Genomic DNA, 56,796 nt, shown 5'->3' on the forward strand with positions numbered 1-56,796 from the left:
TATATATTGACAAAAGTCCAAAATTACTAATGTTAGATGGTGGCAAAAATTTATCACTTTATTATTTGATTTATTTAATATATAACTTATCATGACATCAATGAATTATAATTGTAGCCGAAAGCAATGTATAATTAAAATTAAAAATTAAGTTGGACATCCCTATTTTCAATTTAGATAGTTTGATAAGTGTTTTTCCAAATAAAATTATTAACTATGATTTGACTATCTTATAAATAATAATAAACTATTTAAACCATAATTTACTAGTCTTAACCATTTAGAAATATGTCAATATATAAAGACACTTTAATTCTTAAAACAATTAGCGTTTATCGATAATAGTTAGTATCTATAAAAAATTATAATCGTCTATAATCTTATAAATATAAAATTTACAATATACAAAATATTATTTTAGTAGGATGATTGATCAAAGCACAAAACTCAAACCAAACTGGTTTGAGTAATTTTTAAAATTATCAAATCATAACCCCACCATTACTTTTATAAAATCGCAATTGTAGTGAGTTGGTTTGATTAATTTTAGTGCTTTAATACATTATATTAATGCATCATACACCACTTTTATATATTAATATATTATATTTTATATTATATCAATATATATATAATATTAATATACAAAGTATAATGTAAAATATATATATATAAAAGTGGACATAACTCACGTGTGAGAAAATGAACAAAATGTTGAAAACATCATGTGTAATGATGTACACACGTTTGGTTTTAAGGTTATAGAATATGTAATTGATTGATGAGAGGGGATGGGTAAGAGATCATAACCTTATTTTATTTTGAAAATGTTTTTTTGGATAATTATGTATTAATATATTAGATCTTATTAATATATGAATATTACAAACAAATGCTCAAGTAATATTTGTAATAATTCTTATTGAATAAAGGTAAGAGAGAGTGAAAGAAGAAAGGGGGAATCTTTTCATTTCTTGCTTCAATTTTCCTCCATTTTCTTGTCTTTTCCCGGATTTTATCACTTGCCGTCTGTTGTCACCATCTTCCGCCACTTCCATTCGCATCCTTAAAAGAAGAAGAAAACAGAAAAACAAAAAAGAAAATAACAAGGCAAAATAAATTTCCCTACCTTTCTCTTTCTCTTTCTCTTTCTTTTTCCCATCATCCAAACACAAAAAATGGGAATATTAAAATTGATATGCATGCCAGTTTGACTTCGGCTGGAGGGTAAGGGAAAGTTCTACTTTACCAAATTAAAAGAAAAAGAAAGAAGCGGATGGAAAGAGGAGAGGAATAGGGGCGGAGGCGAGTGGATATGGGAAGGGTGTTCCTGGTGGAGCTGCAGGGCCGGTCCTACAGATGCAGATTCTGCCACAGCCCTCTTGCCCTCAACGATGACGTCCTCTCAAGGGTTTCCCCTCTCTCTTTTTCCCCTTACTGTATATATACATGTGTATCTGTGTGGGTGTGATGTTTTCATTCCTAGTAGTATTGATTAAAGATGATATATATATGTATGCATATATATTTTTGGGGATTAAGTGTGAGATGATGTAGTTTCGCCATTTCAGACGCAAAATCAAGTGAAGTTGTGCTGAATATGAAATGGGTTTTTGAGATTTACTCTGGTCCTGTGGGCGAATTATTTGATTGTCTTGAGGATACTGCAAGATTGTGCTTGTTTCGTGGACCTAAGCTCTGGAACAATTGGGGGAGGGGTTGTTTGAAAGAGTGAGGCAATTGAATTGCTAGTTGAGATCTATACTGATAAAGGACGAACAGGAGAAGACAACTTTTGCGTTACTAGTAACTCCTAGAAGCAATTCCTGCTCTGCTGGTTGTTTTACACGAATCAAAAAGAAGAGAAGTTATATTTCACAAATGATTTTACTAGGTTGTCACTGCAGGACAAGGAATTGATAGTTTTAAGATAAAGTATTCAAGGGATTGCATCATTTTCCTGCATTTTTACTAGCACTGTAACTACTGCCTGAAACTTCTATTTCACAAATGATTTTGTTGTATGCATATAGAATTCTTTTTCTTTTTAGTTACAAATATTATTGCTACAGTTGAAGTGTGCTAAGTTTGCTCGTCTTTTTGGCAATCAGCATGTCTTCTTAGTTTGCTTGACTCCTTACAACTTGGTATTGATTTTATGATCAGTCATTCAGCTGCAATCGTGGGAGGGCTTTCCTTTTCAATAACGTGTAAGTTGTAAAGTTCAATAATATTCTCTGCTTTCCTAATGCATGCTGGCTTTTGCATTTAGACTATGCCTATTGAATAGCCTTTGTTCCTTTTCTTTTGTCCTTTTTTTTTATTTAAAATTTTCCCCCGTAAGGGGGACAAGCCATGTTTGCTCACCTAATTATTACACTGTTGGACAACTTAAAGTGGATTTTTTCTTTCTTTCTTTCCTTCCATATCTATTAGGCAGTCAAGAAGTCAATCTCCCATTTTTAATGTCATTTTTTTTGCTCTATAATTCAAACTAAGTATGATTTGGTATACAAATGTGTAATGAACCCAGGGCAAGATTGGGGGAGAAAAATACCTCAGAGTAAAATTTTACTTAAAAGATCAAAATAAGATCACACCTACAAAAGAAATAGTGAGCTGCTTATATATGCAGCTTACTTAACAATAGAGAGGCACCGCCTTACAAGACTTACATGACTACAACATCAATAATAAAAAAACATAACAACAATAACAACAACTATCACAACAAAATACTAGATGCTTCCACACTCCCCTTTAGACCAAACTCCATAGATGACAAGAACTTGGATGACACTGTAGGAACAATTTTCAAATCAGCACACACAGGTGGCAACTTTACGCCAAGCCTTTTACATAAGAACTCAAACTCGTCTTTAGGCAATCCTCTAGTAAGTATATCTGTCACTTGATCAGATGTTGGAACATATTTGATTTCCACTTCACCACATTCAACCTTCTCATGCACTAAGTGAACATGAATCTCAACATGCTTCGCTCTAGAATGAAAAATTGGATTCTCTGCCATGCTCTTAGCAGCCAAATTATCACTCCACACTATTGGAGTGGACACACATGAATATCCCAATTCAACAAGCAAGGACTTCAACCACATGAGTTTGGTCACACCAAGGGCAACCACCCGATATACAACCTCTCCAATGGATCTAGCAACAATTGACTATTTCTTAGACCCCCACATAATAAGATTTCAATCAAAATATACACAAAAGCCACTAGTAGATCGCCTAGTGACCTTACAGTCAGCATAATTTGCTTTAGTATAAACCATTAAAAACAAATCATTCGGTGAAGGAGTAAAGACCAACCCATACCAATAGTGCCTTTAAGATACTAGAACAACCTCTTGCATGCTGACCAATGTTGAGATATAGGATTAGACAAAAATTGGCTCAACTTATTCACTGTAAATGCTATATCCGGGCGTGTATATGTAAGATATTTCAGTGAACCAATTAAAGTTCTATACAAAGAGGGATTAAAAAAGGGATTCTCATCGTCAGTCAATGAAACCCCAGCAGCCATAGGCGTGCTACATGGCTTGCAATCCTGCATAGCAGACTTTTTCAACAAATCAACCACATACTTGGACTAAGTGAGATAAAGACCACTGCCATCTCTATAAGCCTCAAACCCTAGGAAATAATTCCTAGAACCTAGGGTCTTAAGAGTAAACTGTGTCCAAATCTTGAATACAAGAGCTAAGAGCTACTGGATCTGATCCTGTGAAGAGTATGTCATCAACATAGACTAGAACAAAGAGCACATAACTGGTTGTCTGTTTTATATACAAAGATGCATCTGATGTAAATCTTACAAAACCCCAAGTTTGTAAGGCAACCCTTAGCTTTGAGTACCAAGATCGATGGGCTTGCTTAAGCCCATAGAGTGACTTATTCAACCAACACCCATGAGTAGGAGACTAATTATCTACAAACCCTTTAGGTTGAGCCATATAAACTCTTTCAGTTAAGTCTCCATTAAGAAAGACAAGATTGTTAAAATTGAGATTTTAAGTGGGATTGTAAGATGGTACATAAAATCGGATCGTAAAATCGTAAGATTTTACAAAAAAATTAAAAATATCCTTTAATTTATATAAATATATGTTTATTATAACATATTCCTTATTATAAATGAAATACATGTACCTATTCAAAATCATTTCATCTATTAATTTCAAAAATATTAAATAATATGAAATTTCTAAATATTAAATCCATCATTTATCATCAATTTATCATTCATCAATCCATAATCAAAATTTCAAACAACAAACATTACCATCATCATCAACAAACATTGTTAAAAATAAATAAAAATACTAAGTCATAAAAACAACAAATATTGTTAAACTTTTACATTATGTCATTACACTAATTAAGTTACTAATACCAAAGAGGTATATTTGTTTCTTGCTAATCATCAATCTTAATATAAAATTAGACTTACCCATGATATGATTGTGACATATTTAAGATTAATTCTTTAAATTTGCACCTACTTGTGCGTGTAGATAGCAATATCACAAATGAGAATGTACGCACACAGGTACAGCTGCACAACACACTCACTCACTCACCCAACACATGAATTGGACGCAACACAAAGCTCAGCATAACACGCACACAACAATTGATTATCGGACTTAGCAAAACATAGTCATTCTCACTCACGATTCACTCACATACCTGGGTTGGATTTGATTTTTTGAACTTTCAAGGTGAACAAACGAAGAAGAAACGCCAAAGCAAGATCGATAATGATTAGGGTTTGCAGAAGGACACAATAAGCGAACGCAACAAGCACATAGACACAACGCCATTTAGGGTTTGTGGAAGAACCAAAATGAGAGATTGACAATGATTGTATATATATATATATATATATTGGTTAGAGACGAAAATATTTTTGTCTCTAACCTTGAAATTGTGGGCAAGACTAAACTCGTAAAGTCAAATCGGTAAACTTGTGAATCGGGTCCGATTCTATCAAAATCCAATCCTACAAGCGAGTTGACTCGTTTTATGCCTTATGACTCGTAAAATCGTACGAGTTGACTTGCAATTTTAACAACAATGAAGAAAAACATTATTAACATCCACTTGTTGTATGTCTCAACCAAAATTGATTGTTAACGAGAACAAAACTCTGATAGTTGGAACCTTAACTACCGGACTAAACGTCTCTACATAATCCACGCCAGGTTTTTGGTGAAAACCTTTGGCCACCGATTGGCCTTATACTTTAGAATTAACCCATCAGCATTACATTTCACTCGGAATACTCACTTGCAACCAACTAAGTTCATATCTTTTGAAAAGGGAACCAAGTCCCAAGTATGATTCCTTTGCAAGGCTATGTACTCTTCTTCCATGGACTTAACCCATTGTGAGTCTAAAAGAGCCTCTTTGCAAGGCTAGGTTCAAGATTACTCACTAAGGCATGAGGTGAAGAGGTTACAAATTGTTTGGCTTTAAGTCTAGTAAGCATAGGATGAATTAAAGGGGCTGGAGTAGCCTTGTATTTGGGTAAGTTAGATTTAGTGGTTAGTAGCTGAGTGGGTAAAGGTTGTAATGTAGAGGAAAGAGGTGGAGTTGTGGCTTGGGAACTGGTAGATATATATTGAGATCCAACAAGAGTGGAAACCAAAGGAGACTGTGCTTCTCGAGGACACATTGAAGAAATGGAGAAGAAATAATAGGTTGAAGAAAGTACGTAGAATACCCCAAAGAAGATGGCACAACTTTAGGTATAGAAGAAAAGTAGGAAACAAAATAGGAAAGGGAAACTCACTAGCATTAAACTTCACATTTCGAGACACACACTCTCCCTGATGGATGCAAGCACCTATAGCCAACTTGAGTATATCCAATAAAAATACACTTGGTGGAATGAAAATTAAACTTGTGCTTGTTAGACGAAGATAAGGGAAGCAAGCACAGCCAAAAAGTTGTGGCAACTGATAGTTAGGTGGATTTTGATAAAGCAATTCAAAGGGTGTGTGAAACTTAATAAGTGAAGTAGGTAGCAAATTTATCAAGTGAACAGATGTCTAAAAAGCTTCTACCTATAACTTTAAAGGCATTTGGGTATGAGATAACAAGGTTAGGCCCATCTCAGCTATATGTCTATGTTTTCTCTTCGCCACACCATTCTGTTGATGGGTGTGTGGACATTAAATCGAGGTTGAATGCCATTAGCAAGAAGATAAGGTAAGAAAGCTTTAAATTCCCCTCAATTGTCAATTTGTAGGCTCTAAGCTTGGTTTAATACTGGATTTCAGTGAACTTATGAAAGATAGTGAAAATTGATAAGGGATTATACTCGAGTTTTAAGGGCTAAAGCCAAGTGTACCGAGTGCATGCATCCACAAAGATTATGTAGTATCTAAACCCTTCGACAGACATAGTAGGTGCAAGTCTCCAAAAATCTAAATAAATCAATTCTAATGGTTTAGTAGCAGTCATTTCCTAGTTAGAAAAAGGAAGTTGGTTTAATTTGTCAATCTTACAAGAGTCACAAAATGATAAATCTGGGAGTGAACAAGACACCAATTTTATTCAATACAAGCTTTAGTACATTTAAGGAGGGGTGTCCCAATCTATCATGCCATTGTTGGCAGTCATTGGTGCTTTGAGCAACACTTACAAAATTTGATAGCTCATGACTAAATGAGTTCTGTCTATTACATGTATTCAAAGAAGGAAAAGTAGAATCAACAGATAAAGGCTCTAGGGATTGGGCAGAATTCTTGTTAACAGTAGACCAAGATGTTGACAGTAGCCGATAGAGCCCATCCTTAAGGTGTCCCCAGAGCAACACCAGTCCGGTAACTTTGTCTTTAATTAAACAAATATTCAAGTGAAATTCAGCCACAACATTATGACACGAGTTAATTGAGAAACACTAAGTAGATTTTTCTTCATACTTGGAATATGAAGAACATTAGGAACTGAAGGGATTGAAGTAGATTTAAGGTGAGTACACAAATGACTAGTACCAACATGAGTAATAGGCAGCTTCTTACCATTGCCTATAGCAACTTTTCTCCACCATTGTAAGGAGTATGTAAGGATGCTCAAATTTGAGGTAATGTGATTGGTTGCCCTTGAATCGACAAACTAAGAGGGATCTAAAAATGAAAACTGAGCAACAAAATTATCAAAAGTAGAAGGTCTAGGGTGACTTTCATAGTGAGAACTTAATACAGAACCTATCTCACTCATGTAGGCTCCATTAGAATCACTAAAGTTGGCCATATAAGCTTTGGAATTGTACTAATTTCAACCATTAGATTGAACAAGACCTTGATTAGGTACTTGTCGCTGGAAATTCTTATCAAACCGGTGATAACACTTGTCTACAAAATGCCCTGGTTTTTTCACACAACTGACAATAAATTCGTCTATTAGATGCTCTTCCTCAGCCTCTCCCTCCTTTATTCATATAATTGTTTCCTCTCAGAGAGTAATCTCCTCTATTATTATCACCAAAACCAATACTATTCCGTGTAGAAAACGATGCAACATTTGCATGCATAATTGAGTTTATAGAATTGTGACGAATTCTCAATCGACAATCTTTGTTCATGTATTAAAGGCAAGTATTGAACCTTCTCCAAATCAATGTCATCTATTTGATATGTAATTAGACTCACAACAATTTCGTAATCCTAATCTAGTCCATTTAGTATCGTAAGCAGCAAATCTTTGTCAGTTAATGGCTCTCCTATGGCCGCTAGAGCATGGCTAATTGTCTTAATTTTAAGGATGTAATCATTTATAGAAAGATGATCCTTCTTAATCAATCTTAACTTTTACTTCAATTGAAACAACTTAGCTATTATTTGGCGAGCATAAAGATTTTCCAAAAAGAGCCATACCTCGACAAATAATTCACAATAAATCACCTGTGCTAAAACCTCTTCGCCAATGGTAGAGAAGAAGAGCCATCCCAATAAGAGCTGATTAGACTAGATCCAGCTTAGGTACTCTAGATTGACCAACATCTCTTCCGTTTGGATCAAACAGGCTTTTCAGTGGAGGAGGTGTTTTGTTGAGAAATGAGACTAGGTCAAAAACTCTTATTGTAGTGAGAATTTGAGCATTCCAAAAGATATAGTTACTGGAATCGAGCTTTATAGGAATAAAGCTAAAGACAAGGAATAAAGATATATTTCGGCAACTGCTGAGAAATCAGCTTGAGAAGCAGAAGACAAGGATGATGAGGATCAAGGAGAAGGAGAGGAGGATGAACCAAGAACTTGATTTGAGGCCTTTAGAGAAGAGCAATGGCTTTTATACCATGTAATGAACCCTAGGGCAAGATCGAAAACAGAACACGAGGGAGAAAAATACCTTGAGCATAATTTTACTTGAAAGATCAAAATAAGATCACACCTACAAGAGAAATAGTGAGCTGCTTATATATGCAGCTTACTTAACACTATAGAGGCACCACCTTACAAGACTTACACGACTACAACATCAATAATCAAAAACATAACAACAATAACAACTATCATAACAAAACACTAGATGCTTCCACAAGATGTTCACCATTATTCTATTTGGCCACCAAAAATATTCTGTAAGGGACCTAGTGCAATGACTCTTGGCTTCAAGTTAAAATGACTGTGGTGTAAGAGTAATATGGTATATGATAGCTCTTCAAACTGATACTTTCTTAATTTTCTTATGCAGAGACTAAAGTTCATATAATAATTATAGATGTAATATTTAAACTCAAGTTACTAAACCTCCATTGCTGTTTTCAACCTTTTATTTCTGAACCATGCATAAGGGCACTGGCCTGCATCATACATAACCTTTCACAATGCTATCTCGTGTAGATTGCATCTTCTTTATGAAGAGTTGGAACAAAATGTTTCTGTATATCATGATTATGGCATTTGGTTTCAGTGTGAATATATCAGTTGGACCTGTGGAAGAAAGGATTATGCTTTCAGGGCCCCATACTGTTTCAGATATATTTTGTTGCTGCTGTGGGCAACTTGTTGGCTGGAAATATGTAAGCTCCCGCAATCTATTTGATTCACTTGTTGGCCTATATCAAAATATTTTGAGTATAGTTGACCTCAGTAAGCCTCCATCAAACTGTTGTGGGATCATCTTTCCTAAATGTCATTCCCTGTACCTGTGTGTTGGAGCAAGGCATTTGGCAAACTTGCGAACCATGTTCTAGTGCTCAAATTTGGAGAAAAGTGGGCATAATATAGCCGTTTTTCGGTTGATAGATTCATCTCTCTCTACAAGAATAAAACTACACGAGAACCAAACCATTCTTGCAAAAACCCTTTGGACAATAGCCTATCCATCCGTAGTATATGGCCATTATATTTAACTTTGAGTAATCCGTAAAACCTCTTAGTAGCCATGAATGATGCTGTAGTTAACCACCCATTGGGAAGTTGAATCCTATCGTGTCTATTGCTCAATGCTGGTGTTTTTTTTTTTTATTTTGTGCAGGTCACGGCACATGAGGAATCTCAGAAGTATAAAGAAGGAAAATTTGTGCTTGAAAGGTACAGATTGTTTGATTTTGGCTTTTATTTATTTATTTATTATTATTATTATTTTTTTTTTGGGGGGGGGGGGGGGGGGTGTTCTCCTTTCATCTTATGAATTGACACAAAAGGAACAAACTACCCTTCATTTTAGAATCCTCTCATTGAGTTTGGTACTTCATAATCATGGGCATATATGTGTGCACAGATGGAGAATAACGGAGGAGGTGAGCGATGAAGTCGCAATGGACGCCCGGTTGAGTTTAAGTGATGCGGAGAATGCTTAGAAACTGGCTACTTCTGAAGCCTTAATCTACAAAGAAGTCAGTAAATACGCCTGGGAGTTGTGTTATACAGAGCGTTTTGAACCAGGATTTGATCCTCCTGGGTAAAGAAAAGGGAAAGGAGAAGAAAATAATCATTCTTATATGCGTGTCAAAACGCTTGTATGTTTGTTGTAGGTTAAAAATCCTAGTTCCAGAAGAAGAGTTAGAGGATCTTGGACCTTTACTTTAGCATCCGATCGTATCTATTATACATGTATATATCGATCTCAGGGGCTTGCAGCCATTCTGAGCAGACTTGATCTCCAGGTGGTTTCTTCTTCACAGTGAAGAGAATATGTTAAAAGTTTGAATTGACCTTCAAAGATGTGAAGCGAATACTGGTCTCGGTGCTTGGTAATATAAAGTTCAACTGCGCTACGGAGTAAGATTGAATGCTTTGTGAATTGTGTGATTGCCCACAAGTATGTATGATCTGATGACAAGTAAAATGCAATGTGGGTGATGTGCAATTTTTCTTTCTTTGGTTTTGTTTCCTTCTGAAACTATGGTTTAACCATGCCATTATTGAATGCCGAGAGATCATTTGGTGGATAGGTGCAGCAATAAAACATATTTACTTCAAAAGTTAAACAAAGAAAGGGGAGCAATTTACAACATCTGTGAATGCGAATCTGTGCAGTGTCCAGCTTCAAGGATAAGTGCATGTGCCTTGGTTGGGCAGAGTAGAAACACAGGTGAAGACGAACGAAATTTGAAATTGGAATTCCCCAAGGCAGTAAAACAGGAACCTGAATGGCCCAGGTAACTCGGAGCTGGTTAGAGGCTTTGGCATCCAGCAACCAAAAACTGTAGAAAACTTGAAAAAAAATAGCATCTATGACTATGAAAGCAAGCTCGGCCCATTCTCGGCAGCTGTCCGAGTGTGATCATGCCCGAAAGACCTAGTCATTTGCAGATCCCGGGAGAGTTGCGTCCTCGATTTCGCATAGGGAGCCTCTCTTGCTGCAGAAAAATACAAGGGACCTTTCAAGTTATGCAATAGATCGATCTATTATACACCTTATTCTTTTTAAAGTTTGCACAGTTGGTTTGCAAACAACATTGTCTGATACCATCTACATTTCCATAACGGAAAGCCAGCTGAGGCATTCCTCCATTCAAGATCAGCCTCAAATAGCTTTACCTGTAGGATAAAGCTATTTGTACAAAAGGGGGTGTACAGAACGCTTTACAGGATAATGAAATGACGAAATTACCCCTCCCCTCTCCTCTGTCTCTCTCTCGCCTTTCCTTTCCTCTGTCTCTCTCTCGCCTCGCCTCTGCGTTGCGCCTCGCCCTCGCTGCTTGCCGATCGCCACCGCCCATTGCACCTCAGTTGGTTTGGGTGGTCGCTGGTTGCTGGAGGTTGCAGTAGTGAGGAGGCGAGGTGGTAAGGCGGCGAGGAGGCGAGGCGAGGCGGTGAGGTTGCCGCTGCGAGAGGCGAGGCGGCGGCGAGGTTGCAGGCGAAGGCGAGGCGAGCAGGAAGAGAGAGAGAAGGGGGTGAACAATCGCGATATATCGCGATATTTTAATGTTAAAATATTACGATTTATCACGTCTGTAAAAGGGTTCTGCGAACCCCTTCTATATGAATAGTGCGGTCCTTACCTGCAATTCTCTGAGCACAAAGAATGTTTTGCCGCCTTTTCCACCAGCACGTTAAGCAGGTGAAAAGAAGTAAGAGTGCCACACATGAGCCTAATGCAACACCAATTTTTGCACCAATGGACAGGTGTGCTCCGCATGTTGGCAGTCCAGGAATACCACAAATTCCTGCATTGCCGGTAAAGCTGCATGTATGCACGGTAAGTATACAGATATGATCCATTTCTCTACTGTTTTGTATCTATTATCTCAAGTTCTATATTGATCTTCTATACAATATACCACCTACACAGTCTTGACTTACTTGAAACTTGCCCTGTGTAATAGTCTTCCCCCTAGGGCCGCTGGGACTCTTCCAGAGAGGGAGTTGTCGTTGAGATTCCTGCACCATGAAGACATAGGTTAGAAATCTACTTTTCATATTATCGATCATTTCTGGTAACCAGACCTTGAAAGAGTCCTTACAGTCTTCTTAATGATGTCAACTGTCCAAGGCTTTCAGGAATTGATCCATTGAAAAAATTATAGGAGAGGTCCCTGTAATACAGATATGTCTTCAGGAATCGTCTCACAAGAGTAACTGAAAGACAATAACCTCCAATCATGGAATGAAATGCTTATGCCCTGAGTCATGAACTTATAGTGAATGAGGGAGTTTGTGGATGAGTTACAGTAAACATGTTTCAGGATGCAATAATTAAGGTAACCGATAAAAACCACCAACTGAAGACCACATTAATGTAAAAGAGAAGTATAAAATTACAGTGATATGTACATTGAAAAAACTACGTATGGGACCCTCGGTCACACAATGATACTTGCTTTTTCCACATAAAGAAAATTATTAACATTTCACAGTTGCAAAGCATATAGCAAAGCAGTCAACAGTTTTTGAAGTGGAAACCAATATATGGTTATACTTACAAATTTTGTAAGCTGGTAACTGTTCCAAGCGAGAAGGGAATTGGCCCGTGAATACTGTTTCCACTCAAGTTTCTGTAAATGTGCAAGTTAAAACAAGGGATTGAGGATGTGCCCAGTCACAGTGACTATGACTTTAACAAGCTCAAAAAAGATGCGGCATCATGCCTCAGTGTTGTCATATAGTGGCAAGTTACCTTAAAAATATTTGTCAGTCAAACAGAATTAACAATATGGCATATTATTCTTACATACAAAAATTGGAACTTCAAAAAAATATGATTTCAAATAAAGTTGAGGATCATTTCAAGAATAAGTAAAATAAATAATAAAATAAAGCCAATGAAGAACTCTGGTAAATACTTACATGCTCTGAAGATGATGCAGTTTGGATACGTCATTTGGCAAGAACCCCCTCAAGCCTTGGTTATCAAGATCACTGACATGGAAACAAGTAATTAGCCAAAAATGATGAAAATAAATTAAGGAAAACGCAGTAAGATAATATATTGGTCCTCAGAAAAACCATTTGTGGTCATCAACCTACTGATAGATACATGAATCTCATAAATGTATTTGACAAAGAAAGAATTTTAATAATCACATAACAAGAGAAGACCTGTTGCTACAAGAACAGGGATTTTGAGGGCCGACCCTGCCCAAATTAAACTTTGTTCCTGCCAGTTGAGATCAGCTAAATGAATAATTTTTCTCCATGAAAGTCACAGTTCAATTACAGCATAATCTGTATATTAATTAGTCTTCCATATCCCCACATGAACATGAACCCTAAATCCTAAGAAATATCAGTGCAAAGTCTTTTAAATCTGAGAGGCAAATGGGAGCACAATTTCTGAAGATGGCATGGGGACTCGCAGCGTAACTGACAAGGACATGATGAGAAAGTGTCTCATATTATTTTGAGAAGTGGAGTTACAGGATTTGCATCCTCACAGCTACAAGAAACCAAGTGAAACGGCCTCAGTCCTAATTAGGTGAAGTGGCTTTTCTTGTTCACTACCATTTCATTTACATTAACAATTGATACTGACCCTTTTTTTCCAACCCCAAGCTAACATGGTAAATCTGGTATTTCCACTTGTCCTATCAAATCAATTTTCTATAAAAATCAGCAAGTTGACATACAAAAGAGGAGGAATATTGTTTCAGTGAAGCAGACTGAGACATTACTCAAATAGATTGTAAAGCAGGAAGGGCCAAGCTGAGAAACAAACAACAACATATCAAACCTTTATCCCACTATGTGGGGTCGGCTACATGAATTCTAGACTTCCATGTATTTCTGTCTTTTATCATATCTTCATTTAGATCCATACACTTCATATCAAACTTTAATGTCTCTCCTAAAGTCTTCTTGGGTCTGCCTCTACTCTACCTCTTTTTTTGACTAATTGTTCCATTTCATCAACTCTTCTCACAGGAGCGTGTATTGGTCTCCTTCTCACATGACCAAACCATCTTAGTCTAATCTCTCTCATCTTCTCCTCAATTGGCACTACTCCTACCTTATTACGAATAACTTCATTTCTAATCTTATTCTTCCTTGTATGGCCGCACATCCATCTTAACATCCTCATCTCCGCTACACTCGTCTTTTGCTTATGCTGGTATTTGACTGCCCAACATCCTGAGCCATATAGCAAGACTGGTCTTATAGCTGTCCTATAGAATTTTCCTTTCAATTTTAATGGAATTTTACCATCACATAGCACCCCCGATACATTTCTCCATTTTAGCCAACCTGCCTTAATTCTATGTGCGATATCCTCGTGAATTTCTCCATCTTTTTGAATCACTGATCCCAAATATCGAAAATGGTCTTTTCTTTGTAAGATTTGGTCTTCCAATTTTATTATAACATCATCCACTCTTGCATTCTTACTAAATTTACATTCCATATATTCTATTTTATTTCTACTTAATTTAAATCCCTTAGATTCTAAATTGCTTCTCCACGACTCAAGCTTAGTGTTCACTCCTTCTTTTGTTTCATCTACCAACACTATGTCGTCTGCAAATAGCATACATCATGGCACCTCTGTCTAAATATCTTTAGTGAGTTCATCCATTACTAGAGCAAATAAGTATGGACTTAGTGCAGAACCTTGATGCAGTCCTATTGTAGTTGTAAACGGTTCAGTATTCCCTTCGCATGTTCTGACCCTTGTCTGTACACCGTGATACATGTCCTTAAGGGCTTGTATATAGGCTATTCTGACTCATTTCTTCTCTAAAACCCTCCATAATACTTCTCTAGGGACCCTATCATAGGCCTTTTCTAGATCTATAAACACCATATGTAGGTCCTTCTGATGATCCCGATACCTTTTCATTAGGCGCCTCAATAGGTATATAGCTTCCATTGTTGACCTACCAGGCATGAAACCAAACTGATTTTCCGAGACCTTTGTTTCTTTTCTGAGTCTATGCTCTATTACTCTCTCCCAGAGTTTCATGGTATGGCTCATTAGCTTAATTCCTTTGTAATTTTCACAGTTTTGAACATCTCCCTTGTTCTTGTATATAGGAACCAAAGTACTCTTCTTCCACTCATTTGGCATCTTTTTTGATTTAAGGATCGCATTAAATAATTGCATTAGCCAGGAGATGCCTTCTTCTCCCATGCATTTCCATGCTTCTATTGATATATTATCTAGTCCCACCGCCTTATGATTTTTCATCTTTTTTAATGCTTGTCTTATTTCATTTGAACTTATGCGTCGATAAAATGTATAGCTCACGTTCCCTTTGAAGTTACTAAGATGTCCCAACCTAACTCTTGTGTCGCCACCATCATTGAATAATTTTGTGAAATACTCCTTCCATCTCTCCTTAATCGCTCCCTCATTCACTAATACAATTTGATTTTCATCTTTTATGCATTTCACTTGATTTAAATCCCGTGTTTTTCTTTCTCTTGCTTTAGCTAATTTATATATATCCCTTTCTCCATCTTTTGTATCAAGTCGTTTATATAGATTCTCATATGCTTTTGACCTTGCTTCACTAACAGCTTTTTTTGCTGCCTTTTTTGCTTATTTATAATTTTTTTGATTTTCTTCATTGTTGCATTGATATACAGCCTTATAGCAAGTTTTCTTATTTTTAATTTTCAATTGTACCTCTTCATTCCACCGCCAAGACTCCTTAAGATTAGGGGCTCTACCATTTGTCTCTCCAAGGACTACCTTTGCCGTGCTTCTCAGGGCGTTAGCCATTTCTTTACACATTTGGTTTGTTTGTTCTTCTCCATTCCATTCCTTTCTACCCCTTAGTTTTTCTTTGAAGATTAGTTGTTTCTCCCCTTTTAAATCCCACCACCTGATTCTTGGATTTTGTTTTATGTGATTTTTTCTCTTTCAATTTCTTACTTGGACGTCAAGTACTAGAAGTCTATGGATAAGGGATGAGAGTACACCGGAATCAAGTGAATTCAGAAGATTAGGGATATAAACTGTCTAGTCTTATTCTACAGTATAATTAAGCATATTTTAGTGAATGAAAAATATTTTTTCTTTTTTTTAATTTTTTTATGTTTAATTGAATAAAACAACTTTTACACCTGTAAAAAAATCTTAAGATCATATGAAAACTTCTATATCATATACTAAAATCAAGCTGAAATATTTAAAGCATGTAACTGAAAGGAAAACCAATTGCATGGTCAAACATAATTATTTTGCTTAGCAAAATTGATATATAAAGCATGACACAAGACAAGATGGTAAAAAAATGGAGAGAATCAGGAAATACAATGAGATAGAGGTGATATGAAGCATAAGATAAAGTATGAACAGTCAAATAGAATTAGTTTGCTCAGAAAAATTGATATAAAAAGCATGAATGCATAACAAGATGGCAAAGAAATGGAGATAATGATCACAAAAATACAATGAGATTAACGTGACAAGAAGCATAAGATAAAGTACGAACAGTCCATCAATGACCCATTTGTTGCTGATTCTGTCATATTGACAATCTACTCCAGTCCATGGATGTTCTTGTGGAACACAAGGATCACCATTCCACCCAAAACGAAGTGGAAGCCCTAATGCGCTCTTCAGTGTTTGCAAAGCCCTGACTGAAATAAAAGCAATCAATTGTAACATTACAAATGCTGTCCAACCACAAAATTTTCAAAATAGGCAAACTATGGAAGGTAATGGAAAGCAAAGAAGAAAAGTCTCCCATGCCATTTATTCAGCCACCACATTAAATCAGTTCATAGAAGCAAAAATGAAAATACAATAGCAATTCACAAACAGATCGTGGAAGAATTTCACAGGAAGATTACAAATTTTTCCAACTACCAAAACAGAAGCAGATAACTAAATTAGATCTTGCAACAGATCAACCACTTATATTGCTGAATTTGCACTAGTCCAATTAAGATCATGAACTCTATGACTTCATAAGCAGGGATACAAAGCCATCATAATGGCTCATAAATTTTGGAAACCATGCCAATCATAAAAATCCAGTTTAGACATGAAGAAGTTCCTCATAGTAATGCAAACATAAGCTCCAACCAGATCCAAAAGAGCTAACGGTTGCTCATTTGCTGGATCAGCATCATAGGTCTTTCTTTTCAATTACGTTTTCTGCTTTTTTATCACATTTGTACCTTCCTATCAATTGAAAAGTTCTTTCTTTTTTCTTTTTTAGCAAGCCCCAAGAACAAATTGCAGTACACACACTAAGATTCCTTCATGGAAGGCTGTCTGTTGCATAACTCAACAATAACTCAACAGAGCATAGGCAATTGAAGAAATAATGCAAAAAAATTTGAAACGAGAACAGTAAAAAACAAAAAAAAGGTGGGGGAAAAAAGTGTTCTAAGTTTATACCCTAGTGGGATTAAGGCTTAATGTGTTATTATAATTGTAATAATTACACTTTGGTACCACACCTTTTCTGCTATACAGTTCTATTTATCAAAGTACATATTACATATCTTTGAGAATCTTCCACCTTATAAAATTCTGAGTATATGAGTTAAGAAGAATATCTTCACAAAATAATAATTGTCAACGATTGAAGTTTAAAGTTTGAATAGTTGGCGATTGAATAGAAAAGGATAAGGAGCCGAGAAGATAAGAACTAAAACTTTATTTGTTCTAAGTTTTTAATCTCCTATGTAAATCTGTAAATTATAAAGCTACTGTTGTAATCTAGTCCTACTAATTAGGATTGTAATCTATTCCTAGTTTTTAGGAGAATTATTAGGAACTCTCTTGTATATATAGATTATCTTACACGGAATGAAAGGAAGGAATTCTATTCTCTTCAAAGTTCCTTTTTGACATGGTATCAAAGCCAACCTTCTAAAGGGCTCCTTTTTGGCCTTCATTGCCCCTTTTTTTCTCTCTGGCCTCCAGTGCCATTCTCTGGCGTCCGCTATCACCATCTTAGTGGGACAATTAAGGCCTCCTTTGCCTCTTTTCTTCACCCAATAAGCCCTCTTTGGTTCTTTTTTCCTCACTCGATCCTTGATCATTTATTCCTTCACCCAATAGGATGTCTATTGCCTCTAACACTAATCTTACACCGGAGACAATTGAAACCAGCAACACCACAGAAGTTCCGTTTGCTGGAACTGGCAGTACAAGCAATGGAGGAGAGTTGCAAAATCTCCGGGTGGCCTACCAGTTGAATGGGAAAAAGTATTTGAAGTGGTCTCAGCTGATCAGTACTTTTCTCAAGGGAAAAGGGAAACTAAGACATCTCTTGAGGACTAGTCCTAAGGAGGAAAATCCTATGTTTGCAACATGGGATGAGGAGAATTCCTTAATGATGTCATGGCTATGGAATTCAATGGTACCAGAGATAAGTGATACGCTGATGTTTTAACAACTACTAAAGACATATGGGAGGCAGTCAAGCTCACCTATTCTAAGGCGAAAGATGCTGCACAAATCTACGAAGTAAGGACCAAGATTGCTGCCACTAAACAAGGGGTAAGGTCTATCACTGAGTATGCCAATACACTGCAAACTGTATGGCAAGAATTGGATCATTACCAATGCCTAAAGATGAAATTCAGTGAAGATGCAGCATTACAAAAAAGGTTTGTGGAGAAAGAAAAAACCTATGATTTATTGGCTGGACTTAATATGAAGTTTGATGCAATAAGAGTTCAAGTTCTTGGTAAGGAGGATTTACCCCCTTTGAATAAAGTAATCTCTATAATCTAGGCTGAAGAAGGGAGAAGGGGAGTGATGTTGGATGACTCTCTAATAGAGAGATAAGCACTAGTGTCACTAAAGGCTCCTAACAGGGGTCCTAAAGAGGAGAAGAAGGTTGGGGATAGAGACACTCTATGATGTATCTTCTGTAAAAAACCTAGATATACCATAGAAAGGTATTGGAAGTTACATGGAAAACCATCCAAAGGAGGACAGCTGGGGGGCCAAAGCCAAGCCTATATGGCTAGCAGCCAACAAGAAGCAGAACAAAAAGGATCAGAACAGGGAGAAGGCTTGGATCTCAACTGGGCAAAAATCAAGAAGCCAAGGAATTTTCTAGAATCTCTTGACAAGAAAGAAAAAGGTACTTGTTCTCTTGCAATTACAGGTATTTCCTCTCATTCTCTTTACCCTACATGCTTCGGGAATAACTCAAACTAACTTTTGGATCCTAGACTCTGGGTCAACACATCATATGACCCCTCTTTTCCCATTATTTCATTACCTATAGCCATTATTCAAGTTCCAAGAAAATAACCATGGCAGATGGGTCTTTAACCACCATTGTCGGCCAAGGAGATATCATTCTCAATGAATATCTCACTCAAGAATGTTCTCCATGTCCCTAAACTATTCACTAACCTTATTTCCATTCAAAAGTTGGTCCTAGACAACAATTGCAGTGCTAACTTTTATCCTACTTTTTGTGAAATTCAAGGACAAGAATTGAAGAAGATGATTGGGCTTGCTAAGTCTAGGGCTGGCCCCTATACTATCTTGAGGGACCAAATGAGAAAAAAGAAAAGGTGAATTCTATGTCATGTTTGGTGCAGTTTAGAAGAGATCAGATTTGGTTACATCACTATCGCCTTGTTCACCCCTCATTTTTCACTCTTAGAGTCATGTTCCAGCTTTTATTTAAGGGTCTTGATGTTAAAAAATTTTAGTGTTCAATTTGTGAATTTGCTAAACATAAGAGGGTGACTTATCCTTCATCGAATAAAAGAACTTCTATTCCATTCTCTTTCATTCATAGTGATGTTTGAGGCCCTACAACCATTCCCAATATTTTTGGGACACAATGGTTTATAGTATTTGTGGATGATTGTACTTGAGTGATGTGGTTATTTCTTATGAAAAATAAATCTAAAGTGAACACTATTGTTCCTCACGTCTATAACATGATTAGTACTCAATTTGGAGTGAAAATCAAGAGACTAAGATTTGATAATGCCAAAGATTTCTTTAACCAATCCCTATCAAATAGGGATTATTCACGAGTCCTATTGTCTCTATACTCCTCAACAAAATGGGATGTTCGAGAGGAAAAATGGGCATCCATTAGTTGTTACTAGGGCACTCATTTTCCACCACAATGTTCCTAAACACTATTGGGGAAAAGCAATTCTAACTGTCACGTCCCTTAGCAATCGGTTGCCTTCCCAAACTCTTGACTCTCTCAGCCCTATTCAACTCCTAACCAAACACTTCCCTGACATTCATATCCCTAGTTGCTGGAAACCAAAAAATTTTGGGTGTATATCATTTATCCATGTTCATAATCCTCATAGAGGCAAATTTGACCCTCGAGCTCTAAAATGCATCTTCATTGGATACTCCTCTACCAAAAAGGCTATAGATGTTACTATCCCCCTTTAAAAAAATTCTATGTCAGCTGATGTGACTTTTGTGGAAAACATACCTTATTTTGACCATTCTCATAACAACCAAATAGTCACATATAGAGATCAATTTTCATCTCTACCTGATCTGGATTTTTCTTATTCTTTGCCTTATTTTGGTTCGGTTAATTCTAAGGATTCATCAAATATGACTCAGGAGGAGCCCACTTCAAGTACTCCTCCCCTACAGGTCTATTCAAAATGGAAACGGCTGGTTTCTAGCCCTATGCATGTCCAAGAATCCAATTCATCTCCTGAACCTACTGTTAATATCAGCATTGACAGCCCCCTCGAAATCTCATCAGGTAACCTATTGATCCCTCGGTATCTATAACCAAACCTATTAAACCTATGAGTGAGCCTGAAATCTCTCAAAGTGACTTTGAATGGCCTATTGCCCTTAAAAAAGGCACTAGGACCTGTACCAAGCATCCTTTGCATCTATTTTTGTCCTATTCCAAGTTATGTACCCCACAAAAAACCTTCTTGACCTGCTTACATAGCATACCTATTCCCAAACACTTTACCGAAGCTATAGGGGATGAGAATTGGAGAAATGCCATGAAAGTTGAGATGACAGCCCTTGAAAAAAAACAAACATGGGAGCTGGTTCAATTACCTAAAGGAAAATAGATAGTGGGATGTAAATGGGTTTACACAATCAAATATAAGTCTAATGGGACATTAGACAGATATAAGACAAGGCCAGTGGCCAAGGGATACACTCAAGTATATGACATAGATTACCTAAACACATTTGCCCCTGTTGCAAAGCTAAACACAGTCCGGGTACTCCTATCTCTAGCTGCTAATCTAAGCTGGCCATTGTTGCAATATGATGTAAAAAATGTCTTCTTACATGGAGACCTAGAAGAGGAAGTCTACATGGATTTACTACCTGAATATAGTCCAATCATTGTTGTTAGAATTGTACGATTCATGATTCGAATCTTACAATTCGACTCGATTCATACAGGGTGAATCGAAAATCCCTTAGAATCGATTATGAATTGGACGAATCGAACGATACGTCCAATTCATCCATTTTGTGCGACTTCGTCTGCATGTGCGCTTTAATCAAATATTCGTTCGATTTGGAGATGATGATGAAGATGATGATACTCTTGAACTTGAAGATGAAGATGATTGATAACTAGTGAAGATTATGGGCAATGGAGTTTATTAGTAACCTAATAGTTGTAGTTTTTTTTTTTTTTTTTTCTATCTTATTATTTTGAAAGCGGCTTGGTTTGGTGCAATTTGAATTTAAAGTCAACATGAATATACTTTTCCCTTTTGGTATAATTTTAAACTTAGCAAATATATTTAGAAGTATTATTTATCTATTTATATTTAAAAGAATTGATCATGGTGGGCACATTATTTATTTTCTATGGATATATATTATTTATAGTTGAAATTGAGAATATGTACCAAATCTTACGATTCGATTCGATTCTCGATTCACGATTCATAAAATAAGGATTTCGATTCTCAATTCGAATCTCGATTTAACAACAATGAGTCCAACTACCCAAGAAAATATAGTGTGCAAATTGAATAAGGCTTTATATGGCCTTGAACAATCCCCCAAGGCTTGGTTTGGCCGGTTTAAGAAAGTAATGCTTACTCTAGGGTATAAACAAAGTCAAGGAGACCATACCCTCTTCATACACCACTCGGTCACAGGGGGAGTGACAATGTTACTTGTATATGTGGATGATATTGTTATAACCGAAAATGATGAAGACAGTAGGAATAAACTCAAGCAATGCCTAATCAAGAAGTTTGAAATTAAAGAATTTGGGAGATTGAAATACTTCTTAGGCATAGAAGTTGCACACTCAAAAGAAGGCATCTTTATCTCCCAACAAAAATATATTGTGGATTTGCTAACAGAAACGGGACTACTAGGTTGTAAGGTAGCTGAAACTCCAATTGAACCAAATCACAAATTGGGGGAAGTTCTAGAGGATAATGAAGTTGATAAGGGGTCCTACCAAAGGCTAGTGGGTAGACTAATTTACCTAGCTCATACTCGGCCAGATATTGCATATGTAGTGGGGGTGGTTAGCCAATTAATGCATAATCCGAAAGAAACTCACCTAAGGGCAGTTTATAGAATACTGCATTATTTGAAAGGAACACCGGGAAAAGGCATTATGTTCAAAAGGGGAGATGCATAACACTTGAAGCCTATATTGATACAGATTATGCAAGGTTAGTGGTGGACAGGAGATCTACATTTGGGTATTGTACCTTCCTAGGGGGTAACCTTGTGACTTGGAGGAGCAAGAAACAAGGTGTAGTGGCCTAGTCAAGTGCGGAGGTAGAATTCAGATCCATGGCTTTAGGAGTTTGTGAGTTGTTTTGGTTGAAAATATTACTTAGATGACTTGAAAATCACTTTGGTAGCACCTATGAGACTATTGTGACAACAAGTCAGCAATAAGTATTGCTCACAATCCAGTCCAACACAATAGAACTAAGCATGTTGAAGTGGACAAACATTTTATCAAAGAAAAATTGGATAGTGGCTTGATTTGTACCCTATATATATCATCTTGTGAACAACTTGCAGATATTCTAACTAAAGGGTTACCCGCAGCCGTGTATCAGAGGATGACTAGCAAGCTTGGAATGGATGATATTCATTCTCAATCTTGAGGGAGAGTGTCAACGATTGAAGTTAAAGTTTGAATAGTTGACATAAGAGGATAAGGAGCCGAGAAGATAAGAACTAAAGCTTTATTTGTTTTAAATTTTTAATCTCCTACGTAAATCTGTAAATTATAAAGCTATTGTTGTAATTTAGTCCCACTAATTAGGATTGTAATCTATTCCTAGTTTCTTTGAGAATTATTAGGAGCTCTCTTGTATATATAGATTAGCTTACACACGGAATGAAATGAAGGAATTCTATTCTCTAAACAAGATTGAGAAAATATAATTCTCTATTTCTTGATAATAATACAATGATTTCCCTTTTCTCTTTATAGAGGAAGAGAATAATACAAAAGGGAAATAACAAAAAAGGAAATAGGAATATACATAGAATATACATAGAATCTAAGATATACACAGAATATTCTATTTCTACACTCCCCCTCAAGCTGGCTTGAAGATATCTTCCATGGCCAGCTTGCTCACAAGTTTCTCAAACTGAGTTCTATGTAATCCTTTTGTAAGAATGTCAGCCACTTGGTCAACTGTTGGAATGTAGGGCATACAAATTACTCCATTATCAATTTTTTCCTTAATAAAGTATTTATCCACCTCTACATGCTTTGTCCTGTCATGGAGAACTGGATTATGAGCAATAGAGATTGCAGCTTTATTATCACAATAAACTTTAGCTGGAAGGGAAGTGGAGACCCTCAAGTCTGATAGAAGCCTCTTTATCCACATGACCTCACAAATACCATAAGCAACTGCACGAAATTCAGCTTCAGCACTGCTTCTCTTCTGGCCACCACATTTTATTTCTTACTCCTCCAAGTAACAAGATTGCCTCCCACAAAGGTGCAGTACCCTGATGTAGATCTTCGGTCAGTTATATTACCTGCCCAATCTGCATCTGTATAAGCCTCTACATGAAGATGTCCACGTTTTCTAAAAAGTAGACCTTTCCCAGGGGTTCCCTTTAGGTATCGCAGAATTTTGTAGGTAGCTTCAAAATATTGTGAACCAGGTGAGTGCATCAATTGACTTACAACACTTACAGCAAAGGCTATGTCTGGTCGAGTATGGGATAAATAGATAAGTCTACCCACAAGTCTTTGATATTTCTCCCTTTCTACCACATTCTTAGCCTCGGCAGGTTGAAGTTTTAAGTTGGGTTCAATGGGAGTTTCAGCAACCTTACACCCAAGCATTCCTGTTTCACTGAGTAAATCCAGAATATACTTGCGTTGGTTGACAAAGATCCCCTCCTTAGATCTTGCAAATTCCATCCCAAGAAAGTACTTTAGAGGACCCAAGTCCTTGATCTCGAACTCATGAGCTAATCTCCTCTTAAGCTCTTCAATCTCTCCCTTGTCATCACCAGTCATTATTATATCATCCACATAGACAATTAAGATTGCTTTCTTACCGTCGTTGGCGTGCTTGAAGAATAGTGTGTGATCTGCTTGGCTCTGAATGTAACCATAACTTTTCACCGCCTTTCCAAATCTTTCAAACCACGTTCTCGGAGACTGTTTTAGACCATACAATGATTTTTTTAAACGACATACATTGTTTGTCCCGAGGCTCTTTTCAAACCCTGGTGGAAGATCCATAAACACTTCTTCTTCTAAATCACCATTTAGGAAGGCATTCTTTACATCAAATTGGTGGAGTGGCCAATCAAGATTCACTGCAAGGGAGAGGAGAACTCGAATAGAGTTTATTTTAGCTACTGGAGCAAATGTTTCTTGATAGTCGATGCCGTATGTTTGGGTGAAACCCTTAGCAACCAGCCTTGCTTTGTATCTTTCAATGCTCCCATCTGCCTTACATTTTACAGTAAATACCCACTTACAACCTACTGTTGCTTTGCCTTCTGGTTTGTTCACAATCTCCCAAGTTCCATTCTTTCTAAGAGCACTCATTTCCTCTTGGACTGCTAACTTCCAATCTGGATCACCAAGGGCATCCTGAATTGTTCTTGGGACATGCAGGTTAGAAATATTTGAAAGAAAGGCCTTATGATGATTGGACAATTTTTGGTATGACAGGTATTTAGCAATTGGGTGTTTGGTACAAGATCTCACTCCTTTCCTAGTAGCAATAGGGACATCAAGATCAGACAAATCAAATGTAGAATAATCTGTAGGAGTGAGTTTAGAGTTACCATGAGAAGAATAAAAGCTATCGGAAACCCCATCACTCGAAGACGTCGATTGTTCAATTGTTAGAGGAATATTTGGACTGATAGTATTTTTCAAGGTTTGTCTTCTAGTATAAAACTGAAGCTCCGGTTTTGGAATATTTTGATCCATTTGTGGTAATTCTCCCCCTGGTTCCAATCCCATCACGCTAGGCACCTGTGAACCAGACACACCTTGTTCCACAATATTTGGAACATTTATATCCTTGAGTTGTTTATTAGAGTGGAGGGGAGCACCAATCATGATAGGACGAGGATCCTCAACATTAGAATTCAAAAAATTATCTTCTTTCTCAATATGCTCCCCCTGAAGATGATTTTTGGGAAAGTAGGGTTGAGTTTCGAGGAAAGACACATCCATACTAATATAAGTTTTTTTGGTAACAGGATTAAAACATTTGTACCCTTTTTTATTTGGTGCATAGCCCAGAAAGACACATTTTTCAGCTGTGGGATCCAATTTAGAACGAAAAATGTGAGGAACATAAACAAAGCAAGTGCATCCAAAAACTTTTAAGGGTAACTCAGAATATATACGACAGAGAGGGAAGAGTTGTTTTAAAGAGTGTAAGGGGGTTTGAAACTGTAGAACACGAGTGGGCATACGATTAATGAGATAGGAAGCGGTTAAAATTGCATCACCCCAGAGATATTTAGGGACATTCATAGAAAACATGATGGCCCTGGCAACCTCGAGTAGATGTCGATTTTTTCGTTCAGCAATACCATTTTGTTGGGGAGTTTCACGACAAATGGATTGATGTAAAATTCCTTTTTTTTTTAAAAAACCCCCCAAAGAGTCATTAAAATATTCAGTGTCATTATCAGATCGAAAAATACAGATTTTTGTGTTAAATTGAGCTTCAATCAAATGGAAAAAATCCTTGAAAGTTCTAGGCACATCTGATTTTTTTGCAAGTAAGTAAACCCAACAAAGTCAAGTATGATCATCAATAAAAGTAACAAACCACTTTTTGCCATACAAAATGGAGACTTTAGAAGAACCCCAAACATCACTATGTATTAAATAGAATGGTTTTGAAGGACAATAAGGTTTTGAAAGAAATTTAACACGATGATCTTTGGATAAATGACAACTCTCGCATTGAAACATAGAAGGATCCACTCCTTTAAACAATGTAGGAAATAAATATTTCAAGTAAGGAAAACTGGGATGACCTAGCCTAAGATGCCATTGCATTATTTGATTAGAAACAGAAGTAGAACTAATACCACTCAGCCCATGAGCTTTTTTATTACGTAAGACATCCCCATCCAAATAATAGAGCCCGTTTATTTCTCTAGCACTGCCAATTGTCTTCCCCGAGTTCTGGGCCTGAAAAATGCAATAGGAATCAAAAAAGATAACACGACAGTTAGAATCTTTGGAGATTTTACTAACAGAAAGAAGATTGCAAGCAAGTTTAGGAACATGGAATACTGATTGAAGATCAATATTCTCAGAAAGTTTAATGAGTCCTTTACCTGCAATAGGTGAAAGACTACCATCGGCTATTCTTATTTTTTCACTACCAGAACAGGGAACATACGAGTTGAAGAGATGAGATAAACCAGTCATATGATCAGATGCTCCTGAATCAATGATCCATGGAACAGATTGAAAAGAGCTAGATGGGGCAAAAGAGTTTCTACCTGAATAGGCCAAAGAACAATTGGGTGTACCAGGGGACAGATTAGGCTTTAGCAGTCGCAGAAGTTGATCAAGTTGCTCTTTGTTGAATGGTCCTGTATCAGCTTCATGTGCAGTAGGTTGGGATCGCTTTGATCTAGACTTCCAATTGGCTGGCTTGCCATGAATCACCCAACAAGTCTCCCGAGTATGGCGTGGTTTATTGCAATGATCACACCAAACACGAGGTTTTTCTTCTGCCTTTCGTTGACTCGCAATATGCCGTCCACCAGCATTAGCATCAGCAATCACAAGTGCCATATTTTCAGATAACCCACTTTCTCCACTCTTTTTCTTGCCCAACATAACCAGTCTTCGGCTTTCTTCACGCCGAACTTCAGAGAAGGCTTCACTAAGAGACGGAAGTGGATTTCTACCGACGATCCTCCCTCGGACTTCATCATACTCAACATTGAGTCCAGCAAGAAACTTAAATACTCGATTAGCATCGACCATTTTCTGATAATACTTGCAATCTTCTGTGTTTTTCCACTCATATGTATTGAAAATGCGCTTTAAAGAATTAAAATATAGGGTGACAGTATCACTACCTTGTCGAATCTCACCAAGTTTCAAGTTGAGCTCGTAGATTTGGGATTGATTCCCCAAATCGGAATACATGGCAGTGACTTCATCCCATAGTTCTTTTGCTGTAGAGAAGCACATATAGTTTGAACTTATCTCTTCCTCCATGGAGTTAACAAGCCACGTCATCACCATCGAATTCTCGGCATCCCAAATGAGCGGGTCTTTGCTGTCTGGGGTTAATGTGGCGCCAGTCAAATAGCCAATCTTTCCCCGACCTCGAATGTACATATGAACAGATTGCGACCAACGTAGGAAATTAGTACCATTGAGACGAATGGTCGTAATCTGTACCGGATGTGAGTCGGAGGAGTTTCGAGAAACTCGAAACTGAGCTTGAGAAGATTGAGATTGCTGGGTCGGAGTGACTGAGGATGCAGAGTCATTCATGATGGTTGAAGAAACGGATTAGGGCAGCAAAAGTAAGGACCCACTACCAGCTGGATCGGATCTGGATCTGGATCAGTACAAATATGGAGACCCTAGCAAAGACCCATGGATCTGGATCCTTGAATCTGGGTACCCAGTTGCCCAAATCGCAGCACAAATCGCACGAACGACCAGTACGAACAGCAGCACAAATCGCACGAACTAAGCACAAACGAGGCAGCAAGAGCGAAGAATAGGAGCGGCTCTGATGCGGGATGCAGAGCCGACCTTCTCGACAGCAACAAGTGCGGACGTCCAATGGATAGGAGCGGCTCTGGAGTGCAACGCGATCCTTCGCAACCTAGAATAGCAACAGGCGCGACTGATGAAAGCCGACCTTTGCGAGAGGCTAGGAGATCGCGACCGTTCCAGAGGTAGGAACCAGAGGCGGCGGCTGAAGATGCAGCAGCAGCGGTCGGGATGGCCGAATCTTAGAGGGGGCGACCGCTGGAGGGTGGTCAGTAAAGAACGGCGGGACTTCTAGGGTATGGCAAAGGAATAGAGGAAATTAGGGTTTCACAGTTGAACGGCTGTGATTTAATCCTAATTCCTGCTCTGATACCATCTAAACAAGATTGAGAAAATATAATTCTCTATTTCTTAATAATAATATAATGATTTCCCTTTTCTCTTTATAGAGGAAGAGAATAATACAAAAGGGAAATAACAAAAAAAGAAATAGGAATATACATAGAATATACATAGAATCTAAGATATACACAGAATATTCTATTTCTACATATTCTCTTCTAAGTTCCTTTTTGACAATAATGATAACCTTATTTGATGTCAAATTTTCCAACATAATCTAAATAACCTTCCTTCAAAAGATTGGGCCAGTGCTTGATGTGCATTTTATTCTGGATAAAGTTTTAAGAAGTTTCGCTACTTTTTTAGCTTTAGAGAGAAGTTAAGGCTTTCTTCAATGTTTAGACTTCTATAACATCTTCTCAACATTTAATATTGATTTTATAATTTTTACAGTTTGGATTGACAAACAAGTATAAGTGAATTATTTCTCCAGTAGCAAGACATACTGGATAATTCAGCAATTTAGTACAAAATCATAATTATAAATGTTAAACAATAAGGCCTTGTTCTCTTTACTATTTTCAACCCGTTTTGAGTTTTCAGTTTTTCAAAACACTGAAAACGCGTTATCTTTTCTGTTTTTAAAAATACATTTTAAAAAACAAGAGAAAAATTTATAAAGAAAACTTAAAACAACATTTTGTTATTTTGAGTGTTTTCAGTCAAAACTAACTGAACACACCCAAAATATTGAAAACGCAGAAAACACTACCAGCCCCCCCCGCCCCCCCGCCCGCACAAACCCATATCTCTCATCTCTCTCCTATCTTCTCTCCATTTTGTTCTCCTATTTTGGCCATCAACAACCACCGTCGTTAATTGCGCCCCCCACCGCCATCGCGACCAGTGCCGTCAACCGCTCCCCTCATCGCCACCACGACCAGTGTTGTTGACCCACCCCCATAGTTCTGAAAGGCGCGAGGCGCAGCGAGGCGCAAAGGGTCCTGGAGCCTGAGGAGCGAGGCGCACGAGGCGAGGCGCGCCTTTGCGAAGCGAGGCGCACCTTTTAGAAAAAAAACTAAAAATCTTGTAAAATCATAAAAAACTATCAAATTATCAATAATAACACATGCATATCATTAATGTTTCATTATCTTCAAATTCTAAACTAACAACATCAAAGTTAATTCATTCATCATACAATTTCTAAACTAGAAACATCATCAAAGTTCAAACTTAAAGTCTCAAACTCAAACAAGTACCAACCATCGTGCAAAGTTCTAAACAAACATATAAACACTACAAGTCCACAATCAATAAAGAGGTTTTAATCATCATCATCATCATACCCTTCACCAAATTGAAAATCATCATCTTACGGTGCCATATTTTGCTCATCCCTGATTCCCTGTTATTTTTCTTCTTTTGCATGTACTCTCCAATCTCTTGTTTTATTGATGGAGGACATTTTGGAATAGCTTTAGTATTCTCCACAATCAATAAACACTACAAGTCCACAATCAAGAAAATGCTTTCATTTTGAAAAATGCTATTTTTCTAGGTCTGGAAGATTAGCGCATTTTTTCTAAGTCTGGAAGATTAGGGCATTATAAGGAGACATATAAGAAAATGTTTTCATTTTGAAAAACTAACTCCCGGTATTTTGATAGTTAATATTCATTGTTGTTAAAATGATTTTTAATGAATTTTTCAAGAAATAGTAGGTATGTATTTTGGGGGTGGTAAAATCGCTAAATCCTGAATTTGTACTAAAATCAAAATTCTATTTTCTTATTGTTATGGATTTTGATTTTTTAGATATTTTTATTGAATCCAAATGGGGGGTACTTTCTTATTTACATTTATGTATTAAAGTAAATGGAAGGTAAAATATAAATAAAAGAAAATGTGGACATTTACTTAAACTAAAGAAATGTAAATAAGTAGTGATGTATACATGCTGAAACTGAGAAGAGGGGATGCTGGAGAGGAAAGAAAAAAGTGATGCAGGTAGGATGCAGGCGCAATTTTCATGAGGCGCGCCTCAGCGCCTCAGCGCCTCACCCTGCAAGGCGCGCGCCTTGCAGAAACCGCCTCGCCTCAGCCCAGGCGAGGCGCCAAACTGGCGCCTTAAGGCGCCTTGCGCCTAGGCGCGCGCCTAGGCGCGCCTTTAATAACTATGCCCACCCCCACCGCCACAGCGACCACAGTCATCGACCATGCCCCCCACAACCACCGCGACCACCGCCGTCGATCGCGCCGCCCACCGCCATTGACTGCCCCCCCGCTGGTTTTGTCTACCCTCTCCTCTCTTCTCTCTTCTCTCTTCTCTCTTCTCTTGCTAGATGTAAGGAGATTTGGCCTTTGGATCTTGCTGGTTTTGAGATATGTTGGTTGATGGGCCCTTGGGGGTCAAGTGGTTGCCTCTGATCGGTGGTGGTCCCCGACGACGGAGCCAGCGCCGGAGAAAATGCAAGGTGCCAGAGAAGAAGAAAAGAGAAAAGTAAGAAAAGAAATGAGAAAAAAAAATAAAAGAAGAGAAAAAATAATTAAAAAATTTATTATTAAATTTTGAAAATAAAATTATATATTTATTTAAAATTTAAAAAATAAAGTATATTTATATTATAATTAAAAATATAAGATAATATATGTTATATTATTAAGTGTATAATTTAATATAAATTATTATTAAGATGTATATTAGTAATTTATTAATTAAAATTATTATTTTATTTTAATAGTAGAATTTCATTAAAAAAATTAATTTTATTATTTAATAATTAAATTTATTAAATAAAATATCATAATAACAAACAAAAAACAGTTTTTCAAAATTTCAAAACAAACGCATTTTCTAGTTTTCTGTTTTGAAAAACAATATTTCAGAATGACAAAAAGAACACATTTTAAAAAATCTCAAAATAGACACTCAAAAGTCAAAATTGAAAATGAATTCAAAACTCAAAATTGAAATATAAAGAGAACACCACCTAATGTTTTTTTTTGGGGGGGGTTGGGGGGGGTGTTTGATAGGGGGAGGTACAAAAAGTAGGCAAGCTTCTTCAAGAGGTTAAACCACATTATTTACAAAAGGAAATAACTGTTAACATACCAAATCTGACATAAGAAACATCAGACATAAGTTTTATGGAAGCTTGGCTTATTTGTTCTTGGCAGGTAATATACTCTAGTTATGGTGTTAAATGAGTGAATATTTTGTGAACAACTTACTATAAAGTGATATGCATTTGTTCAAGTTGTTGATAATTGGAAGGGCAATCTTCTGCACCATTGCTGATATTAAAAAAGAGAGAGAAAGAAAACTCTAAACGAGACAACAATTTAACTAACAGAATACTATTTCAGTATGACTATACATTGAGAATTTAAAAAGGAGTGCATGTGTCCTTATCTAAAAAACCATGAACCAAGCAACTGCACCAAAGCAGAATATCAAAGTTAAAAATAAATCAAACATTCAAATCTACGGAGGTTGATACATTTACCTTCATCTGGTGAAGTTTTAGACTCTGCAACAACAACCTGAAAGATCTCGAGAGCACTAATTAAGGCCTGACCTTTTTTAGGGTGAAAGGTTATTGTCAAGGTTCTGCCATTAACTGCAACAGTTTTGTTCAGTACGAGAGCACTATAAACATCCCCACTCATACTCACAATGTCAACATCTTCAATAGCAACAACATCATTTATTTGGATGTCAAATAATCTTTGGCCTACTTTAGTGATGGAAGGATCTATCTCAGCAAAGTGCAACCAAATGGAGTAGTTTCTGTTGGGATCCACATCCACTGTATAAACTAGATCTGGCTGATTATCAGTGCTGGAAAGAGCAGTCTGATAAAGAGCTTCAGGATAAGAGTTCACTGTATTTGAGGCCTTCCTGATGCTGTTTTTTGTGGCTATAATATGATCAGAACCTTGAGCAAAAGTTGTGACAGGATTCCAGAATCGATCCCCACCCCAGTGGTCCCCGCTGTAGTCTTCGTCAAATTTTGGTTTCTCAACACCACAACTCAGTCTTCTGACTGTTTTTAGGATTGTCCCTTGACCCCAGTGTGGCCCAAAATAATAAGCTCTGTCATCAACTTGAAGAATTTCAATTGACAGTATAGCTGGATCTCCATGACCAGTGCTGTGAAAGCAAATGGAGACAGAACGTCCCGTAAGAAATAACAGGGCTTCAACAAATACCTGCTCATCATCACTGCCGTTCCAACCTGATTGCAGAGAGCAAATCTGTGTTCCTTCAATAGAAACATCAAACAAAGGTTCGTTGTCAATGGTAGGATCTAAGACCAATCCAAAAAATACTCTAACTGAATAGTGGCCTTTGGGAACTCTCTGAATATTGTAGCAATTTTCTGGACCCTCAGATAGAGGGAAGTAGCGAACTGTCCCAAGCGGAGGAGTTATAGAACTTGGGCGTATGCCATTAGTAGGTATCCCTCCTGTATATGCAAAATCCTTGTACCACGATGTATTGGTTGGTGAAGTGTGGACATTATTCCGAGCTCCACAACTTATCCGCATAGCATAGGGTGCTGCAAATGCAAATAGTTTTTCAGAATAGAACACCAAAGAAGAAGAGTTTGAAGATTAAGTAAAATTCTCAACGAGAAACATTAGCAAAAATATTTACGTGACAGCATCTAATCTAATAATTATACTAAAACCCATGCACCAGCTGAGAATAAAGCAACAGGATCTGGAATCCCTGTATGCATTTTCAAGTCTATATTCATTAGTAGAAATAGAAAAAAAAAAATACACACTTAAAAAAGTACAACACATGGTAAACCATCCAAGCTATCCAGGCCCTGAAATAACTAATTCAGAAAATTGAGCAAAGGTTACTACTCGTTATTGGTTCTAAAACCTTAGTGAACAGAAATAGAGGCACACTTAAAAAGTACAGGGAAGCGTTTGAAGTCATCTGTCTAAACAACAATAAGAACTATCACAGCATAAAACAGTTTACTATCAACTTGTACCCTTGTATTAGTTTCTTCTTCTATGCCTTGCTAGGTCTACTGAACATAAAAAGAAAAAAAAAATTAAAACTACATAGAAGCATTAGAAGTCATCTATTCAATCAGCGACAAGAATTGTCATAGCACGAATAATTTGGCGTTAACTTATTTCCTTGTATTAGCTTCCTGTTTTCTTGGTGGATTATCAGTTCCAAGAGGGAGGAGAAAACCTCAAAGATACAAACTGTCAATCTGTTTCTCCAACACATTTTCTCAGGAATAACACCGTCTGAAATCATTCAGTCATTTAACCCAAATTCAAGAGAGCGAAAAACATACGAAATTCCAACCACTCCCATCCCCACCCCTTCTCTCACACGCAAAAAATTCAACACTCATCGACATAAACACTAACCCAAAAAAAAAGAAAAGAAAAGAAAAAGAAAAAACAGAGAATAGCAGATTCACTCCTCCAACTAAACGTCAGGACCTAAATTGAGAAAATATGAGCAGACGAAACCTGCAATTGGATCACGGATTCACACAATAACCAGACAGTTAATCGGCTGAACTGAATTAACTCCCGGTCATTAACCACCTCAAACCAAGAACCAGAGAGTCAAAAATTTATATTTCAAGAACCCTAATCGAACCAAACACAGCCAGCACAAATCGAATATAACCATTAAATACACATATAATATAGCGAAGGGAACAAAAGGACAACTAACCATGTCGAGGATACGAAGGACGCATAGATAAAATGAAGGTGAAGAGCAGTGCGAGAAGGTGCCTCAGCTTCATCTTCATTCCTTCCAAATGCTTTACCCCTCTCTCTCTAGAGCTCCTTCATTAGCACATTCTATCGGCTCGTAGCTCTCCACACAGAGAGAGAGAGTGTGAATGAAGTGTGTGTGAGAGAGAGAGAGAGCTGAAGGCAGACTACAGTTGGAATTAATATAGATTCTATTTATTTAACCGACCCGTGACGGGGCACTGTTATTGTACTTCGCAGGCTTATCGTAATCAGTGTACGATGAAATAGCATAACGACACGTTTCCGTTGGATATGCGACCGCACCAAGTGTGGAGTGAATGTGCGCCGTCGATCGGTTGCTTAGCTCCACTGCGTGATAATGTTGCTCTTTTTGCTATTACGCGACAACGGCAACGTGGAGGGTGACGTGGGATGAGGAAAAGGAATAGACAGAAAAAAAAGGGGAAATAGCAAAGGAGCGGAGTCGCTTTGGGGATGGGGACCGCCAGTAAATTGACACTAATGACCCTGACAACGAGGTAGCGCTTCATTTATAATTTTGAATTAAATTATAATAATTTTAATAAGTGTTTTGGGATATTTAAATATTTTATTAATTAATAAAATATTTTAAAATAAAATAATGTCTCTAGTGAGATAAAATTTAAACCCATACTAACTCAAATATAATCTGAAAGACCAATAAAATGAGGTTTCAAAAATTAAGTCTATTTAAAAGAAATTTAAAATCTGACTAAAACTATTTATTTATATAAAGAACAGAAAAAGATCTTAGCCCCAAGCTCACGCTCCTAACTAGCTTGTTCAGTTCTCCTAAAAGATCCAATTTAGCTATCTGCATGACACTATCTTGATCTTTAATATTATGTCCTCAATAAAGCTATATAAAGGTGTAATATATCTTACAAGAATTAAATACGACATTTATAACATATTTTATTACATTATTACTATATTATTCATGAGCATAATAATTAATTTAAACATTAAAGGATACACTAAAAGACTGACCCCGCTCTCCTTTTACAAGAAGAGCCAATCTAAACAAGTTTAAATTCAAAGATTGCTAAGGCCAACTTGAAAAGCTAAGAAAACCAGAAATTAAGAATGGCGCACTGATTGGGTAGTGATTAACTTCAAAACTCTGTAATTATTATTATAATAATATAATTAAACACATAACTTAATTATATTTAAAGCAAAACTCAGACTCTTAACTGTTCTCCAGATATGCCCGAAAGCAAAACTCAGACTTTTAATCATGATGTACGTGAAGACCCTTCGCCGTCACTCATCAATGGGTTGGACTTTTGGAGATATTTTGACTTTTGACCCTTCAATTTGCATCAAAGTATAGAAATGGATGAACTGGCGTTTAAGAGGATGCCAGCTATTCCTTTTTTTTTTTTAATTTTTTGCAACGTATAAATTTTATTTGATTTTCTTCAACGTATATATAACCTTAGCCGGTTAAAGTCAACATTAGGCAGACATTGCACAATAAAGTTCTTCAATTTCGTTGCAAACACTTCTAGTAATGAAATCTTGCTATTGGGACAAAGCATTCCGTCGCTAAAGAACTTATAGATATTAAGGAAAAACTGAGCCCGCACGAGTCATTGAGAAGATGATATAGAATAGAACATAAATAAATCTCATTCCATTTCCATCCGTGGAAACTGCAACTTAATTGCTAAAACAAACAATGGCAAGATGCAGCAAAATCAATAAATTTCTTCCCAATTTCTTACTCCAAATACTTATAGCGATGAAAATAAATAAATGCGTCGCGAAAAGGGTAGTTTTTGATCATATCAGGAAAAAGAATTAAACTGGGCGGGGAGTTACTGCGATTTGGCACTCTCTCGCTGCAGAGTTTGCAGAGACGGCTGGACGGCATGGCAGCTTCTGCATGGAGCAGTAAACGACTTGAAAACTCTCCGCCCAATAGACCGCTCTTTACTCGCTCCGCCCCCTGGTTTTCCGGCCGCCGCCTTATAACTTTGGGGAAAGAAATCTTCCAAAGTAGCGGGGGATCTGGATTGAGTTGAAGAGCAGGAAGGATTTTGGTTTTCCAGTGGCAACAGGTGCCCGTTGGAGAACAGAACGTCGGCCGGGGTGACTTTGCTGGCGGCGGCCTTGCCGAATTCAAAACCCGGGTCTAGGTTGGCCGGCGGGTGGCCGACCTGCCGGAGCTTCAGCTGCTCATGGTCTTGGACACAAACGAGGCCTGCAAATGAGAGCGAGTATTCGGTTGAGTTGGTGGTGTTATCGGCTAGAACATTTGAAGAAGTGGGCCTTCTTGGCTTGCTGTTGTTTGCCATGGTTGGTTTAATTGCTTGTGACAGGCTTGGCTGTTGGGTAAAAGAAGCTGAGCTTTATATAGATGTCGGGGTTTATGAGGCCTTTGGAGGCTTCTTAATGTTCTTTCTGCTTTGCCCTCTTGTATTTAGAGTAGCAAAATCACAACTGTGCAAATATACATTTTCACAATCTAATTAACTGGCAATAAAATATCTATCATGAAATTAAATAATGTTATTGAATGAATAAAGTTAGTTCGTTTACTTCTCTCTCACATAATTTTTACTTTTCAAGATAAAACCGTACCACAATATTTGAATTTGTCTTAAACTAGCGACTATTTGCAGGTATAGTCAATGTTTAAGTTTAAGGTGGCTGATAGATACGAGGAAACCATGGCAGTGTAGTGCTAAGCCAAACCCGACATGGGTAGTTTTGATGGGGGCGAATGTTCCAAAGGACTGTGTATTAAGAGTTAATGATGAAGTTAAAAATCACTAAACTGTTTCACATTCATGGCTTCAGCTTTGGTGCGCCAAACCGTGCCTGCCGTCCCTGCTCGAAATGGGCCAATTGCCAATTGATTATTAAGCCACAGTTAATCTTTTTTTTTTTATTAAATGGTAATCTGCATTTATTGATTTTTAGTATAATTGAACTGCTTAATTATCCAGAGTATTAGCTCACTAAGTAGAATCACTAGTTTATAAGTTCATATAAAAATTATTTAAGTTACGCAAATATATTAATAGTAATAATTAACATAAAAAAATATTAAAATAGTATAAAATCTTGAATCACTGCTTACCTTTAAGTGCTTAAAATGGTCTAGAAATTGCAAATTAAGTATCATCCAAGCCCATATTCAAAAGTCATATAGAGGAAATCTTAACATAAATTACACTGAGTCATCTTAAATTAAATTATATAAGCACTAATTTACTTAAGAAAATTAAACAAATTTACTACAAAAAAAATATATTCGTCACTCTATCTTTTTTGCTTCCCCCTAAGATATTGAGTGCTAATTTAAGTGTCAAAACGCATATGATCAAAATTTTATACTTACGGAGTTTAGATTGTGATTTTTCATATTTCAATTACCAAATAATAGAAAAAAATGGTAAGTAACATTTAAATTTTTCTCCATGTTTCTCATACTTAAATAAAATATTAGTAATTTTTTTGAAAGGATAATTTTATTTTAAAGATATTTTAATTTAATATATTGTTATTCATGAAATGAATAATAAATTTAAAATTTTCTATAATATGTATATATATATATATATATTAGTTTGCTAGGTTTAATGAGTATTGGCACAAATTTCTATAATACATAAATGAGTCAAATTGTTCACGAGTGATTTTGTATTCAACTTTAAAATAAACGAATTGAGATAGAATTTAATTTTAAAATTTATTTTATAAATGAGTCAAACTTGATCTTAATAAAGAGTAACTAATTAAAACTTATGAATATATTTAATTAGAAATTCGTGAACATGTTTAACTAAAAATTCACGAATAGACTCATTTATAAATATATTAATAAATTTATTTATTATTTTATAAATATATTATTTAATATAAAATTAATAAACTTAATTATAATAAATAAATATTATATTTATTGTAATTTAAAATTATTATTAGTTGATTATAATGTTATATTTATTGATCACTCATCTTTTTTGTTTGCCCCTAAGATACTAAGTGCTAATTTGAGTGTCGAAACGTATGATCAAAATTTTATACTTACAGAGTTTAGATTATGATTTTTCATATTTCAATTACCAAATAGAAAAAAAAAAAAGGTAAGTAACATTTAAATTTTTCTCCATGTTTCTCATACTTAAATAATATTAATAGTAATTTTTTTGCAAGGACAATTTTACTTTAAAGATATTTTAATTTAATATATTGTTATTCATGAAATGAACAATAAATTCAAAATTTTCTATAATATGTATATATATATATATATCAGTTTCCTAGGTATAATGAGTATTGGCACAAATGTATAGAGGCCCCGTTTGTTGCAGGTTAATTAAAGAAATTATAGCTTATAGCTTCTTAGATTATAACTTCTAAAACTTAGAATAAGTTGTGAACCTGTTTGTTGCAACTTCTTAGAAGTTGTAATTAAGTAGTTGTGGTGTTTGATACCATAAGCTGTAAAATAACTTATTTTTGTATAATTGTCCATAATACCCTTAGTAGTTATAGAATGATAATTTTAAAATTAATTAGTGTATATGTATAAGTTTCAAGTGTTATAAAAAAATTAATTAAAGTATAGAGAGAGATGAAGAGATTTGAAAATGGAAATGGCGGTGGAAAAGAAAATCCATGATTGCGTAGACAAAAGAGTAATTCTTTGCTAAAAATAAGGGCAAAATTGTCATAAAAATGTAATTATTTAAGCAAAAGTTGTAAAAGCTGGGGTATCCCAGCTTTGAAAAAGCCAGCTTCTACCCCTTCTAAAAGCTAGTAGAAGCTATAAGTTAGAATTCTATAAGTTAAAACAAACACTACATCCCAACTTTTTTGAAACTAGAAGCTAAAAGTTGCAACTTTTAAGTTGCAACAAATAGGGCCAGAGTCACAAATGAGTCAAATTGTTCGCGAGTGACTTTGTATTCGACTTTGAAATAAACGAGTTGAGATTGAGTTTAATTTTTAAATTTGTTTTGTAAATGAGTCAAACTTGATCTTAGTAAAGAGTGACTCGTTAAAACTCATAAATATGTTTAATTAAAAGTTCAGGAATAGACTTATTATATGTATTTCCTGTGTCACCCCACAAGGCCGAACTCGGTCTGATGGACCGGGCCAATCATCCAAAGCCGAGAAGGCCCAAGCAACCTCGCCAAGGAAAGCCCAGCCACCATAGAAACCTCAAGCTCGTAAAGCGAGTTTCCGAGAAGCTCCCAGCAATCGGCTAACGAGCTCCCGGTAGTGTCGCTAAACCACCCAGGCCACTAGTCCAAAACCCCCAGCTCGCATAAGTGGCAAAGCTGCTTATGAGTCAGAGGTAGGGTTCAAATACTTTAACCTGCAACAGCCCATGCTCCTCGTAATAGAGATCTCATTCCCGATTTTATGTAAACGATAAGGATAGTTTGTCCCCCATTATGCAGTCTTTATATTTCTATATATTATCTAAATTGTAAAGACCCCTCAATACAAATAGGGGGTCAGGGGAACAAAAGAAAGGGACAGAGAGAATAATCAGATACCTTCATTCTAAAGGAATAATCAAAGTGTGGTCGTTGAGTAGGTATCGTTCTGATCGAACCACGTAAAAATTCTGGTGTTGACTCACGTTAGAAATTTTGGTTCATTTCTTCTTCTTAGCATTTTGGATTTACTTACCGTTGCCCAAAATGAATCACGGTCGGCTGAAATCAAACGTTGACAAGACTTATTTATAAATATATTAATAATTTTATTTATTATTTTATAAATATATTATTTAATATAAAATTAATAAACTTTAAATTACAATAAATAATATTATGTTTATTGTAATTTAAAGTTATTATTAGTTAATTATAATGTTATATTTATTAATTATTAAATTTGGTTTAAGATTATAATTTATTGATTAATTGCATATTAGATTTTTAAAAATATTTTTAACAAATCTAAGTCCGAGCTCATTAGAAACTTGTTAAGCTTGAACTCGAACTCATATCAAGCTTGAGCCTAGTCATAAGCCTCGAGTTCGAGCTTGACACGATTCTGTTTAATTGCAATCTTATTAATCTCTAACATAAAATTAATTATTTAAAGCAACTTGTAAAAAAAATATCTTCATTTTAAAAATTACAAAAATTTGCGGCCAAGATGGGCAGAGTTACCCATGATCCCCGGTTCTGATCGCACTTGTCTGTGCAGAAAGCATTTTATTATGGGCCCCGCGTTAAACCGGAGAAGAGGACAAGGTCGAATCAGAAAGTGACGGGTGTAAAGCAACCCACAGCCTTCTCTCTTCGCGCTGATATTTTCTCGCCGGGTCCTCCACGTGTCCGTCAGACTCCAGCCTTATCCCTATTATTATCCATATTTGCTTTTCTCTATCTCCAATCTCAATCTCTCTATTCCCACGCTCTTCTAATTTATTTGAAAAACGAAGTCTATTCGTAAAACTATCCAAAGACAACGAAGAATAATGTAAGCTTGGAAGAAGTAAGAAACCATCTGGATGGAGAATTTCCGAGCAGCGACCCTTGCATTTATAAGGAGGTAAGGCACCATATCCATTGACGCACAGAAACAAAGAAGGAAATAAAGGAGAAAGCGAGAGAGAGAAGATGGTCTTGTTAGAGAAGCTTTGGGACGATGTCTTGGCCGGACCTCACCCCGACCGTGGCCTTGGCAAGCTCCGGAAGATCAAAAGCACCAAGCCCCTTGGATCCAAAGGTACCTACTTGATCTTCCTCATCCATATCCATTGATAATCTTGCCGATCATTTTCTTTGCTGACAGATCTAGATTTCAAATTTGGATTTCTCTTTTTCCTTTTTGGCGCGTATAGATGGCGAAGGAGAAAGCAGCAGCAGGTATCAGAGGTCCCTGTCGCATCCGGAGACTCCGCCTACTCCGTCGACGCCGACCTCGCTGTCGCCGACGGGAGCGCGTAGGGACAACGTGTGGAGGAGCGTGTTCAATCCGGGAAGCAACCTCGCCACCAAGGGCATTGGCGCCGAGGTCTTCGACAAGCCAAACCCTAACTCTCCCACTGTTTATGACTGGTACGTGTGTCCGTACGCTCATCCGGTCATGTTTTCCACCGACTCTCGAGATCTGATCTGCCTTCAGATGGTTCTGGATTTGATTCAATACTGAGTGAACATGTTTTGCGTGATCATGGCAGGCTCTACAGCGAGGAGACCAGGAGCAAGCATCGTTGAGGCGGACGGTCACCGGAGGGTGCATGTAAATAGTGTCCTTCCCTTGTTTACTGTCTGCCACGCGTTACTGTCGTCGCAATCGTACTCGTATTGTGGTTGATGTCCTAATTAGGTTTGGGAGTTTACTAAACATGCTTTCAAGTGGAGTTTTGCTAAGCTGTTAGCCACTGGAGCGGTTAATCATGGGCACGAGTTCTTCTTGTCTTTGTATGATCTACCGTGGACGGTGGTGATTGCATGATTTGCATCCTAATTCCTATTATTATTAAATAATAAAAGGGCAGTGTATTTGTTCTTCTTATTAGCTATTTTCTTTTTTTCGTACACCACAACAAAAATAAAAGCAATATGAAATTTTGAGTAGATTAGAATACAAATTTATGCAATTTTTTTTTCAGAATAATTGATTTTGATTGAAATATTTTACAAATTATAGTATACATTATTGCTAATTTTGATCATTTTTAGACTAAAATAATGGACGATGATAGGTGGTCACACAACACGTGGCATGCAAGTGGAGGTGGCTGAACTTTTAACGATTGGTAGATAAATAATTATGGATAATGATTGTGATATATTCTTTTCAGTTCTGATTTATTCATCACATAATTGAAGAAATTATCTTGAAAATTATTTTTAAATTTTTATATTAAAATATTTTAATTATTATAATAAATTTATAACTAACAGAATGTGTCTTTAGTTTTTAATTTTTTGAATAGCTGCCAAAAAAAAAAAAAAAGGAAATGATTAGGAACACATGAGACATCATGTGTGAATTTTTTGATATTTAAATTAGTTGAGTATAGAAAAATAAAAAAATTATAGTTTTAATTAAGTTTTTATCTTATCTTGATTGAAGGAATAACTTCTTATTTGTAAAGTTTGAAGTTAATAGGTGAAAAAGTATAAATATTTTTTAAATAATTTATTTTAAATTTTTAAATAAAAATATTAAAAATAGACACATTCCCAAACGCATAAGAGACTGGTTCTTGAGGTATCTATGAGAGACTCTCAAGAGTACTTGGGAGACGCCTCTAAGAGAGTTTTGAACAATTATGTGAACAATTATGTTGAGAAGGCTTTGTGGACTTTTTTTTTTTATAGTTTTTTTCTATTGATTTTATCTTATATTTTAATTATTTTTTTTAAACACAATGCTAATAAATAAACAATAAAACATATATTTTTATTAATTTAATATTTATTATCGTACAAAAGTAAAATTGTGTAAAAATAATTAGGTTGCGTTCTCTTTACTGTTTTCAAGTTATTTTTAGTTTTTAATTTTATAAAATAATGAAAACGCATTCTTTTTACTATTTTTAAAAATATATTTTTGAAAATAAAAAAAAATTATAAATAAAACTCAAAACAACAAAGTTATTTTAAGTGTTTTCATCACAAACAAACTCAAAACTCAAAACACATTTATTTATTTATATATTTATTATTATAATAAATAAAATATTATAAAATTCATTAACTTTAAAATTATATATTTTTTTAATAATTTATAAACATTAAATATTTTTAATTTACTGAATAATCAAATTTATTGAATAAAATATTATTAAAAAATTATTTTTAAAATTTCAAAGAGAACGTGTTTTCTAATTTTCTGTTTTAAAAAATAATTTTTCAAAATAACAAAGAGAACGCGTTTTCAATTTTCTAAAAATAGACTATTAAAATAGAAAATTGAAAATGAATTCAAAATTCAAAACTAAAAATTAAAAAGCAAAGAGAACGTAACCTTAGATTTTAGAAATCTCATTTTATTTTCAAATAAAACAGTTACAAATGGGTGTTGCTACCAACACAAATTGTGATGGAATTGCAAGGTATTTTACATATTATGCATTTTTAATATTTATTATTTATACATATAAAGAATAAAAAATTAAAAAAATAATATAGTCTTTGTATGCATAATAAACCTTACCAACATATAATTATATAAACCCCTCAACTTAAATATTGGTTCATTTTGAAAACTTGAGGCATTAATTAAAAATTCACACATTGACTTTATTATTTGGTTAATGAAGTTTGCCGTGACATGACTATTGTTTAATTTTTCAAACTCTTAATTTAGTTTTGTTAAACTAACAAATGCAGATGAAGATTATATTAATTGGGGAAGGCTTATAAGTGGACTGGTGGCTGCATAGATCTCACCCCTCATGAGGTCTATGCTCCTTTTTCTAATTTGTTCGTGTTAGACAAATATTATGTTATATGATGTGATTAACATAACATTTTCAAATAAATGTAATATTTAATATTTAATGAAATTTTAGTTTAATAATATTATTATATCACTCTCAAAATTTAGTTACACAGTCTAAATATTTAATATAACAATAACAATTTATATCATTGTTATTTTAAGAAATAAAAACATTATCTGAATAGTTATAAGTAATATTTGTGTATTAATATATTATATTAATATAAAATATTATTTTAAATGTCAGGATTAAATATCCACATAAAAAATTATTTGTAAATGTATTATGCAGCGGTTCTGCAGGCCGAATGATACGACGTCGTTACCAACTCTCAGCTCCCTCAAAGTCGGTAAACCTTGAAATCCTAGTGTCCCTCGTCTAGTCGTCTGTTCCTTCTTTCCTTGAAACCTCCAGGGGTAATCCACCCGCACTCTTATTAGTTTCGAAGCCTTTGAAGTCGTTTAAGAAGATATCAGGCTCTGGACTACACCAATTTGCCCATATGGATTTGCCTGAAATCGTTGACGTCGCCCGCAATTTTACCGTCATGGTCAGAGTTCAAGGCCCTGTAAGTCTCTGCCCCTATCTATGTATGCATATGTATATTCAAATATAGGTATGTATTATGCTGTTTCTGAATCACTGGACAAATTCGCTTTGATTTATCTTTGTTGGGTTCTATATGGGTCGTTGTTTTGCCGTCAAATTCAGGACCCAAAGGGTCTGAAGATGAGAAACCATGCTTTCCACCAGTACAAGTAAGTGATATATATTTGTACAGAACTCGAGTCTTGGTGACATTTGGAAAATTTGGTGCTGTTGGTCTTGAACTGATTGAAATTTTCATGGTGGGTTATGAATGTATAGCAATGGCAAAACCACACTTTCAGCTTCTGGGATGTTGTTGCCTGGTTCTTTCGGTATTGATCCAGCAGCTAGGCAGATTGATAGCAGGAATGATGCGTTGACGTTTTCTGGTTCAACGGTTGTGGTAACCGTTGCATCTGTTTTTGAGCCGTTTCTATCATTACTGCAGAGGGAGAACATGTCTCAGGTTGCAGATGTTTTTGGTAATTTTATGTATGGACTCAACATTTAGATATCTAACTCACTTTGAATTTCTGCAGGACAAGCCAAATTTAATCCCTGGTGTTCAGATTGATGTAATGTTAGAGGTTCAACTGCTGGTCACTAGTTTATTTTAGTATTTTAATGTTCAACAAGCTTAATTCGTTGGATTACAAATATTTCTGCCGTTTGATTTGAAGGGAAGGAATAGGGTTGAACATGAAACTAAGGGGTCAAACGATCAAGTTCCTCATTGGTTGTCTGCACGACTTTTCGCATTGGTAGGTACTTAAAACTCATGGTTGTGGGATACACATTCTACATGCGCAAGAGTTATATGTTCTATTTTTTCAGTATTTCCTATATGAACTAATTATATACTCTTGAGGAGGAATTTGATCTTTTATTGAGGTGCTATACTTCTAATTCATAACAGTGGTTAAGCTGCATTGCATTAAGTGATTAATGATCTTTTGTGTTGACAATTTATTTCCTTTTCACTATTCTTTTTCCAGTTTAGTTGTGTTTATATATGTTAAGTGAACTTTGATGCTGGAATGCATAAAATACAGGTTGATGTTCCTGCATCTTCCATGGCTGTTCAATCACTCATTCAAGCTTCTTCTGGTTCATTGGAGAATTGTTGGGAGGTTGGTTGGTCCTTGGCCTCTTACAGTGATGGTCCTCAAACTTTGAAGAATGCCGTGCAAGCCGGGGTATTTAGCCATTAGCCTTAGTGTTGTTGTCTTCATTTCTCGTGTAAATTCACCTCAACTCCATGCACACTGTATAGAAAAATTCCTACTTTTTAGGGAAGAAATGGAAAGAAGAACATATGAAGACTTTCAGGCTATCAATTGAGTGTTTATGACTTGTGTATTAGGCCCTAGTTGGTGTGTCTCAGGATGGTCAATTAGGTTCAGGCTCTGAACCCTCATAATATCTGAGCATGTGAGAAAGCATCACAACAGATGAGAATTTCCAAGTGAACCACCAAACTGTTGTGTGTTAAATGCAAAACTAAGATTAACCTGCCTTAGCTCAGTTGAAATGTTGTTTACAAATTATCATACTCAATTGGCATCCTTCTCTTTAGTGGCTTCTTCAAAGCCTGGAAAGAAAAGAGAAATTTCCTGCGGCTGATGTGATACAAAATTCCAACCAATTACTTCAGGTTGAAGAATCTCTCATCCAGAGGCAGAGCCACATGGTACAGGGAGAGTTGAGAAGTCCAAACTCTATGGGCAGGTCAACCTCTAAAATTGCCCTTCTTGCAGTTTGCTCAACAGTTTGTAAGGTACTCTTCAGCTCTTTCTCTGTTTCTTCCTTGCTTTTCTTTGTAGCATAAATTATCAAGAATAAACTGCATATGAAAAATAGATGTCAAGACAATTTGCCCTTTCTTCTGGAATTCTTTTTGCATTCTTGTTGCACATTCAACAGAAAGAGAGTGACAGCTGAAACAATTTCTATTTAGGACCTGCCAAACTTAAACATAGCACCCTTGATTAAGAGGGGAGATCTTCTTCTGGCAATGGGATCTCCTTTTGGTGTCTTGTCTCCTGTGCACTTCTTTAACAGGTAGCTTTGCTAATGCAAGAATTTACTTTATGTTTTAATATCTTAGTCTTGGAATGGTTGCATTTTCTGTGTTGTAAAATACACTGTAGCATACTTTGCTAGTGGGTTAAAGAGGAATAACTAAGCCACATTACTCTTTATGCCTTTAGCAGTTGTTGCTAAAACAATACGAGTGCAAGAAACCCCTCTTTGAGATTCCAATCCACCTGAATAACATTAAATGAGTTGACAACACCCTTTAGTGGCTTAATGATTTTGGAGTTGATTGCAGACAGTTTTTCTGGGATTGGCTCCTATCTTTCCATGCCAGTCCCAACTAGAAGATTAGCAAGTTGACATTCTGCCATTTTTTTTGGCACACGCGTGCATGGCAATAGACACAGAGAAGTTCACTCTAATGCTCCAATACAGTACCTAAATTAATGACAACACTACTGTTCTATTTGGTGAAATCTTTTACTTACGGTTCTGTTTCACATGATCATTTTGCTGTTTGCATCAGTATATCAGTGGGATATGTTGCCAACTGCTATCCTAGTGGTTCTGCTAAGAGATCTTTGTTGATGGCAGACATTCGTTGTCTTCCTGGTGCGGGAATTTCTGGCTTAGAACTCTTGATTCATTCATTGCTATCAGGTTCTGATTGCATTTTAACACTCAGGAATGGAAGGTGGTCCCGTGTTTGGGGAGGATGCGCTGCTATTTGGTTTATTGACTAGACCGTTAAGACAAAAGACTACTGGTGCTGAAATTCAGGTAACTTGAAAGTGTTCTGTTCTCCCCTTGATAGTACTAAAGTTTAAAATTATAAAAACATTTATAACAGTGGTTTGTACATGTTAATTATTTATATAAATTTTTTTATTTGTAGCTTTGTTTTGTTTCAGATTTCCTTTATCCTTATCCTTTATATGCTATTGCATTATGAAGATATGAGAGATGGGCAGTACATCGAGACATTTTTCAAGAAATTATTGTCAGTCTCATGCTTGAACTTGATAGCCATGGATAAAGATTATTGGGTAGCTACAATTCATGTAGCAAACTGTACCTATTGGGATTAAGGCTTGTGATGACGATGATGTTGTTGTTACAGTCTCATGCTTGAACTTATTTGTGAAATCTTTCAAGTGAGCTTTTTGTGAAAAATATGTTTCATATGTTTATGCATGTATTGAGACACATGTAAATCCATACCTTATGGTCATATATGGTGATTAGTGCATATGAGACTATTAATCCGGGATGGAAATTCCTTGCTTGAGATATTGCTGCCAGGAGTTAAAAAATAAGATTTTCATTGTTTTAGGGCTTACATTAGCTTAAATATCTCGTGTATACTGCACTATATGAAATGCTATTTTGGATGACAGCTGGTGATTCCGTGGGAAGCCATTGCAACTGCTTGCAGTGACTTGCTGCTGGAGGAGCCTCAAAATGGATACAAAGGGTTGAATTATAACAATGGCAACTTGAATGCTGTAGGGAGGTTGGATCAATCTAACAGTCTTGGCACAAATAGTCTGTCCTGTCAACTTCATAAGCACGCTAATTTAGATTGCCCTCCCCTATCACCTATTGAGAAAGCAATGATTTCAGTCTGTCTTGTTACCATTGATGACAGAGTATGGGCATCTGGTGTTTTGCTCAATAAAGATGGCCTTATTCTCACGAATGCTCACCTGCTGGAGCCTTGGAGGTTTCAGAGAGCAACTGCTTATGGTGAAACAAGTGAATTAAAATCAAAGTTTCCTCTCACCCCATCCAACAATTCTTTACCTTCTGCCCATGATAGAAATGGGTTTAACCAAAAGTTTCAGGGTTTGCTGCCGGGAGTATTGGAAACTACAGACTCTGTTGCTGATGGTGGTGGGGGCTCTAGATTTGATTGGACCACCATGCATCAAAGCATACGTGTTCGCTTGGATCATCGGGATCCTTGGATATGGTGTGATGCTAAGGTACTGTATGTCTCAAAAGGACCTTTGGACATCGCCCTACTGCAGCTTGGGTATGTTCCAGATCAGCTTTGCCCCATTATTATGGACTTCTCATGCCCGCCCCCAGGATCGAAGATCTATGTTATTGGGCATGGACTTTTTGGGCCACGATGTGGTAAGTCCTTTGTTATTCAACATTAAGCACTACAACTCAGGTAGTGTTTGTAAGGATTTCTATGCCTGTTATTTTCATTTCCTCAATAAAAATTATGAGAAGGTTATAACTATAATGTTTCTAATTTTAAAATTTACAATTACTAACCTAGTATGGCCTCTTGTACTTATTTGAGGTGATAGATGCTTCCTTGTATTGTATGAACTAAATGAATTGGTCTGCATTACCGTGGCTTTGTTACTGCTTCTTAATGAAGAGATTGGAGCTTTGAATCCAAGGGTGAATTTTTTTTTGCTAATAATGCCAAAAGAGGATTTCTGTAGCCATCTGAAGTAGTTATAGTGAAGCCTTAGTTTATTTATTTAAGTTAATACCTAAATATAGGTTTGTACCCTGTCACTCCTTCTCACACCCTTCTCTGATGGCTGCTGGAAATGAGGAACGGCTTTTTGTTTAATAGCCATATGGTATTGTCCTACTATTTTTAAGATAAGTAGGAGTCTATATATAAATAGAACTGCCTAGAGGAGCAAACCCTGTGCAAAAGATAGTTACAATAAGATCTCTTCTACAATAGAGGCAAAGAGTAAATACAAAAGATCCCATGACAAAAACTAGGGATCTCATGACAAGAAATCCCTGTTTTAAAGTCAAATTCCCTGTACATGCCCAAATTTCTAGATTCCACATTTATTCCCTACAACATAGTTCAGGACAGTTACTTTCCTTTTGAATGCCAATCAAATGATTGGACTAGTTACTTGTTCATGTAATATTTGGCCATTTACTTGCATTAAAATATGCTTCAAGGTTAGATTCTCTTGCCCCCTGGTGTATGCAGAAAATTTCTTACATCTGGTTTCGATTTGGCATCAGAGTTCTTCCCATCTGTCTGTGTCGGTGTTGTTGCAAAAGTTGTTGAAGTCAAGTGGCCTCTGCTCCATGGAACCGGTCAACGGGACAATGCTCTTGGATGTATTCCAGCAATGCTAGAAACAACAGCAGCTGTCCATCCTGGTGGTAGTGGTGGTGCTGTGGTCAATTCAGATGGCCTCATGATTGGGCTTGTTACAAGGTACAATAAATCCAATTTAAATTATATCTGTTGGGAAGATAATTTAGATGCACATGCAAGTGCATTGCATATTATTGCAATGATGATCTTTATTGTGAGGGTGAGGGTATAATGTGTTTTTTTTTTTTTGTGAAATTTTCTTTTGAAGTTTCCTCCGGCTGAGAATTGACTGCGGCCAGCTAGGCTAATGATGGGATAGTTTCCAGCTCATGCCATGAGTTGAATGTTGCTTCTGCCACTAGCATTCTCACTTAAGTAGGAGAGGGTCAAACCATGAAGTTGAACCCGCAAACTGACAACTATGAGTTGGTTTTTCTTTTGCGCTACTGTCTATCACGATCACACTATGTTTGCATGTATTTATTTTGTGTCGTTGGGCCTGATATGTTATTTCTTGTGTTCTGAGCAATTTTACCAAAGAATTGTTCAAAGCTACACGGTTGTAATTTCTGTGACACAATTATTCCTTTGAAATTCTTGATGCTTGCCGATTGAACATCCTGCTTAATGAGATATATTGTCGATGCAGCAATGCGAGACATGGTGGAGGGACAACCATACCACATTTGAACTTCAGCATTCCATGTGCAGCTCTGGAGCCCGTCTTCAAGTTCTCGAAAGGTTAATTTTCCATATTAGTGTCTCAAAAACCACATTGGAAATCAAATGCTTCTCTTCTATCAAAATCAATCTCTTCTCTCCCCTGTGGTTTCTGTTCTATGAGTTCCCAGTTACAAGTTTTACTTCTTCCGATCGACTGCCTTTCCTCTAGCAGATATGTCGGATTCATCCCTCTTAGAAGATCTTGATAAACCCAGCGAACACCTTTCTTCTATATGGGCACTGATGCCGCCATTATCTCCCAAAGGCCCCTCGCTGCCCTATCTGCCTCTTCCAGTACCAGCAGATATCAACAAAGACGGGAAGGGTTCGCAATTTGCCAAGTTTATATCAGAAAAGCAGGAAGTTCTCAAAAGATCAATTCAGCTTGGCAAGATGGAAAGGCTTTCTATAGATTCCACTCGCTGTAAGTTGTGACCATCCTGCAATTCCAGTGGAAGCAAATAACTACTGGCCTGAGAGCTTCATTGATGTGGAGATTTATAGCTTTGCTGTGGTTGTCACTTGTCAATGTATGAATGACTGTATCTTTATGTAGTTAAAATAAGCTTCAAAATAAGAAAGACTAATGGTTTTGCTTCCCAATCATCATGTACATGACATAATCTTCTTTAAATGTAATAGTTCCATTGTGTGGCTACATGTCATGAATATCCTCTTATGAAAATATCATGAAACCAATATGAATCTCCAGTTGTGGATCTGGCAGGAGGGTTTTAATTGAGAGTTATTGTCACGCAAGTGCCTGGCTTAAATCTCCTATGGGGTATGGGCAACAAACAGATAGGCATGTTTTCAGACAGCAAACGAAAGGTTTTTATGCTTTTAGATTTACCCTTTTTTTCCCCAGTAAATTAAATAATTTAATATTTTTTTATAAATATTTGTTTTTACCTATACGTTTATGTTTTTCTGTGTTATCACTTAATTTTTTATTATTTTGATTATATTATTAAATTTACATTTTTGTGTTAATTTAACTCTATATTTTGATTTTTTTTTGTGTGATAATCTAAGCTTTTTATTGTTTCGATTACACTCATTGACTTCATTTTTGAATCAATTTAACTCTTATACTTTGATATGAATAGAGAATAATGCGTAATTTGTCATCTTAACGCGATTCTTAAATCAAAAAATATGCCAGATGAGTGGAGGAATAGTACTTTGGTCCCTATATATAAGAACAAAGGAGATGTTCAAAACTGTGAAAATTACAGATGAATTAAGTTAATGAGCTATACCATGAAATTCTGGGAGAGAGTAATAGAGCAGAGGCTCAGAAAAGAAACAGATGTCTCAGAAAATCAGTTTGGTTTCGTGCCCGGTAGATCAACAATGGAAGCTATATATCTACTGAGGCTCCTAATAGAAAGGTATCGGAATCATCAGAAGGACCTACATATGGTGTTTATAGATCTAGAAAATGCCTATGATAGGGTCCCTAGAGAAGTATTATGAAGGGTTTTAGAGAAGAAATGAGTCTGAATAGCCTATATACAAGCCCTTAAGGACATGTATCATGGTGCAGAGACAAGAGTCAGAACATGCGGAGGGGATACTGAACCGTTTAAAATTACAATAGGATTGCATCAAGGTTATGCACTAAGTCCATACTTATTTGCTTTAATAATGAATGAACTCACTAAAGATATTCAGACAGATGTGCTATTGTGTATACTATTTGAAGACGACATAGTGTTGGTGGATGAAACAAAAGAAGGAGTGAACACTAAGCTTGAGTTATGAGAAACAATTTAGAATCTAAGGGATTTAAATTAAGCAGAAAGAAAACAGAATATATGAAATGTAAATTTAGTAAGAATGCAAGAGTGGAGGATGTGATAATAAAATTGGAAGACCAAATCTTACAAAGAAAAAACCATTTTTGATATTTGGGATCAGTGATTCAAAAAGATGGAGAAATTCACGAGGATGTCACACATAAAATTAAGGCAGGTTGGCTAAAATTGAGAAATGCATCGGGGGTGTTATGTAATGGTAAAATCCCATTAAAATTGAAAGAAAAATTCTATAGGACAGCTATAAGACCAGTTTTGTTGTACGACTTAGAATGTTGGGTAGTAAAATACCAACATGAGTAAAAGACAAGTGTAGCGGATATGAGGATGTTAAGATGGATGTGCGGCCATACAAGAAAAGATAAAATTAGAAATGAAGTTATTCGTAATAAGATAAGAGTAGTGCTAATAGAGGAAAAGATGAGAGAGACTAGACTAAGATGGTTTGATCATGTGAAAAGGAGACCAACAGACGCTCCTATGAGGAGAGTTGATGAAATGAAACAATTAATCAAAAAAGAGATAGAGACAGACCTAAGAAGATTTTGAGGAAGACATTAAAGTTTGATATGAAGTGTATGAATCTCAATGAAGATATGACAAAAGATAGAAATACATGGAAGTTTAGAATTCATGTAGCCGACCCCACATAGTGGGATAAAGGCTGGATATGTTGCTGTTGTTGTACTTTATATTTTTTTTTACATATAAAAGTATATGACTTAAATTGACTTGAAAATATAGGTTTAGCAATACAATCGAAATAACAAAAAGTTTGAGTTATATAAAAAAATATCAAAATATAGAGGTTAAATTAACGTAAAAATTAAGTTAAAAAATATAATCTAAACAATGAAAAATTAAAATAGTCACATGAAAAAAGTGAAATATAGGAATAAAAATATAAATTTGGCTACTATATTATAAAGGATTATGTTTATCACTGATAGCCGGATATATCGTAAATAAATTTTAATATTATTTAAATAAAAAAAATATTGATCCAAGAGAGATTATCTTACTTATTTATAAGAAAGGAAAAAAAAAACTTATAATGATAATTTGTAAGGTAAGGAAACGTTGGTTAAAATGAGTAAAATAAAATTATATTAAGATAATTTATTTATAATCTTCAAGATAATTTATTCGCAATGGGTGAAAGATAAATTTATTCGAAAAGTTCAAAATAAAAAGTTATAAGAGTTCTTTCATATAAATTTAATAAATATAATAAAAAATATTTTTTAAAATATTTATTATATCTCATATTTTTTTATTTATATTTTAATTAATAAATATTAATCAATGATAATTACCGGAACTCAGAAGCCATGAACCAAGAGCCACATTGCAGGAATGCATCATCTCTCTCTCTTTCTGTAAATATATATATATGTGAGCATTTCCAGAGCTTGATTCGATTGAGTACAACTCAATCCAGGCGTCTCTTCCACTGTGGAGCAGCGTTCTAGTCTTGACATCACTCCCACTGGCTTCTTGATTGACCAGGAAACAACATTGCAGGCAAGGTGTTTGAAGAAAGGTGAATAAGAAACTCCGTCTGCATTGCTTCGTTCAAATTTTTACTCTCTTTTAAATTTTCACGTACATTGATTCACAGTGGACCGTTCTATATATGTGTGTATATATACAAAAGCATATATATATATATATAGAGAGAGAGAGAGAGAGAGCATAGTATTAGTGGCTGAGTTTTTCTTTGAATTGTGCATAGGCATAGTGCATTACAAGAAATAGTAGTTCTCGTAGAAACAATAAAATGTAATGGATCTATCTCAAGAGAAATAACAAGTTGCTTCAGTTTTCCTTTTATTGTGAATCGGCATAGCGCATATAAGAAGATAGCAGTTCTCGTGGAAGTAATAAAATAGAATGGATCTGTATCAATAGAAATTATTTGTAAACCTTACCCGCCATCGTAAAAATCCGCGGTCAATTTTCTCTGTATTATTCTCTTTCTATGGAGACTGAGTTGTAGAATTAGAAAATTTCTGCAAGTGATTGGTTTACTACTTTTAGTCATACAATATTTTCACCTGCCTCACTCATAGGATAAACTAAAAGTAGAAGCCAGTCAGCTGTATTTGTAAGACTGCAATTCTCAGAGAAATAATACAATATAATGGATCTATATCAAGAGAAATTCTCTAAGATACAAGCTCTTTCTTTCTTTTTTTTGCTTTTCTTTTTCCCTTTCTTAACTCATGTATAGTATGCATGAGTCCTGTTATGGGAACGAGGAGATTAGTGAAGTCCCTTTTACATCCAAAAAATCTAATGGCCGACTTAAATTTATTTTTTTAAAATGAATCAAAAATAAAAAACCATGGCATATTTCACAAACATTTTCCACTAGTGGATTTAATGACTTATAATTTTATTTAAATAGGTAAATACAATTTTCAGAAGATGAAATAAATAAATTTGATTTTTTGGCATAGTGGCGCCAAAATCAACACATGTATCTGGTATTGGTCACCATGGCCTGATTTAACCTTTTGGTATGCACAGTGCCATTGGAGTATGCTTTTTTTAATTTTTTTTCAAGATAACGGGGTTTTGGTTGCAAAGAGGACAAAATGACATACGACATGCTAGAGATGTGGGTGTGTTTCAGATTGGTTGGGTGAAGAAAGCTGCACATAATGCAATGACAAAATGAACAGATTAACAATTTTCACGAAGCAAGAGCATTGGGTCAACAACCCTTGATGACTACACAAACCTACCAGGAAATACAAACCAAGATCAAGCGTGAGGTATTAATAATTGAGGTATTATTTATTAGTGAAACTTTTTGCAAAATCACAATAATTGAGGTATGATTCGGTGTCAACTAGTGTATTCTTCTTAAGTTTTGTACGTTTATGATTTATACTTTGAACTTGTAAGTTGCGAACTTGACCTTGTGATTGTAAATTTTAGGTGTTCTTCAACATGTAGACTTTCTTATGAATTATTTGCATTTTTGTCTTACTTTTTCATTATTAAAAAGAAAAACAGGCCTGACAGGTGGCCCAGCATGGCTCTTTTGGCATGTCTACTCAAGGGACACCCTTTTATCCAGTTTTCAAATATTCTTCAGCTCCCAAATTAAGTTAGTTTTTCATTATTGTAGACAAAATCTTGTATATCTTTCTTGCACACATTTTACTGATGCCCCTGTCATGCCATTTATCCTTGTCTTACCTATTTACCTTTAAAGGAATTGTCTCACCTTTCAACCTCCAAGGGAATTGATAATCTCTTTAATTCCCCACTATCCATTTTAACGTTTTACTGTCAATTTGGAAGGCCCACCGAAAAACTGGACCTTGACTAGTTCATCCTTCCTTGCAGTACTTAAAATCTTATTGGGCAAAACAAAACTCAAAAATATATATATAAAAAAAAAGAGAATATTGATCGGTCACTTTCTACCTTCTGCCAACCACCCACACAAGCACAAAAATATACCAACAACAATATATTTCTCGTATGAGTTTGTCCAATTGTAGCATTTCCCTTTTTGTGCAAAAAGATAAGGAATAAGGTTCCTTGAAATCCAAATCATTCTCATTATTTTTGGTGGGAAAAATTATTTTGAATATTTTGGATTTGTTCTGCATCAATATTCTTTAATTAGACAAATCATCAGCCTAATTAAAATTGGAAGGGAGTTCACACTGACACTGAAGAACAACAAATTGGGTCTGAACAGTTTTGTAATAGACTTCATTGAGAACAAGAAAAGCCTAGAGAGAAGGAATGAGGCATAAATTCAAAGGTCTATCTTCTTGTCCATTGTATCAACTTTCTGTATGTCTGAGCAAGGAAGAATTTCTGGACTCAACTTCTTGGAAGAGCAAAAGACTGATAAAAAATAGCTTTAAAGGCTTAGAGAGCTTGCAGGAGATTTCTGGCAGGTAACTCTACTCTTTTTCCCATCCGAGCTCGTCTTTTCTTTTATGCATTGTTCTTAAACTGGGTTTTAATTTGACATCACTTTGATTGTTTTCATAGCTCATTTAGCTGCCTACTAGCATAATTGATTGTGTCAATAGTTGGATTTTATTTTTCTCTTTGATTTGCCTTTTTTAGTGCCTGCATTATGCTTAGGTGATTTTCTTGCCTATGGCTGTGAAGGACTGCGTAGCTATGTTGAATATGTTACTAACTATTGAAATGTCAATTTTAATGTTTACATCTAAAAGAATATGTAATAAATGAGTAACGCCAATCTCTTCCAAACATCAGTTACCTATGTGCAACATGCAGACTCAATTTTAGTTTTATTCTTTGACATAATATAGAATTCAAAGCATGTGAAAAAAGAAACAAAAAAAAAAAACTGAAGGCATTTTAAAACTGACTTCTTTATCTCACAGTGCTTACCTCATTCAAAGTTGAATTGACCATGTGCTTTGCTGTACATAAAACCATTCATGAATTTCCATATTATGGCTGAAGTATGTTTAATGTTTAACATGTTTGACCAAATTATTTCAAAAGAGAACCTAAAATATCAAAAACATTTGCTAACAATTTGAGGTTATGTTCCTAGTTAATCTCCTTTTCATTTTCCTTTTAAGACAACAACAACAGCATCATAATTCCTACTCCCACTAGATAGGTTTAGCTACATGAATTCTGGCTCTCCATCCTTCTCTATCTACAGTCATAACTTCTGTAACGCCATTGCATCACATGTCATGAATAAGGTTTCCCTCCAAGTTTTCTTTGGTCTTCCTATACCTCTTTTGCTACAAACATTTTTCATTCTAACCACTAGAAGGTGCATTTATTGGTCTTTTTCTTACATTTCCAAGTATCTTATTTGTGTCTTGCACATCTTATGTTTTACAGGCACTGCTCCAACCCTATAATAGACAATCTCGTTT

At 35.8% G+C, this 56,796-nt stretch overlaps 4 protein-coding genes across 6 annotated transcripts; 3 read left to right on the top strand and 1 right to left on the bottom strand.

Moving 5' to 3' along the window:
* Nucleotides 1-1,168: 1,168 nt before the first annotated feature.
* On the top strand, nt 1,169-10,277 carry LOC127807137 (protein yippee-like At5g53940). The gene is made up of 5 exons (XM_052344784.1): nt 1,169-1,411; nt 2,167-2,210; nt 8,949-9,057; nt 9,516-9,571; nt 9,762-10,277. Exons 1-5 carry the CDS (start codon nt 1,316-1,318, stop codon nt 9,838-9,840), a joined length of 384 nt encoding a protein of 127 aa, XP_052200744.1. The 5' UTR covers nt 1,169-1,315; the 3' UTR covers nt 9,841-10,277.
* Nucleotides 10,278-10,431: 154 nt separating this feature from the next.
* On the bottom strand, nt 10,432-34,339 carry LOC127807136 (receptor-like protein 4). Its single transcript, XM_052344783.1, has 9 exons — nt 34,124-34,339; nt 31,908-32,963; nt 16,360-16,507; nt 12,773-12,844; nt 12,409-12,480; nt 11,950-12,021; nt 11,789-11,866; nt 11,488-11,669; nt 10,432-10,842 (listed from the first exon to the last, which is right to left on the bottom strand). The coding sequence occupies exons 1-9, from the start codon at nt 34,200-34,202 to the stop codon at nt 10,721-10,723; spliced, it is 1,881 nt and encodes a 626-aa protein (XP_052200743.1). The 5' UTR covers nt 34,203-34,339; the 3' UTR covers nt 10,432-10,720.
* A 6,330-nt stretch (nt 34,340-40,669) lies between these two features.
* LOC127807254 (auxin-repressed 12.5 kDa protein-like) lies at nt 40,670-41,694 on the top strand. The gene is made up of 3 exons (XM_052344952.1): nt 40,670-40,902; nt 41,018-41,234; nt 41,357-41,694. The coding sequence occupies exons 1-3, from the start codon at nt 40,794-40,796 to the stop codon at nt 41,391-41,393; spliced, it is 363 nt and encodes a 120-aa protein (XP_052200912.1). The 5' UTR covers nt 40,670-40,793; the 3' UTR covers nt 41,394-41,694.
* A 2,301-nt stretch (nt 41,695-43,995) lies between these two features.
* LOC127808380 (glyoxysomal processing protease, glyoxysomal) lies at nt 43,996-50,781 on the top strand. Of its 3 annotated transcripts, XM_052346902.1 has the most exons (14): nt 43,996-44,201; nt 44,345-44,391; nt 44,501-44,687; nt 44,761-44,808; nt 44,902-44,982; nt 45,274-45,417; nt 45,876-45,998; nt 46,179-46,282; nt 46,785-46,870; nt 46,944-47,038; nt 47,656-48,397; nt 49,274-49,472; nt 50,002-50,093; nt 50,248-50,781. In XM_052346902.1, the coding sequence occupies exons 1-14, from the start codon at nt 44,136-44,138 to the stop codon at nt 50,508-50,510; spliced, it is 2,277 nt and encodes a 758-aa protein (XP_052202862.1). In that variant the 5' UTR covers nt 43,996-44,135; the 3' UTR covers nt 50,511-50,781. The 3 variants fall into 3 exon arrangements, 2 of the variants coding, with proteins under 2 accessions (XP_052202862.1, XP_052202861.1); XM_052346901.1 differs by having other exon boundaries at nt 44,040-44,391; XR_008024935.1 differs by lacking the exon at nt 50,248-50,781 and having other exon boundaries at nt 44,038-44,391; nt 49,239-49,472.
* The last annotated feature ends 6,015 nt before the right edge of the window (nt 50,782-56,796 follow it).

This window comes from Diospyros lotus, chromosome 8 (assembly GCF_014633365.1).
Source record: "Diospyros lotus cultivar Yz01 chromosome 8, ASM1463336v1, whole genome shotgun sequence".
NCBI classification, from domain to species: Eukaryota; Viridiplantae; Streptophyta; class Magnoliopsida; order Ericales; family Ebenaceae; genus Diospyros; species Diospyros lotus.

What these genes read in the sequence shown, in the direction of transcription:
- LOC127807137 (XM_052344784.1), top strand. Translation starts at nt 1,316, where the DNA reads ATGGGAAGGGTGTTCCTGGTGGAGCTGCAGGGCCGGTCCTACAGATGC. An exon ending in AACTTGTTGGCTGGAAATAT is followed by an intron (nt 9,058 to 9,515) that starts GTAAGCTCCCGC and finishes TATTTTGTGCAG; the next exon opens with GTCACGGCACATGAGGAATC. An exon ending in GGAAAATTTGTGCTTGAAAG is followed by an intron (nt 9,572 to 9,761) that starts GTACAGATTGTT and finishes ATGTGTGCACAG; the next exon opens with ATGGAGAATAACGGAGGAGG.
- LOC127807136 (XM_052344783.1), bottom strand. Translation starts at nt 34,202, where the DNA reads ATGAAGATGAAGCTGAGGCACCTTCTCGCACTGCTCTTCACCTTCATT. An exon ending in GTTACCAGCTTACAAAATTT is followed by an intron (nt 12,022 to 12,408) that starts GTAAGTATAACC and finishes TCTGTATTACAG; the next exon opens with GGACCTCTCCTATAATTTTT. An exon ending in TTGACATCATTAAGAAGACT is followed by an intron (nt 11,867 to 11,949) that starts GTAAGGACTCTT and finishes TTCATGGTGCAG; the next exon opens with GAATCTCAACGACAACTCCC.
- LOC127808380 (XM_052346901.1), top strand. Translation starts at nt 44,222, where the DNA reads ATGTATGCATATGTATATTCAAATATAGGTATGTATTATGCTGTTTCT. An exon ending in AGAGGGAGAACATGTCTCAG is followed by an intron (nt 44,688 to 44,760) that starts GTTGCAGATGTT and finishes GAATTTCTGCAG; the next exon opens with GACAAGCCAAATTTAATCCC. An exon ending in CGTCTTCAAGTTCTCGAAAG is followed by an intron (nt 50,094 to 50,247) that starts GTTAATTTTCCA and finishes TTCCTCTAGCAG; the next exon opens with ATATGTCGGATTCATCCCTC.
- LOC127807254 (XM_052344952.1), top strand. Translation starts at nt 40,794, where the DNA reads ATGGTCTTGTTAGAGAAGCTTTGGGACGATGTCTTGGCCGGACCTCAC. An exon ending in CAAGCCCCTTGGATCCAAAG is followed by an intron (nt 40,903 to 41,017) that starts GTACCTACTTGA and finishes TGGCGCGTATAG; the next exon opens with ATGGCGAAGGAGAAAGCAGC. An exon ending in TCTCCCACTGTTTATGACTG is followed by an intron (nt 41,235 to 41,356) that starts GTACGTGTGTCC and finishes TGATCATGGCAG; the next exon opens with GCTCTACAGCGAGGAGACCA.